Source organism: Carya illinoinensis, chromosome 10, assembly GCF_018687715.1.
Source record: "Carya illinoinensis cultivar Pawnee chromosome 10, C.illinoinensisPawnee_v1, whole genome shotgun sequence".
Taxonomy (NCBI): domain Eukaryota; kingdom Viridiplantae; phylum Streptophyta; class Magnoliopsida; order Fagales; family Juglandaceae; genus Carya; species Carya illinoinensis.
The window spans coordinates 11,312,991-11,373,938 of record NC_056761.1 but is presented as its reverse complement, the minus strand read 5'-3'; the positions used below and the strand labels follow the sequence as shown (position 1 = coordinate 11,373,938).

At 36.0% G+C, this 60,948-nt stretch overlaps 2 protein-coding genes and 2 pseudogenes across 2 annotated transcripts; all 4 read left to right on the top strand.

Annotated features, from left to right (window-relative positions):
• Window positions 1-5,565: 5,565 nt before the first annotated feature.
• LOC122278417 lies at window positions 5,566-9,580 on the top strand. The gene is made up of 4 exons (XM_043088606.1): window positions 5,566-6,471; window positions 6,685-6,799; window positions 6,894-8,938; window positions 9,041-9,580. The coding sequence occupies exons 1-4, from the start codon at window positions 5,566-5,568 to the stop codon at window positions 9,578-9,580; spliced, it is 3,606 nt and encodes a 1,201-aa protein (XP_042944540.1).
• Window positions 9,581-19,638: 10,058 nt separating this feature from the next.
• On the top strand, window positions 19,639-21,707 carry LOC122279855 (tyrosine decarboxylase-like). Its single transcript, XM_043090734.1, has one exon. It carries the CDS (start codon window positions 19,873-19,875, stop codon window positions 21,502-21,504), a length of 1,632 nt encoding a protein of 543 aa, XP_042946668.1. The 5' UTR covers window positions 19,639-19,872; the 3' UTR covers window positions 21,505-21,707.
• Window positions 21,708-27,074: 5,367 nt separating this feature from the next.
• LOC122278416 lies at window positions 27,075-28,751 on the top strand (annotated as a pseudogene).
• A 12,862-nt stretch (window positions 28,752-41,613) lies between these two features.
• LOC122278415 lies at window positions 41,614-42,966 on the top strand (annotated as a pseudogene).
• The last annotated feature ends 17,982 nt before the right edge of the window (window positions 42,967-60,948 follow it).

Here is a 60,948-nt window from a genome sequence, read left to right as displayed (position 1 = left end):
GAAGTGCATTTGGAGGAGCAATGTTCCCTTCAAGACTGCATTTTTCGGTTGGCTGGCATTCCATGGAAAAATTCTGACTATTAACAAGTTGAGAAAGTGTGGTTACGAAGTAGTCAAGGTTTTATAAGATGAAATCTTCACTAGGCTCAGTCTTGCATGGATAATGCCTAGGAGGGTGATAGACTTATTTTCATACTGGAAAGGGATATGGGGTAATCATTACATTGTAGCTGTTTGGAAGATAGTGCCTCTATGCTTAATGTGTGTACATGGAATGAAAGAAATAGTTACTGTTTTGACAATAGGAAACGCTCTCCAGAGAGTTTTAGAGACATTTTCTTTCATACATTGTTGCTTTGGGTTTCTTCCATTGTATTGAATGAAATGAGTTTTAATGATTTTTACACTACTTTCCATAGCACAAAATTTGTAATTAGGCTTTTTTTTAACACTCCTTTTGTACTCGGGCTTTACTTAATTATGTAGATCAATAAAATCTTTTTCACTTATCAAAAGAAAAAAATTATAAGAAAAAGTATATTCTTAAGTCGGTATATTATTGAGATCTCAAATATAATTGTTGTGAGTTGTAAAAATCAATGTGACTTTTTGCAAATAGGCAAACACTGAATTATTGAATTTGCAATTAACATTTATTTTACTCATGTAGTATATTTTAAGTAAATATTCAGTTAAGTAAATAATATTTAAAAGTGAGATAGTCGTTTAAAATGTGTAATATTAATGTTTAATTTATATGTACTTATAACTTTACTTATAATTTTATGTGCAAAACTCATTTTATCAATTTTTTAATTCAAATTCTGAATTTCAAATTTTATAATATTTAGCATATCAATAGTTGAGACGTGGAACATTAATTTTTTTGTAAATTTTTCTTACGTACAATTAATATTTCTAAAACTTTTATAATAAAAATAGTATTGTCCTCTAAAAATCATCTTGACCAGTCTCAGGATTATAAAAGAAAAATTATATTCTCAACAGGTCATGTATAGTAATTAATTAACTCAATCTTCCTTTTTTATTTTTTTTATTTTTTTATTTTTTATCGGTTCAATCTTCCTTTTTCAAAGAAAAATGTAAACTAACTCAATCTAAACTAGCTAATAGGTACCAAAAATGTCCATTTAAAACTTCGGGAGTCTTGAAAAATTTTGAGAAAAAAGTACCCTTTAAAAAAAATTGCCTCCAAAATCTAAAAATAGATAGTTATATATATATATATATAGAGAGAGAGAGAGAGAGAGAGAGAGAGAGAGAGAGAGAGAGAGAGAGAGAGAGAGAGAGAGAGAGAGAGAGAGAGAGAGAGAGAGAGAGAGAGAGAGAGAGAGAGTTGAAAAAATGGAAAAATCTGACCGCCAATTTTATTTTTACAAATTTGAAGACAATTTTCTTTTGAAAACTCAAAATGTATATTTGTAGATCTTTGTGTGTACATTGTTTTTATTTATTTATTTATGAAAATAGACTTTATTGCATTTAATAAATCCGAAGTTACATATATAACTAATCAATATAAGAGGAATCAAGACTACTAGCCAAACTGCTCATCTGTTAGGGACTCATCCGTCCAAACATTTCTTTGTGGCAGATATTATCTTAACTTCTATAAACTCTCTTCTGATAGACGTCAAAAGAAAAGCACTCTAAAAAAATAGAACTAAACAATCCCCTGCCTCCAAATAAGGCGAGGTACTATCACCCTCCTTCCTCCAAAGGAGGTGAGGTGCTCTACTGTTATGGACACTAAGTTTAATAGCATATTTCTTTTTATTTTTAACTAAGACAGAACAAAAATCACATAGCAAAAAATTAAAAAAGAAAAAGAAAAAGAAAAAAAAGAACTACAAAAAAAATAAAACATTGGACTGAATAAAAACACTAGGCAGAAGGCTGAAGTGGCGCTTGAAGGACACACGCCACTCTAGGAGTCAACCCGACGGTCGATATTGAAAGCTTGGTTTTCCTGGCCCCAGAAACACTGAGTGTGGCGTAGGCAAAAAGCTCCTAATGCTGGCGCGTGGAAGCCATGCACGAATTTTCAACTTGCGCGTACGTGCTACACGCCGCTCCTCCTACCGCCGCGTTCGGCAAATTGGAAGATCTGCAGCCAAGGAACCCCATGGTGGGGCAAGTGTGGTCTTCTGGTCGCCGAAAAATCTCATATCGGTGTTTCTTCCTTATTTGACATGAAAAAATACAAAATAAAACAAACACAGAAAAACAACCATTGGGAAAGGAGGAAGAGAGGAAGGGAGGGAGGAGGGAGCCAAAGCTCCGACCCCTCTCAAACTGGCTTCATTTTTGGGTGAGATTTTACATTATTGTAATGCTCCAATGGAAAACCCAAACCATATGACTTATATTTAAAAAGGACTAATCAATAATACAATAGGAGTCCCATTGAAACTTTATAAAGAGTAAAAACTTTTCATTCTCAAACAATATGGGATCATCACATACCCTTATCCTTATCTTATGAGATATCACAATCTCTCTCTCTTAAATTTCCAATGTCCTTGTTGGGCCAATCCATTGTAGGTAGAACAGCTCAAGTCCCATATTTCTAATTGGGATAAACTCTAATACCATTTGTAACGTCTCAATAGAAAATCCAAACCACATGACCTATACTCCAAAAAGGCTAGTCAATGACTCAATGATACAATTGAAACTTATTGAAACTTTATAAAGAGCAATAACTTCACATTCTCAAGCAATGTGAGATTCCATACACCACCTACCATTATCCTTATCATATGGGATATCTTAATTATTTTTTGTAAGACTTCAAATCTAGAAATATTTTATCATAGAAAAAAAAAATCTCGCAATATTTTTATTTCTAGATAAAATTTATCTTTTTAAATCTTCATATTTATCTTATCTAATTCGTAATATATATATTCACCAATGCACACTGGGGCGGACTGCTTTGCCCAACCCAAGATCCAACTACGAGTTTTTTAACTGCAACAACTTAAATATATGCTATTGGAGCTGGAATTACCACGACTGTTGGCAGCAGACTCGCCTTCCAATGGATTATTGTTAAGGAATTTAGACTGTAGTCATTCAAATTACCAGGCTCTTATGCGTAAAAGCCTGGTATTGTTATTTATTGTCACTACCTCCCGTGTTAGGAATGGGTAATTTGCGCGCCCGCTGCCTTCCTTGGATGTGGTAGCCGTTTATCACCTAATAATCATCATCATCATATTAATCCAAGCATTAAAAAAAATAAAAAAACCAATTTTCTAACAAATATAATTAAACTGCACATCCTCATAGTAGGCCTTGGTTGGTAACAAAAAGTTTTGGAAAAGTTTTTAATAAATTTAAAAATTTCAAACTAAACATATTCAAATATAAAAAATATATATTATTTCAAATGTTAATCTAACCATTATCTAAACAAAAAATTCAAAACAACTTTTATAAATATAAAAAATTATGTTTTAATTTGAACTATTCTATTATCAAGCTGGTCTGTAGAACATACTATATACATCACATAAATGGTAACATTTTATTTATAAGATTTAAATCTCAAAATTCATCTCTAAAATCAAATTATGTCGTATTATGTATTAATGGTATAAAGACCTTAAAATAGCAGTACTCACTCACACAAACTTTAATATAAAATTTATAGTAAATAATTATTTAATTTTTCTCTATTTTTCAAAACTCAATTAATGATACATAAAAATTTTAAACAATATTGTCAAAATAATTCATTGTCTGAACAACTTTGAGACATGAATATGTGGGAAAGTTTGTAAGGTCCTTCCCTCTCTCTCTCTCTCTCTCTCTCTCTCTCTCTCTCTCTCTCTCTCTCTCTCTCTCTCTCTCTCTCTCTCTCTCTCTCTCTCGTTAGAGACTGAGACAGAGTAAGGTTTTAAGTCCCCTTGCTGGTGCAGGGTGGTTCTGTCTCTCCTCCGAGAGTTTGGTGATTATTCTCGTTACTCGTTTACTGATCATATCGGCCTTCCAGTTCTATGATGGAGGAAGAAGACCTTGCAAAGAGATGGGAAAGACTTAACCTGTCTACAACAGAAAGTGAAGTGTTAAAGATCCCTTCTGCTAGGTCTAAAAAGGATTTCCTGCATAGAAAGCACTGCATTGTTGGGGGAGTCTTGACAGAGAAAGGAATAAACAGCGAAGCATTCAGAACAACTATGTCGCAGATCTGGAGATTGGAGGGTTGGGTAAAGTTCAAAGAGTTAGGAGAACACAAATTTATAATCGAATTTCAACTACTGATGGATAACAACTACTGATGGATAAGGAAAAAGTGTTAGGGGGACGCCCATGGTTCTTTGATAGAAACTTGGTGTCTTTTCTAGAAATGGACGAAGATGATTCTTTAAATGTAATAAATTTTCAATTTGAACCATTCTGGGTCCAAATACATGGTTTGCCGTGGGGGGCAATGACAGACGAAGTGGGGTTACAGTTGGGGTCCTCGGTTGGCCAGGTCATAAGAGTGGACACTGACTCTGATGGGGTTGCATGGGGAAAGTGTATGAGGATAAGAGTTGCAGTAGACTTACATAAACCACTTCTACGTGGAAAGTGGGTGGAACTAAACAACCGTAAACATTGGATTTCTGTAAAGTATGAAAGACTGCAGGCATTCTGTTTCCACTGTGGCATTATTGCCCATAAAGGCAAAAACTGCTCACAACAGAGGGGTCCCTCCCAAGACTTTGATTCCAAGGCATTGCAGTTTGGCCCTTGGCTCAGGGCGCAACCTTTGAATTCGAGGATCTTCGATGCTCGACAGTATGGTGGCAAAACTGATGGCCTGAACCAACAGCAAAGACAGCAATCTGAAACTACCAGTGGTAATAACAAGGGCGATAGCAGTGGTAAGGAAACAAGGAAGGAAGAAATCATAGCCACCTTTGAGGATCTTAATAAAACAAACAGTAATGCTAAGGAAAATAGCACTAAAATGGTTAACCAAACATTGGAGGGTTTCAGGTATTCTAATTTTGGAAACTCCCTAGGGTCAGAGGCTCTTATTGATCCAATGAATGAGGTACCTACTGTTAACTGTCTACCATCCAAACTACTAAAATCTACAGAGAACAATATTTACAATGAAAATGACATACAATTGCCTGCTGTTGTTTTTGATTCACCTACATGCATGATCAGTGAACTGAAACAAAAAAAATCTAGTGTAGTCATGGATATACCTAGTAGCACGGGTGTTATGACCAGGCAGAGGGGGGCCACCTGGAAAAGAAAGGCTAGGGAGGGTCTCCAACCCATCCCTATGGACACGATTAGTAGAAGTAAGGGGAACAAGAAAAGAAGCTCGAACACTCAGTTGGAGTCACCTTTAAAAAACAAGAAAGCAAAAGAACACCAAGACTCAAGTGTTAACAGTTACAGGATGGTGGAGGCTGCTCTGCAGCCCCACCAACAGACATGATAGGTCTTGGGAACTGTAGGGGGCTTGGGAACCCCCAAACAGTTCGAGAACTTAACCTCTTAGTGAGGACAAAGTAGCCCGAGTTCATATTTTTAATGGAGACAAAATGTGGAAGAAAAAGAGTAGAGGAAGTGAGGAGAAAGCTGGGTTTCGATTGCAGCTTTGTGGTAGACAGCAGAGGTCTCAGTGGAGGTCTAGCTTTTATATGGAAAGACAGAATGGACTTCAGCTTAGAGAACTATTCCCAAAGCCACATTTCGATGAACTTGTCTCACCAGGAGAGTAGACAGCAGATAATGCTTACTGGCTTCTATGGTTCTCCTGAAACAGCTAGGAGAGGAGACAGTTGGAACTTATTGGAAAGAATTAGTCCTAAGGAAAACAAATCGTGGCTATGCTTTGGAGACTTTAATGAGATATTGTATCACCATGAAAAAGTAGGTGCAGCCAGCAGACCAAATTCTCAGATGGATGCCTTCAGAAGCATGGTGGACAGGTGTGGATTAAGTGACCTGGGCTATGAAGGATCAAAATATACCTGGAGCAATAATAGAGAGGGAATCCAGTTCACCAAAGAAAGACTGGATAGAGCCCTGGGAAACTTACTGTGGACTAGATTATTTTGTGAATGCAGTGTCAATGCTCTAGCAGCTCAAACCTCTGACCATTGCCCATTATTGATCAATGCAAGAAGAAGAATAAGATGGGGACCACTTATGGAGACTAAAAGAGAGAAGATTTTCAGATTCGAGGCAAGCTGGAACCTTCATGAAGCATGTAACAACATCATTACATCCAGCTGGTCTAACCAAGATTCTCAACAAGGCTTTAAGATACATTCAGTCATGAGGAAGCTAAACAAATGTAAGGACTCTCTAAAACTCTGGAGCTTAACTCTCAGGAAAGAAAGGAGGGATATTCAAACCAAAATGAACCAACTTTCCAAGATGCAAGACTCGAGCACTGGTTCAAACACAGCAGCTATCAAGGCCCTAAAAAAGGTAATTGATAAAGCTCTAGAGGAAGAGAATTTAAAATGGCAACAGGGGGCAAAATAGGCATGGCTCAAGGATGGAGACAGAAATTCCAAGTACTTTCATAGATGTGCAAACCAAAGGAGGAAAAACAATGGAATTCAAAAAATTGTGAAGGATGATGGCAATGAAACCAGTGATATGAGGGAAATATCTGCTTTATTCTCCCAATACTTCCAGGATCTATTTAATTCCTCAGACCCAAGGGGTGTGGATGAATGTTTGAGTCATGTCCATCATAGGGTGGATAGAGAAATGAATTCCAAGCTGTCAAAACAGTTTACAGCAGGAAGAGGTGAAGATTGCACTGTTTCAAATGAATCCTATGGGTGCTCCCGGGCCAGATGGCTTCCCTGCCTTGTTTTACCAATCTCATTGGGAGGTTGCAGGAGAGGATATCACAAAAGCAGCTCTGGAAGTCTTAAATGAAGGTGGTGAGATTGCTCCTATTAATAGTACATTCATTGTCCTGATACCAAAAGTCAAAAACCCCCAAAAAGTCCTGGATTTTAGGCCTATCTCGCTTTGCAATGTCATCTACAAAGTGGTTTCAAAAGTTCTCTCCAACAGGCTGAAGGAGATCCTTCCTCGCATCATTGCTCCTACTCAAAGTGCTTTTGTACCCGGGAGGATGATCCTTGACAATGTCATAGTAGCTTTTGAAACTCTTCATTCTATGTCCATTAAAGGCAAAGGGCAACAAGGCTACATGGCTATCAAATTAGACATGAGCAAGGCCTATGATAGAGTGGAATGGGAGTTTTTGAGGAAGGTCATGGTTAAAATGGGTTTCAACAGTAGATGGGTAAACCTTGTTATGCAATGTATCTCTACTGTATCCTACTCTATTCTTGTTAATGGAAACCCTCAAGGCAGCTTCAATCCATCAAGGGGAATAAGACAGGGAGATCCCCTCTCCCCCTACTTGTTCATATTGGTTTCTGAGGTGTTAAGCAGTTTACTGAACCATGCTGAAGTTTCCAAAGTGATACACGGTTTTCAAATCTCTAGAGGGAAGCTGAGCATCAACCACTTATTCTTTGCAGATGACAGCCTGCTCTTCTGCCGAGCTAATGCTAGAGAATGGTTCTCTATCCATCTTCTGTTAAACATCTATGAAGAAGCCTCTGGCCAGAAACTTAACAAGACAAAAACATCTATCTTCTTCAGCCCAAACACAAGGCCAGCAACTAAAGAATATATTTTGAGCCTGGCAGGTACTAGATCATCATCTTGTTATGAAAAGTATCTTGGTTTACCAGCTCTCATAGGTAGATCCAAGAATGCAGCCTTCAAGAGTATCATCGACAGAATTAAGTCAAGAGTAGGAAATTGGAAGGACAAGCTCCTTTCTCATGCAGGCAAGGAGATACTCCTCAAGGCTGTGATACAGGCCCTCCCTACTTACTGCATGGGGGTCTTTAAGCTGCCTAAATCCTTGCTGAGTGATATCAACAGAGTCATGTATCAATTTTGGTGGGGCCATCTACAAAATGAGAAGAAGGTGCATTGGGTGTCTTGGGCACAGATGGGTAAATCGAAAGCTGCAGGAGGAGTGGGTTTTAGAGGCCTTGAGTATTTTAATCTGGCTTTATTGGCAAAGCAAGGGTGGAGACTTGTTCAATACCCTACATCTCTAGCTGCTCAAGTCCTTAAAGCTAAGTATTACCCACAGCATGATTTCTTCCAAGCCAAGGTGGGACATAGACCATCTTTCATATGGAGGAGCTTCTGTGCTGCAAAAGGAGTTCTGTTAAAGGGCTCTATATGGCGTATTGGAAATGGTCAGAAAACTAGCATCTGGAAAGACAGGTGGTTGCCTCAACCTACTACATATATGGTTCAGTCTCCAATACATATCCTGCAGGGAGATGAAAAGGTGGAAAGATTGATAAACAGAGAGACCAAGCAGTGGGACAGGGGTTTGGTCACAGATGTATTTGATGCTACTACAGCTGCAGTAATTCTAAAAATCCCCATAAGCTCCTCGAGTATGGAAGACAAACTAGTTTGGCTGGGCACCAGAGATGGCTCTTTCACTGTCAAGAGTGCATATCATATGCAGAAAGAGGCAATTGAAATGCTCAAAGAACAGCCATCAGGAGGGACACAGAAACAGAAAAGCTGGACTGATTGTTGGAAGTTGCAGATTCCTAATGCCACAAAGACTTTCCTATGGCGTGCATGTCTTGAGTCACTTCCTACCATGCTCAACCTATCTAAGAAGAAGATAGTGGAGTCCCCTTCATGTCCCATATGCTGCAGGGAAGAGGAGTCTACCATCCATGCTCTATGGAACTGCAGTTCTGCAATGGATGTGTGGTGTCAGGGCCCTATATCCTTTCAGAAGAGCTCTCTGAGGGAAGTCAATTTCAAGGACCTCTATGAACATATCTCTGAGCAGTGTGATCAGAAGCTTATTGAAATGTTCTCAGTCATTGCAAGGAATATATGGTTAAGAAGAAAAAAGCTACTCTTTGAGGGGTCCTTTTTGCACCCAAACCTGGTCTTGAAACAAGCATCTCAATCCTTATAGGAATTCAAGACAGTTCAGATTGGAAAGGTGCATGCGACTCAAGTGGCCTCTATACATCCATCCGTGTGGATCCCTCCTCCAACAAATTGTGTCAAAATCAACTGGGATGCAGCTGTGAACGTGCCTCAAGATAGAGTTGGTATAGGTCTGGTAGCCAGAGACCATGAGGGGTCCATTCTGGTCACAAAGAAACTCTCACTATCCAGCTTGACAGAACCTGCTTTGGCTGAAGCCTCAGGAGCCTTCCATGCGGCTAACTTGGCAAAGGACATGGAGTTTAGATCGGTTATCTTGGAAGGAGATGCTTTACAGATCGTGAATGGAATCAACCACCATGCTGAAAGATGGGATAGAGTGGGTATGGTTTTATTAGACACAAGGGTGCTGCTGTCTAGTCTAGCTCAGTGGAAAGTATCTTTTGTCAGAAGAGGTGGTAACCAGGTTGCTCATGATCTAGCTAAGGAGTCCTTAGAACTAGCTGAGAACTCGGTTGTTTTGGTCACTAGACCTCCTTGTAATCATGTTCCTTCTCTCCCTTAAAAGGTGAATGAAAGTATATTGTTTCAAAAAAAAAAATAATAATTCATTGTCAAAACGCAACCTTTTTTTTAAGTGGAATAGAATAAAGCTGAGATAATTAAAAGTAATTATAAATCATTTGAATAATGATAGATGAAGGATTAATTCTTTTTTCGACTTATTATATAATTATGTTTTAAAATAACACTATGAGTAATGATATATGTATAAGTCCTTTTTAAAACAATGGTATTAAATAATGTTATTTTTATAAGTTTTATTTTATTAAAATGATATTTGAATAAAACTAACTTATGTAAAAAGTTGTCAAAATAATTATATATGATGGTATTTATATAAAATGGTATTATTTATATAAATATATTATAAAAATATCTCCAGTTTAAAATATAATTATACAAAAAATTAAAAAATATTATAAAACTTTCTAAAAGGAGAGAGAGAGATAGAGTTAAGAGAAGTTATGAAACTTATGAATTTCTTAAAAGATTCAACGATATATATAGGCGTACAAAGGGGACTGTGCATTTGATGGCTAGCTCACTATGCTAGTACTATACTAGCACTATGCACTATGCATATGTCGGCTAACTCACTATGCTGGTACTATGCTAGCACTATGCACTATGCATATGTCGGCTAACTCACTATGCTGGTACTATACTAGCACTATGCACTATGCATATGTCGGCTAACTTACTATGCTAGTACTATGCACTATGCATGTCGGCTAGCTCAAGGTGGTCATACAATTTATTTTACAACAATGTTATTTTACAACACTCCCCCTTTGGATGACCATATATAATGAATATGCATCGTTAAAACCTTGCAAAGGAAAATCCAGTGGAATAAAACCTTAGTGAAGGAAAAAGAGTACAATCAGTATAAGTCTTCAAGACATTACTTCTCTTGAAAAGTGCATGATAAAAGGTCTTCAAGTCTCCGCATTCCAATGTTCTGCACAATCTTCTTAAATGTTGCAGTTGGTAATACTTTTGTGAATAAATCTGCCAGATTATCACTTGATCGTATCTACTTGATTTTAATTTCACCTTTCTCTTGAAGTTCATGAGTATAAAAGAATTTAGGTGAAATATGTTTGGTTCTATCACCTTTGATATATCCTCCTCTAATTTGAGTAATACAAGCAGCATTATCTTTGTATAAAGTTGTTGGACTATCATTAATCACTGGAAGACCACACTTTTCTTGAATATGTTGGATCATTGATCTTAGCCAAATATATTCTCGACTTGTTTCATGAATTACAATTATCTCTGAGTGATTTGAAGAGGTAGCAGATAGTGTTTGTTTGACAGATCTCCATGATATAGCAGAATTTCCATAAGTAAATACATATCCAGTTTGAGATCTACCTCTGTGTGGATCTGAAAGATAACCTGCATCTGCATATCCAACTAATTGTGGACTTGAACCATATTGATGAAATAATCCCATATCAACCGTACCTCGAAGGTATCGAAAGATATGTTTAATGCCATTCCAATGTCTTCGAGTTGGTGCGGAACTATATCTTGCAAGTAAATTAACTGAAAATGCAATATCAGGCCGAGTGCAATTTGCAAGATACATCAGGGCTCCAATTGCACTGAGATAAGGTATTTCAAGACCAAGAATTTCTTCATTGTCTTCACAAGGACGAAATGGATCCTTCTACACATTAAGTGATCGAACAACCATTGGAGTACTCAGGGGATGAGCTTTGTCCATGTAAAAGTGTTTCAAAACTTTCTCTGTATAATTTGACTGATGAATGAGAATTTCATTTGGCAAATGCTCGAGCTGCAGGCCTAGACAAAATTTCATTTTGCCAAAATCCTTCATTTCAAATTCATTCTTTAAATATGTAGCGGTTCTTCTGATCTCTTCAGGAGTTCCAATAAGATTTAGATCATTAACATAAACCGCAATAATAACAAATCTAGAGTCTGATTTCTTAATAAAAACACATGGGCATATTGGATTATTCTCAAATCCTTCTTTCAATAGATATTCGGTAAGGCGTTTATATCACATACGTCAGAATTGTTTTAACCCATATAAACATCTTTGAAGCTTAATAGAATACATACTTCTGGATGTACTCAGATTAGAAGTTTCAGACATTTTATATCCTTTAGGGATTTTCATATATATGTCATGATCTAATGATCCATATAAATATGCAGTAACCACATCCATCAATTGCATATTCAATCTTTTTATAACTGCCAAACTGATCAAATATCTGAATGTGATTGCATCCATAACAGGAGAGTATGTTTCCTCATAATCAATCCCCGGTTTCTGCAGGAAACCCCGGTTTCTGCAGGAAACCTTGTGCAATAAGTCGTGCTTTATATCGCATAATTTCATTGCTTTCATTACGTTTACGTATAAATACCCATTTATATCCAAGGGGCATTACACCCTTTGGTGTTTGTATAATTGTTCCAAAGACCTCTCGCTTTTCTAGCGAGTTTAATTCAATTTCAATAGCTGATTTCCATTTTGGCAAGTCATTTCTACGTCGATATTCTTCGATAGTTCTTGGCTCAATTTCTTCATTACTTCTGATAATGTCAAGAGCCATTTTATATGAAAATATGTTGTCGACAATAGTTTTATTTCTATTCAAAATTTCTCCTGTACTCATGAAATGTATCGAAATCTCGTTATTTTCAGGTACCTGTCCCTCTTCAAGGGAAGACATTTCATGAAATATCTCTTCAGGAGGTTCTTTCTCAGGAGATTTACTCTCTTCAGGAGCATCAATTACTCTTATGGCCTGTGTTGGTATGGACTCTTCAGGAATACCAAATTCATTTTGTATTTTCCTCTTCCGAGGAATTTTGTCCTTAGCACCAATAGGCCGTTCCCGCTTCAGGCGTATCTTAGATTCGCCTATTGTTATTTTGACAACTTGTCCTTCAGGGACTGCAATCCTTGCTGGAACATTAACAGCAGGAATATATGATTTTACCACACCTTTAGTGTCAGTAAATACATCCGGTAATTGGTTTGCAACACTTTGCAAATGAATAATCTTTTGAACCTCTAGATTACATTCTTTTGTACGAGGATCAAATTGGGAAAGAGTTTTATTTTCCTAAGTAATTTCCTGTCATGCTTCATGCACCGACTTCTCATTACCCAATGTTGGAAAAATGGATTCGTCAAAATGACAATCCTCAAAACGTGCCTTAAACATATCCCCTGTAAGAGGCTCAAGGTATCTGATAATAGATGGAGAATCAAACCCAAGTCTACGTTGAGGGCCCATCTTTATACGTTGTGGAGGTGCCATTGGAACATATACAGTACATCCAAAAATACGAAGATGAGAAATATTTGGTTGCTGACCAAATGCAAGCTGTAATGGTGAATATTTGTGATATGCTGATAGTCTAACTCAAATTAATTATGCTGCATGAATTATAGCATGTCCCCAAGCAGAAATAGGAAGATTTGATTTCATGAGTAAAGGTCTAGCGATTAGCTGAAGCCTTTTAATCAATGATTCAGCTAAACCATTTTGAGTGTGTGTGTGGGCAACTGGATGTTCAACATCTATTCCTATTGACATGCAATAATTATCAAAAATTTGAGATGTAAATTCTCCTGCATTATCCAATCGAATAGTTTTAATTGGATAGTCAGGGAATTGTGCTCGTAGCTTAATTATTTGTGCAAGAAGTTTAGCAAATGCAGCATTTCTAGTGGAAAGTAGACAAACATGTGACCATCGACTTGATGCATCAATTAAAACCATAAAATATCTGAACGGTCCACTTGATGGTTGAATAGGCCCACATATATCTCCATGAATCCTTTGTAAAAAAGATGGAGATTCAAAAACAACATTTGAGATAGATGGTTTGATAATCAATTTACCTTGAGAACATGCAGAGCATGGATATTCATTGGGTAAGATAATCTTCTGATTCTTTAGGGGATGCCCATACGAATTATCAATTATTCGTCTCATCATTATTAATCCCGGATGTCCAAGGCGATCATGCCAAGTCATAAATATTTTGGGATCAATGCACTTCTGGTGCATTACAACATGTGATTCAATTGTTCTCATTTCTGTATAATACAATCCAGATGAGAGGGCAGACAGTTTTTCTAATACGAGATTCTGGCTCGAAATTATTTTAGTAATGAGAAGATGCTCTTTATCGTCTTCGTTAATGGTTTCAATATGACAACCATTACGACGTATATCTTTAAAACTCAATAAATTTATTCTGGATTGTGAAGAAAATAGAGCATCATCAATACAAAATTTGGTGCCATTAGGCAACACAATATAAGCTCTTTCGGAGCCTTCAATTAGATTCGATGAACCAGAAATGGTATGAACATAGGCTTTACTCAATGTTAGATTTTGAAAATATTTTTTATCCTTAAGAATTGTGTGAGTTGTATCACTGTCAGCCAGACATACATCTCTATTATTCATCTCAGAGATAGAAAGTTCATCAATAAGACTCATGATTCTACAAAATATATAAAACTTTCATTACTACAAAATATTGCAGAATAAAAATATTTTACAATAATATAAATGAAATACATTAATTAAAAAGGAACACTTCCATGATCAACTCTATCACTAGAATCTTCAAAGAAATCAGAAACATCAAGGCTTGTAATATCTTCTCTATCTATAGAATTTAAAGCATATGATGGTTCAGCAAAATTTGTTTCAAATTTCTTTGTTTTTTCTTTTATAGAAGATTGGTATAAGTCAACCAAGTGTTTAGCTGTACGACAGGTACGAGCCCAATGTCCAGTCATACCACATCTATGGCATCCATCTTCATCTTTCTTTAAAAATTTATTTTGAGGACCTTTGCCCTTCTCTGAGTTGAACCACTTCTGGCGGTACGGTGTATATCTATTATTATCCCTTTTAGTGTGGTCACTTCTAGGACCTCCACTTCTATAATTTTTCTTACCACGTCCATGCCCTCTTTTTCTTTGAAAAGATGCACCATTCGCTTCTGGGAATAATGTAAATCTAGTATCATTCACTTCAGGGAATGATATAGAACCAGTAGGACGTGACTGATGATTTCTTAACAAAAGCTCATTATTTTGCTCAGCTAATAGAAGACAATATATAAGTTCAGAATATTTCTTGAACTTTCGCTCTCGATACTGCTACTGCAGGAGCATATTCGAGGCATGAAAAGTAGTATATGTCTTCTCTAACAAGTCATCATCAGTGACTTTTTCACCACATAATTTCAATAGCGAGCTAATTTTAAAGAGTGCAGAGTTATACTCACTAACACTCTTGAAGTCTTGCAACCTCAGGTGCCTCCAATCATGACTAGCTTTTGGGAGGATTACAGTTTTCTGGTGTTCATATCTCTCCCTTAAATCATTCCACAAAATAAGTGGATCTTTCACCGTTAAATACTCAGTTTTTAATTCTTCATGAAGATGGTGCCGAAGGAAAATCATTGCCTTAGCACGGTCCTGCAAGGACCCTTGATTTCCTTCTTTAATTGTATCTCCCAGGTTCATTGCATTCAGATGGATCTCAGCATCAAGGATCCAAAATAAATAATTTTTTCCAGAAATGTTAAGAGCAACGAATTCCAATTTTGTAAGATTTGATATTTTCTACATATATAAATCAGGAACATAAGTATGTTTAATATTTCATATTCATTTTGAAAACTATAAAAACATATTGAAAAACTTACTTGAAGTAGAGGACTACTAGCTTCAAAATCGTCAGAACTTTCGTGCTGATAACGTGTTATAAAACTTTCTAAAATAAGAGAGAGAGATAGAGCTCAGAGAAGTTATGAAACTTATGAATTTCTTAAAGGATTCAACGATATATATAGGCGTACAAAGGGGACTGTGCATTTGACGGCTACCTCACTATGCTAGTACTATGCTAGCACTATGCACTATGCATATGTCGGCTAACTCACTATGCTGGTACTATGCTAGCACTATGCACTATGCATATATCGGCTAACTCACTGTGCTGGTACTATGCTAGCACTATACATATGTCGGCTAACTCACTATGCTGGTACTATGCTAGCACTATGCACTATGCATATGTCGGCTAGCTCAAGGTGGTCATACAATTTATTTTACAACAATATTATTTTAAAACAAAGAATATTTATATATCTATCAATTTACCCGATTTATTATACCAACTCAGAGAGGACAACGTATTACACATACAACCAGAAGGCGTTAGGCATTAGCTAAGAGACAACACAGTAGAGGCCATAGGGCCCACACGTGTGGACAGAACATTGACACAGGCAATAAACTGTGACGTTACGCCTCGAGTGCTAATACATATGTTGCACGTGCTAGTTTTGAGTTTATTGAAATACTAAGTGCTTGGTTGGTTGTAAAATTTATCTGAGTGTAGTTTAATTTTAGACTTTATTCAATATCTAAACACATTTAAATATTCGTTGAGTGTATTTCATCTCAAGATATTGGGACCTACAATTGACAAAAGTTAAAACCATCTATCCATACCATTTTTCTCTTTCTTTTCAAAAATCAAAAAGTACAAAAAGACAAAAACATCTATCTCCCATTTCTTTAATGTGTGGTAGACCCAAAGCCTGCTCAAGCAATTGAGTCCACTCGAACGAGAGACAAATGTGTGAGTTCTAGGTTATTCAATTTTTGTTTCCTTTGCATTACACGCATTTTTTTTTTATCTCGCTAATTAAATAGTATATAAATAAATAATAGAACAAAATATAGACACGATACTATTGTGATTTTATTGATAATTATTTTATTTTGTTTTTATAAATTTGGAGTAAAAAAATTTTGTTTTTATAATGCTGGAAATATTTTGTTGTAGTTTTTTTATATGCAATGAAGGAATTTATGTTTGATTTATGTTATTTATTAATAAATGATTTAGTAAATTAATTATTCAATCATTATAACAACTTTCCAATCATTGGTGGGCTTCGTACATTTTTACAACTTTTCATAAACGGTATTAAACTCATCTTAACATCCATTAGCTTAACTCACAACTGTTTATAAAGAACTGAGCTCAGTTCAACTCAACATCTAAATACAGCTTAAGTTGCTGTTTGGATAGTGAGTTGAGATGAAAGTTGAAAGTTGAATAAAATATTATTAGAATATTATTTTTAATATTATTATTTTTTTGAAATTTAAAAAAGTAAAATTGTTTATTATATTTTGTGTAAAAATTTGAAAAAGTTGTAGTCATAATTAGATGAGATAAGTTGAGATGAAACCTTGAAAGAGATCTAGCTTGTCCAAGTTTGCCAAAAATAATGTAGTTTTAATTCCCTTATTTTAGGATTGTATCAGATTCCAGCTAATTATATGATCTTGATATATTTATATGGTTTCCATGCAAGTGAATTTGCAAAAGAAAAAATATGTATATTTCGAAAGAAACCAATGGATTTAGGGGAGAAAATAAAGGTGGATTTAGTAATAATATTTGATAAAAAAGTGAGGAGCTTTGTTCCAATATTGGATTGATAAATTGATTTATATATATATAAATAATAATAATAATAATATAAATAAAAATAATTATATATGATGGTATTTATATAAAATAATATTATTTATATAGATATGTTATAAAAATATCTCTAGTTTAAAATATAATTATATAAAAATTAAAGAATATTCGTATATCTGTCAATTTACTCGATTTATTATACCAACTCAGAGAGGACAACGTAGCACACATACAACCAGAAGGCGTTAGGCGTTAGCTAAGAGACAACATAGTATAGCCCATAGGGCCCACACGTGTGGACAGAACATTGACACAGGCAATAAACCGTGACGTTACGCCTCGAGTTCTCAGACATATGTTGCACGTGCTAGTTTTGAGTTTATTGAAATACTTAGTGCTTGTTTGGTGGTAATATTTATTTGAGTGTAGTTTAATTTTAGACTCTATTCAATATCTAAACATATTGAAATATTCATCGAGTGTATTTCATCTCAAGATATTGGGACCTACAATTGACAAAAGTTAAAACCATATGTCCATACCACTTTTCTCTTTCCTTTCAAAAAGCAAAAAATACAAAAAGACAAAAACATCTATCTCCCATTTCTTTAATGTGTGGTAGACCCAAAGCCCACTCAAGCAATTGAGTTCGCTCGAGCGAGAGACAAATGTGTGAGTTCTGGATTATTCAAATTTTTTCTTTCCTTTGCATTACACGCATTTTTTTTTATCTCGCTAATTAAATAGTATATAAATAAATAATAGAATAAAATATAGACATGATACTATTTTGATTTTATTGATAATTATTTTATTTTGTTTTTATAAATTTGGAGTAAGAAAATTTTATTTTTATAATGCTGGAAATATTTTGTTGTATTTTTTTATATGCAGTGAGGGAATTTATGTTTGATTTATGTTATTTATTAATAAATGATTTAATAAATTAATTATTCAATCATTATAACAACTTTCCAATCATTAGTGGACTTCATACTTTTTTCAACTTTTCATAAATAGTACTAACTCATCTTAACATCCATTAGCTTAACTCACAATTGTTCATAAAGAACTGAGCTCAGCTCAACTCAATATCCAAACACAACTTAAGTTGCTATTTGAATAGTGAGTTGAGATGAAAGTTGAATAAAATATTATTAGAATATTATTTTTAATATAATTATTTTTTTGAAATTTAAAAAAGTAAAATTGTTTATTATATTTTGTGTAAAAATTTGAAAAAATTGTAATCATGATTAGATAAGATAAGTTGAGATAAAATCTTGAAAGTGATCTAACTTGTCCAAGTTTGCCAAAAATAATGTAGTTTTAATTCCCTTATTTTAGGATTGTATCAGATTCCAGCTAATTACATGATCTTGATATATTTATATGGTTCCCATGCAAGTGAATTTGCAAAAGAAAAAATATGTATATTTCGAAAGAAACCAATGGATTTAGGGGAGAAAATAAAGGTGGATTTAGTAATAAATTTATTTATATAATAATAATAATATAAGCAAACCTCAAAGGATAGCATTAGCTACCGCTAATTGTATGATGTGTTTTTTTTTTTTGTACTTTTTTATATGTATTTTTTAACACTTTTAAATATATTTTTTTAAAAATTTACAATATTATAAAAAACACTCACTTAATTATTAAGTAGTAATAATAATAATAATAATAATAATAATAATAATAATAAAATTAAACCAGCGGTAACTCCCAACGGAACTACCAGCAGGCTCACAACTAGCATTTCCCCACCTCAAATCTATCATATATATTCCCAGATCACTAATACCCCACCATAAAAAAGGTGCAGTACCCCAATTAATGTACGTAGAAGCTCGATCATTTTGGAGATAATATGCATGGAACCCATGACCACGAGAGGCCGGCCGGGAGATCTTTAGGTGCGAATTGCGCATGCGAAAGCTCAGCTTGATGAATTTTGCCTGGCCGGGCGGCATAGTTGCCCGACCCAATGTAATAATTCACGTGGTTATTAACTTTCTTACATACAGATCAATATTACTAATATTATATTAGGGTTTATCACCGGCCAGCACGTGATGATCAGAGTACTACTCATGATTTCATGAGATTTTTTATTTTATTTTATTTTTTTTCTGCACACTATTTTCGGTTATATATATATATCTTTTAGTTTTGAGTCCTGTTAAGTTAATTTATATAAGTGTAATTTTATATATAGTTATTTTAATATATAACTAATCACACCAATAAAATTTACATAAATATATGCAAAAATAATCGCACATACAATTTTTATTTACATAAATTATGCATGTTATAAAATGTAACTTTCTAAATACTACCTTCTAGCTAGGAGGTAGGCCAGGCTCAAGTGTTTTTGATTTGACGATAAGGGTAGGTGTCTTAATAATTTGTAGGGCCGAAAAATAGATGATGATGAAGAAGAACGGAAGATTAACGCCAACCAATATTTCATTCGCTCCACAAGATCATTTCACGTTATCATGATGGGACCGCATGCAGAAGATTTCCAAGCATATCTTTCACGTGGAAGAACGTATAATGGACAGGCCGTTTCCTATTCGAACTTTATATAAACTCTTGATGCCCATCGTCTACTTCATCAGTAACTGGCAAGCAAAGACTTCCATTAAGCTTGTTCTGTGTGTGTGTGTGTTTTTTTATCCCGCCACTTTCTCCTTAATTACTCTGTTTGATACCTACGAAGCCAAAAACCAGTACTTTTTCCCTCTACGCACCAAAGATGGATGCCCTCAATTCCAACCATGAACTCATGAAACACTCGTCTTTCCATAACACAAATAATCCACTGGACCCTGAGGAGTTCAGGCGTCAAGGCCACATGATCATAGACTTTCTAGCTGATTATTACTTGAATATCGAGAAATATCCTGTTCTTAGCCAAGTCCAACCAGGTTATCTCCGAAAACGCTTGCCAGAATCTACCCCATATAATCCTGAATCCATTGAAACCATTCTCCAAGACGTGCAGGACCATATACTTCCTGGTGTAACTCATTGGCAAAGCCCTAGCTATTTTGCTTACTTCCCATCCAGCGGAAGCATAGCAGGGTTTCTTGGCGAGATGCTTTCCACAGGATTCAATGTGGTTGGCTTCAACTGGATTTCGTCACCAGCTGCGACTGAACTAGAGTCAATAGTCATGGATTGGCTCGGAGAGATGCTTCAGCTGCCCAAGTCTTTCCTTTTCTCGGGCAATGGAGGCGGTGTGCTACAAGGGACTACTTGTGAGGCCATTTTGTGCACACTCGTCGCTGCTAGGGATCAAATGTTGCGCCGCATTGGGAGTCAGAATATGGGAAAGTTGGTGGTCTATGGATCTGACCAAACACATTGTTCACTTCAAAAGGCGGCAAGGATAGCCGGAATCAACCCAAGTAATTTCAGAGCCATCAAAACCACCAAGCGCACGTCATTTTCGTTGTCCCCGGACTCCCTACGATCAACCATTTACGAAGATATTGATGCAGGCCTAATCCCTTTGTTCTTGTGTGCCACTGTGGGGACAACTTCGACAACTGCAATTGATCCAATAAGGTCGTTAAGCGATGTTGCGAAAGATTATGGCTTGTGGCTCCATGTCGACGCTGCTTATGCTGGAAGCGTCTGCATTTGTCCTGAGTTCCGACATGTCATTGATGGTGTTGAGGGTGCAAACTCTTTTAGCCTCAATGCACATAAATGGTTCCTAACCACTTTAGATTGTTGCTGCCTTTGGGTCAAGGACCCGAGCGCCTTGATAAAATCACTCTCAACAAATCCTGAGTACTTGAAGAATAAGGCAACCGATTCAAGGCAAGTGGTGGACTACAAAGACTGGCAGCTTACCCTAAGCCGAAGATTCCGATCTTTGAAATTATGGTTCGTGCTTCGAAACTATGGCGTGGCTAAGCTTAGGGACTTTCTTAGAAGTCATGTTAACATGGCCAAGCTTTTTGAAGGGTTTGTCACATCGGACAAGAGGTTTGAAGTTGTTGTTCCCAGAAGCTTTGCTGTGGTTTGCTTTAGAGTTTTGTCCCCAGGAATGGGTAAGGCCGCATCAAACGCAAATGGTACTACGACAAATGGTCATACAAATGGCGTAAACGGCCACGTAAACGGTCATGCAAATGGAAAGGGTGATGATCATGATCATAACTACATGAAAGAAGCAAGTACAAATGAGCTTAACCGGAAGTTATTGGAGTCCATTAACAAGTCTGGCCTTGTTTTTATGACTCATTCCGTGGTTGGCGGTGTGTTCGTGATAAGGTTTGCAGTTGGAGCAACTCTAGTGGAAGAAAAACACGTTATCACGGCTTGGAAAGTGGTGCAGGAGCACGCAAATGCCATACTTATAAGCGAAAACTACTGAAAAGTATGTTTTTGTTGCATGAAATAGACTATATATTATTTTCCATTTTGTGTATTGGTGTTATTAATTAAGTACCTTTGGGTCTTAATTGGTAAATAATTAACACCACTTCAGATTGTACGTATTGATTTGTACGTACTTGGCCATTTTAAATGGGTGAAGTTTGTTGTTGATTTGAATGTCGCTTTCAAATGACTATTTGTAACGAAGTATTTTTAATAAAAATGACTATTTATCATAAGAATGGATTCATTTCGATAAGAAATTGTCAATTTTCATAGCAATTTCTCGTACAACACAAACAACTCCGCATAGTTAAGGTTGTAAATGAATAACTACTGCGTCAGATAATTTTCATAGCTTGTACGTAGCAAAACGGGGAAACATTATTCAGTTATGAAGCTGAAGCAAACCAAAGGGACAAAATCATGAGAAGTAGAAAACTAGTGGCGAGACGTACGTGCATGATCGTGTCTATGTATGTCGACAGAGATCATGGTGCATGCTGCCGGGTAGTTGGGGCGAGAAAATCAGTAAAAAAGGCAAAAATACCACAGATATAATTCGGTTTGTACATATAAAATTTTTATCTTAAATTTAAAATTTTCATCTTATCATTACAACTTTCCTAAATTTTTATATAATATATAATAAATAATTCAACTTTTATTTTAACTTTTTTAAATCTCAAAATAATAATAATATTAAATTTAATATTTCATCTTAAAATTTAAAATTTTCATTTCAAAATTCTCAAATTGTCGAACCGAACGGGAGGTCCGGCCATGCTGGGAGGGAGGAGCTGGAGATTCAAATCTTGATGGAGGGTAGAAAATTTGGAGATCCACTGGAAAGTAGAGAGATCTATAACATGGGAATACCGGCCACCAGATGTGCCATCTCTGTGTACAACGTGTCTCCAGCAATTGATGATCATTAATTGTGAATTAAGTCCTTTTCAGTGGACGTGCACCGTGCTCCTCCGAGATTTTACCTGTTTTGAATTGAGAAAACGTGAAGGTAGAACTGTTTGGAGTTTATCTGGGATTAATGAGTTATAGATGTTTCGTATACTTTTTAGTTAATTTGTATGAATTATTTTTCATTTTTTTATAATTAATTTTGTAATTATATTTTAAAATAGAATATTTGCACAAACTGATATTATTTTATAAGTTATTTTTATAAAAATATTCGTCATTTAAAATATAATAATATAAATAATAATTACAGATTATATGTTTATAATTCTTTTGAAAATTTTAAAATGGAAAAAAACAATAAAAATATCAATTATAATCCTGTAAGGACAAAAATATAATTAAGTAAGAATTATGATACATCTATAACTCTTTTACCATTATTTTATTACTTGCTTTAAATCAATTCATTTTGACCTCGTTTGATTACACAGTTTAGATGAGATGAGAAGAGATACTTTATTGAAAGTTGAATAAAATATTCTTATAACAATGTGTTTTTTTCTCATTTAAAACCACAAAAAAAAAAGAGAAAAAAAGAGAAAAAAAAATTGCCCAATTCCTCTACGCCCGAAATCAGCCCTCCTCACCCCCCCTCTCTCTTTTCTAAGAAACACATTCCAAAAGCTTCTTCTCCTTTCTTTCTTGATTTTTCCATATTTTTTTATATTAATTATTGTTTATTATATAAATTGCTCTATAGTTTAAATTATTTTACTGTTGGATTTTATGGTTCTATTTTATTAATATTTAATTCTAGTTTATTTATTTATTTTTGATCTATTTTATTGTGCATTTTTATTTTATTGGACCATTCTTTTTCAAATTGGGCTTGTTTAGTGTGCTTTATTTTCTGTTTTGGGCTGGCCTGTTCTGTGCGTGAAGCCTAGCCCACTTGTTGCATTTCAACCATCACTTTCTCTTTTAAAGAGCGTCGTTTGGCTTCATAGCCCTCAGAAGTCTGGAGTGAAAAAGGGAACAAGGGCACCCTTGCAATAACAATCGAGAATAATGCTTGCCAGCTAAGGAAACTAACTTTATTAACATCTTGCAAGCCTTGATGAAAAGAAGGGTGGGGATTTCTCTAATATTTATCAATGCATTACAGTAGTATGGGCGACCGTTGAGTCTGACACTTGGCATTCTTCAATTGGTCTACTTGATATTTGAGAATAAAAAAAATTTCTTGTTTTTCGTTTGTTAGACCATGGTAGTTTTGTGTGTTTTGTCTTTTATATCCTTCTGTTTTCAGTTTTGTGTCCGTTTATGTGTAGGTATTTTAGTCTTTACATCCTGTGATATGACGTTGTATCAGTAATATTTTTTCCAAAAAATTTTAGACCACACAATCTCTCATTCCCAGCTTCGTCTCCCTCTCAACTTAAACCCCTTCTCTTTTCTCTCCCTCTACCTCTTAACCATAGATTTCTCTTTGTCTTGATGAAAGCCAAACTACAGAAGCTGTGAGACCCAACCCCAACGCCTCTCTCTCTCTCTCTATTTCCATCACTCATTCCCTTCGTCTGCCACTCAACTCAGACCCATTCTCTTCTCTCTCCCTTAACCTCACGACCCTAGATTTCTCTTCGCCTTGCTGAAACCCAAACCACAGAAGCTGTGAGACCCAGCCCCAATGCCTCTCTCTCCCTCTGTTTCCACCATCTCAACCTCAACCTCTGCGATTTCCAGCTAGATCTACTGCTTCTCTTCTCGATCTCCTCCACTACGCTTTAGAAACAGTGGTTTCGGTAGTTCTCCCACTCTCTCCACAGTCCATGGCTAGATAAGCCTAGCTTTGACTTAGTTTGTTTTTTTCCCTTTTTTATATGTTAATTTGTTTGAGTCAATCTTTGTTTAGTGCAAAGTTACATGCAGTTTCCCACTAAGAACAGTTTAATAAATGGGTTTAGATTTTTTTTCCCTTGCATGTTGTGGTTTTCTGCAACGTTGGTTTTATCTTTACACAAATATTTCCCTCTACGACCCTCATTTTCTTAGTTTCTTATAATTTTCTCTAGCAAATCAAGAACGAGACCTCTGATTTGATATTTCTTCATGATCTTTTAAAAAAAAAATAAAAAAAATCGTTCATACATGTTCTAAAAGGTGTGTGTGTGTGTGTGTTTTTTTTTTTTGGTCTTAGAAATTAGATCTGTGGGTCCTAAGTGGGGTTTAGCCTAAGTTTTTTCACTGGACTCCACTTGCGAAGTTTCTCACCATCTTTTTTCCTCTTCCCAGTTGATTTTTCTCTTTCTTCTAACTTTGGCTAATGCCTAAATTAGAATAGAAAGGGTTTATTTTTGCTTTATTTTCATCAAAATGATTTTCATTAGAACAGAAGGGCTTGTGACGGTTGCTGGCGGCAGGGACTTCAAACCTGGTTTGATTTGTGGAAAGCAGACTATAATAGAATACAAATGGAGACTAAACGGGGACTTAACGGGAAATAAAGCAATTAACGGGAAAACAAGATTTTTTGTTAAAATAACAATTTTCCGTTTCATAAACACTTTTTATATATATAAGATATATATATTTTTTATAATGAACAACCCATCGACCCAATCAAAAGGTCTCAAGGTGGAACAAAAGTTAGCCTATGACTTTAAATGTGTGGGAAATCCACCATACCGCAAAGGAGGGAGGGACACACTACCTTGACAAAGTTTAACCCATGTAACCTTGAGTAGACAGGTGGATTCAGATCACGAGGAGACCTTGGTACTTTGACGGATGGGAAAGGAAGAGCTTGACGGCGTGCATCCCTTAGCAGAATAGGATAGAGAGCCACATTGCATTATATGCACAACTCCATAGAGTCACGCTGCATTAAAGGAGTCTAACTGAACTGCTGAGGGGATACAGCCCCTGACATTGGGCATGGATATCAAACCCTAGAGATTGGGCATAAAAGGTGATCCCTAGGTATATGGAACTTTCTACATACTTGCACTAAACTTTGGCATTGGAGGTTCCTCGGCCACCACCACGGTCCCCATCTCGTGGTGTTTTCTTTGTATCTGCAGGCCTAAAATCGAAGACCTAAATTGCTGAGAGTCAGGCCCAAAGGCATGTGAAACACGATGTTATTATATAGTTATAGAGATGACTAAATTCCTAATATTTTCTATGTTGCTTAAATCATTATTAATATAAATATATCATTGTTATATGCTTATATAAACTATATAAATATATTCACAAAAATTAAAAGATTATTTGTCAAAATTTATAAATAAAGATATTAGATTTAATATAAATAGAAAAATTCTATTTATATATTATCCTTTTAACATGTTTTATGTGGCATCAAATAATTGGTCAAGAAATTAAGCATAACAAGTAATACGTCTCAATCATTTAATACTATCTCATGAGATGTAGAAATATAGTGGTAAAAGCCTAAATATTGGACGGTGAGTAGCTTTACTCAAATAAATAAACTATGTTATTAAAAGAAAGTAGAGCATGCACAAGCTTGAATAATAAAGAGTTGTTTGTGAACATGAAAATGTAACTAGAAGGAAAGAACGAGTTTGACTCATTTTCAAATAAAATTTAAACAAGTAAGGCATGCCTTGTTTGGTTATACAGATGAGATAAAATGAGATAAAAGTTGAAAGTTGAATAAAAGTTTGTTAGAATAAAATTTTGTTTTGGAATTTGAAAAAGTTATATTATTTATTATATTTTATGTAAGACACTGAGAGTTTGAAAAGTTGTAATAATTATATAAAATGAAATGAGATCTGATCAGATTACTTGATTTGTATAACCAAACCAGGTTAATCATCTCCTCACTCAAATTCGACTAGTTTAAACGTTACCTTTTCTATCTTCCCAAATCAACTCCTTATGCTTAGTCTTGTCGATATGTCTCTATTCTTCTTCTGTCTTCTTAGACTGCATTTGGATTTTGAGCTAAATTGAGTTTAACTTAGTTCTTTTATGAGCAGTATTGAGTTGAGATGATTGAGTGAGTTTTGTGGAGCCCATCTAAGATGAGTTTAGAGGTGTTTAGATGTTAAGATGAGTTTAGTACTATTTATGATAAATTAAAAAATATTGTGAGTCTCACGTATAAAGAGGTATTAAGTTGTAAAATGTTACAGGTCCCACGTGTAAGAAGATTTTAAATTGAGATGAATTTAGTAATCTGAGAGTTGTGTGTTTGGATGTTAGACTCAGCTTAAAATTAGACTGAACTGAGTTGATCTCAGTGCATTCCAACAACCAAAGTAGCCTTGTCTTTCTTTGGGTTGGGTTTATCTGACTTGGGACTTTTTCCATAACCAAGGGCTTCTTGGGCTTCGATTGGATCTGCTGAGCCCATTGGGCTTGTTGAAGTTTGCTCCAGCTCGATATCGAAGGTCATAGTTTTTACCCACGAATTCCATCGGCGTAAGAGTCAAAGTAGCCGCTCTCATTTATACCATCTCGTTTGAATCCCGTCGTCCTGTGTAAACCCTAAATTTTCAAATTCTGGTTTCTTAATTACTATCTTCAAGTAGGTAAAATGGCTAACCGAAGTCTATAACTAAGAGGACCAGAAAGTTGAAAAGCCCCCATTTTTCTTGCAAACATAATCTGATGCCCTTAAGGCATGCTGCATTGGTCCTCTTGTATTCGATAGAACCAACCTTACCTCACAACCCAAGCAACAACTTCTCAAAGCCGATACCAACTTGTCCAGAAAATCCTGTGCCACACCTTCTTAAGAAATTGTAATGGACCCAAACTTGACTTTCTTTGAGATAGTCAATCTCCAGAAAGTTAGAAGATAGAGAGAGAAGAATTAAGAGGGAGAAGAGGATTCAGTAGAAAATGAATTTGTTGTTGGATTTTCCCTCCAACCTTTTCTTTATAGATTTTGTTATCGACTAAAACGACTAAACACAATACATTGCAAAATGGTAGCGTTCCATGTATTACATGACAATTAAGCTAAGGTAAAATGACAACATTATACTAACTTCTTTTCTCAACACCACATGACACCGTTTCTTTCTTCCTCTAATAACAACTAACACCAACGGTTACTGCTGCACCAGAACACAACCAGCACTTCAATTACCTCCAGCTAATTCATCTGCTAGCCATCCACTTTAGCACCTTGTTGATCCCTAACATAAATGCATTAATCTCTTGCAGTTATGTGCCTCCTCCATATTCAGACTCAGGCAAATCCATGCCTTCTTGATCAGACATGGCGTCCCACTATCCAACCCAGACATGGGCAAGCACCTCATCTTCACCATTGTGTCCCTCTCATCTCCCATGTCTTATGCCCAGCATATATTTTTTAAACTCCAGGGTCCCAACATCTTCACACGGAATACCATGATTAAAGGCTATGCTGAGAGTGCGAACCCAAGGCCAGCCGTTGAACTGTACTATCAAATGCATAGGTCCTCCATAGAACCTGACACACACATACCCTTTTCTTCTGAAGGCTGTAGCTAAGTTGACTGTTGTTAGAGAGGGAGAAAAGATACATTCCATTGCTATAAGAAATGGGTTTGAGTCATTGGTTTTTGTTCAGAACTCATTGGTTCATATGTACGCTACTTGTGGAAATGACACAGGATGTTTGAGTTAACACCTGAAAAAGATCTTGTGGCTTGGAATTCTGTCATTAATGGGTATGCTCTTAATGGCATGCCCAATGAAGCCTTGACCCTTTTTAGGGAAATGGTTTTGGAGGTTGTTCAACCAGATGGATTCACTATGGTAAGTTTATTTTCTACTTGTGCTGATCTTGGAGCATTGGCATTGGGGAGGAGGGCCTACGTGTATATGTTTAAATTTGGTTTGAGTGCCAACTTGCCTGCTAATAATTCCCTCTTGGACCTCTATGCAAAGTGTGGGAGAATTAGAGATGCGCAAAAAATATTTGATGAGATGAAGGAAAGGAATGTGGTTTCTTGGACTTCATTGATAGTTGGCTTGGCTGTTAATGGATTTGGTAAGGAAGCACTTGAGCTTTTCAGGGATTTAGAAAGAGAGGGGTTTCTGCCAACTGCATTAACTTTTGTTAGGGTCCTATATGCTTGTAGTCATTGTGCAATGGTGGACGAGGGGTTTAATTATTTTGAGAGGATGAAAAAGGAATATGGCCTTGTGCCTAGGATAGAACATTATGGCTGGGTTGTTGATTTGTTGGGTAGGTCAGGCAAGGTGAAAGAAGCATATGAATATATTCAATTTGGTTTGTTGTTGCATGCAATTTCTAGTTTTCTAGTGCTTTCAGTTTGGCGATTCTACTAGTAACTTTGCTTTAGCATAGAAATCATACCATGTGAACTGTACATACCTTTGTATCAGCACTATCAATATTAACTCTGTGTCACTACCACTTAATAACATGGTTAACGATTACATTTTAAACACGACTACATTTTGAGCTTCTATTGTCATTTTGTGGTGGATGCGCCGCATGTGTGCAAGTGTGTTCTGCAACTCGTCACTGATCTCTTTAATGTTTAGTGCGTGGGATAGGGGCTATGTCTATAGTATTGAAACTATGAAATTCTTGAGAATTAGGATTGTTCTGTGAAGGATGGGAATCATGTTATATAAGAAATCGAATGCCATGTATCCATTTTGTAGCTTTAGTGAGCAATTAAGTTGAAGATGTACCCAATAAAATTTTCTGGTTAGAATGCCATTGAGTATGGTATTTGAAAGGAAAAATTTACTTTTGACGTTATTGTAAGGTTATCTACTACATTAGGATGGGAAGTAGCGGTGTCTTGTAAGCTCTTGACAACCAGAGCACTTATAGTTTGATTTGTCTATGTGCATATTGATGCACATGACTACAAATACACGACCTTTGAAATTATATCTTATTCCACTTAGTTGAACTTCAATATCTTTCTTTGTTGTTTTGTATTGGTGAAATCGATTTTGCCACCCTTTTTCTTTTCCTCAGATCTTTTTCTAGAGAAATAATTTACTAGCAAAATAGATGATCCTTACATTAGAAAGCAGGCTGGAATTAAGTTATGCATATGGGAAAATGAAAAGGTATAAATGACATTTTTCCTCTTTATATGCACACTGACATGAGTGCATTTCTTAGCTATGAATCGTTAATGATAGATATATATATATATAGATAATACTGTTAATTGCATGCTGGGTTTTAATTGCCCACACATCCCGAACTTCTCAAAAAAATTTTTTTTTTGATAGGTAAATGATCATGCTATATTAATACAAATAGGCAAAGCCCGAATACACCGGTAGTATACAAGAGATTACACCTATTTAGGGTGAATAAATAGAAAAAGAGAAAGCATGAAAATTGAGGCCATTGAAGTCTACAGCTTTGGCCCATAGAAGGAGAGTTCTAATAAACAATAATCTAATCTCCTCTAAAGAGTGCTCCTTATTTTCGAACGTCCAGTTGTTTCGTTCTTACCAAATACATCAAAAAATACAGATAGGGATCATCTTCCACACAACTGCAATTTGTGAAATACCATTGAGATTCAGCCAACAAGCCAAAATTTCGATTACTGTAGTAGACATAACCCAGTTTAGTTATACCCGTTGGAATACATTGGCCCATAATGCTCTAGCGATCTCATAGTGTAGTAGAAGATGGTCCACTGCGTCATCACTTTGCCTACATATACAACACCATTCCACCACTATCCTCTTGCACTTCTGTAAGTTATCCATCATCAAAATATTTCTCAGAGACATTGTCCATGCAAACAATGCTACCCTAGGAGGGGCCTTATTTCTCCATATTATTCTCCATGGAAAGAGATTACTATGCTATTGTATGAGGGCCTTATAGAAAGATCAAATTGAAAAAAATACCTTTTCTAGCAGGTAACTACCACAAAGTATCAACTTCTTGATTGCTTGGTCTCATAGAGTATAAGAGTTGGAAGAATTCTACCAAAATTGTTGATTTCTAATCTTGGGCTGCCCTAGTAAAGCTCATATTCCACTGTAGTAAATCACCATCCCTCTCTATAAGGTCCATTATTGAAGCTTCTTTCTCACATGCAAGTATGAATACTGTGGGGAATGAGTCCCTAAGAGCTTGATCTCCACACCATCGTGCTAGAATTTAATTCTTGAGCCTTCTCCTATCACAATTCTAGTATGCTGGACAAAGATTTCCCATCATCGTCTAATGTGCTTCCATAGACCCACTCCACAAGCCCCACTTACCTCCTTAGTACCCCCCCCCCCCCCCACCACAAACAAAGCTTCATATTTGTAATCAATTACCGACTTCCATAAAACTTAATATTCCATATTATAATACCAAAGCCATTTTCCAAATAAAGCTTGGTTGAACACCCTTATATTTTTTATTCCCAAGCCACCAAAAGAGATTGGGGAATATATCTTGTCCCACTTGACCAAATAAAATTTAATTCATCCCCAAGTTCGCTCCAGAGAAAATTACGATGCAGTTTCTCAATACGTGATGCCACACTGATAGGGATTGGGAACAAGGATAAAAAAAATAGGTAGGTAGGTCAGAAAGATTGGTTTTGCTTAGTGTAATTCTACCACATTTGGACAAATACAACCTCTTCCAACCTACCAATCTTCTTTCAATTTTCTCAATTATTGTATCCCAAATAGTTTTAGCCTTGGAAACAGCTCCCAGAGGAAGGCCAAGGTGATTCATAGGGAAAGAAAAGACCTTAATCTAAGAGTGTTAGCCAACAGCTGGATGTTACGAATGTTGCCAATTAGAACCAACTCTGACTTGGATAAGTTCACTTTATCCTAGAAACAGCCTTAAAGCAAACTAGAAATGCCCTTAAAGCCTGAATCTGGCATAATTCTGCCTCACAAAAAATAAGGATATCGTCTGCACACAACAAATGGGAAATGTGATTAGTACCTCAATGTATGTCACCAATCGAGAAACTTGTTAGAAACCAATTATCAACCATTACTGATATCTATTTGCTACATGCCTCCATGACTATGACAAAGAGAAGTGGAGACAAATGATCCCTTTGCCTCAGGCCATGGGAGCTGTTAAAAAAATCCATTGGGCAGCCATTCTCCAAAACTGAGAAGTGTGCCATCGATATGCACCACCTCTCCCCAAAACCACACTACCCTAGCAAGTATAACAAAAAGTCTCAATTGACATGATTGTAGGCCTTCTCCATATCCTTACACACAAGATCTAGATTCCCCAATTTGAATCTATTATCTAAGCATTTAGTAATTGTAATGAGTACCGAGTCTAGTATTTGTCTATCCCGTACACATGCATTTTGAGGTTTCATAATGATCTACCCCAAAACTCCTCCCAATCGATTTGCAAGCATCTTGGAAATGATCTTATACACCCCATTCACCAGGCTAATGGGCCGGTAATCCTTAACCTTTGATACCCCAATTTTCTTGGGAAAAAGAGTAATAAAAGTGGCGTGAGGCTTTTTTCAAATTTTCCAACTGAGAAGAATTCATGAAATACCTTCATTAAGTCCTCCTTCACCACTTCCTAGTAGGCTTGGAAGAAACCAATAGAAAATCTATCTGGCCCAAGTGCTTTCTCTTTAACTATCTTCCTTACCACTTCATGAACCTCAGCCTCCTCAAATGTCCTCTCCAACCAAATGACATTCTGCTGCTCAGTGGACTCAAATGGTAGCCCATCAATCTTTGACCTCTACCCCTTTGGTTCAGTAAGTACCTGCTTAATATAACCAGCCACATGTTCTTGGATCATAGGGATCTCCATGCAAATAATTTCGTCAATATTCATTATTTCAATGACATTAGTTCTCCTTTGGGAAATTTGCTACTCTATGAAAAACTTCGTGTTGCAATCACCCTCTTTCAACCACAGAGCTTAAGATTTTTGCCTCTAAGAAATTTCCTCTAATAGGGTAACCCTCTATAGTTCTGAGGCTAGTTTTGTTCTCTAAGCCTGTTCCTCTTGTGAGAGGGCCTGTTCCTCTTGTACTCTCTTTACCTCATAAAGAGACTCCAAAAATGACTTCTTACGATTGCCTATATCACCAAAAGACAGCGCATTCCAAAACTTTAAATCTTCTTTTAAGGCTTTCAATTTACTTGCCAAAATTAAGCTTGGGGTACCTTAGATTTGATAGGAAGACCACGGTTACCTAACCCGTTTTACAAATTCGTCAGTTTTTAGCCATATATTCTCAAATTTAAAGTTTCTCTTTCCTCTTTGAATTACCCCACAATCTAACAAAATAGGGAAATGATTAGAGCAAAGACGAGGCAATCTTTTTTGACATACTTCTGGGTAATGAGATTCCCACTCTGAGGAAACTAGAAATCTGTCAAATCTAGACCATGTCTGATTATTGGACCATGTGAATATATCACCCATGAGAGGAAGGTCCATCAAACCAAAGTAAAAAATACAATCCGAGAAATTCGACATTGCTAGCCGCAACTTGCTATCTCTTGATCTTTCACTGGGAAATTTGACATTATTAAAATTCCCACCTATACAATAAGGAAGTTCCCACTAGTTGTGTAAATTGATTACCTCTTCCCATAGAGACTTTTTGCTGCCATCCAAGGTCAGCCCATAAGTTCTAGCAAAAGCCCATCGAAAATTATCTTCCACAATTTAAAAAGAACAAGCCATTGTGTATTTCCTAATATACTCTATTTTTTTTCATCACCATTCTATCCCACATAACAAGGACACCCCCCAAAGCCCCTATCAAAGCAAGAAAGACTCAATCACAATATGATCAACTCTATAAGCTTGTCAAATTTACTTTTCATTTATAATAAGTAGTGCCTAAAAGTGCACAAGTATGGCATCTAAATCATGAAGTTTCCCTTGAACTTTCCACATTCTTCTACCTTGCATGTGACAAGTAACCATATCATTACGTTATCTATTGCGACATAGTTTCTCATAAATGAAAAAGAGTATAACTAGGGTGCTACCCAGCAGTGGCCACTGGGCATGCCCCTTAGGCAAAATTTACTTTTCTATAATTTTTTTATTTATAATTTTTTAATATTTTAAAACATTTTTAAAAAATATAAAAATATATCAATATACTAATAGTTACTTTCTTAATCAGTAAGTAAAAATTTTTTAAATGCATTAGAGGTCAAAATGAGAGGGCAAAATGAAGGGGCAAAGTAGCATATTCAATGAAAAAAGTGTGGGGGAAGGAGAGCAGCCAACTATAAATTTGTTTGCATAATCATATTTCAATATGAACACTAGATCCAACATTTTTGCATGTAACACACTGTAATGATGGACACTTCTTTATACAACTACATGCATGGTGTGCTAGGAAAATTGCCTCCCTAACTGCACGCTTGCACATGAAGGACGGGTTTGGGTGGGATTGCTCATCATTCTGGTAGTAATGCTGCAATTCTTGCTGTTGAGACATTCATGGGGAAGAAGACCAGCATTCAAGCCCCCTCTCATTTGATGGGGCAACCTGGAATTAAATGGGCAACATTAGGCATTGAAAGAGTAGACCTTGCAGTTGGTAAAAAGAGAGGTGGACATTTTTATTTGAAAGCATATGACATCGCTAATGTTTTAAGGACCTCAATCTATGGTGTTGTGTTTGCTTTCCATGATGAGATGCTGAAAAGTGCTAAATTGGGTCATCTTGAAAAGGATTGGATCATTAGCATCCAGCCTTGGTTTGGTACTTGTGAGCTTTTGTTGCATAAATTGCGTATTTTCTTGGATTTTTGAGCTAATTAACTGTTGATTGCCTAGGTTCAAATCACCTACATGTTTTTTTTTTTTTTTTACGCCGTCTTGGTCCTTTTTTTTCATGCAAGCCTGATAGATATGATCAATATAGAGTCAATTTTTCTTTAAAGACACCAGAGGAAATTTATATAAACTATGTTGTATGTTTACTAAAACACACTTGAATTAAGCGAATTGTTTAGTTCCTAAATGATCTTTTACTAATTCACAAAGTTCTCACCTGGAAAAGGGATACACAGTACACGGGTTGAACAACAACATATTTGCTTAGAAGACAAAACGAACCAAACCTATTGCATTTTCATAACCTATGGATAGGTATAATAAAGCTGTAAAGAATATATATGTAGGTAGTTTATTGACATACCAAACGAATCATTGATATGGGGAAGCATGTGTGATCCCCCCAACTTCCACATATGGAAATGTGGGAATCGAAGCATCGGGATGATAACAACACGGGTCACGCATCTCAAGAACGAGTGCTAAATGTGTGCACAAGCAACATGTGTAAGGCAAAAGATGCAACGGAAAAGTTAAAATCCATCAACTAAGTATCAGATCAATTATTAATTACAAAATTCACTTAAATATGAGCGTTTCAAAAAGTAATACAGTTATCAAATAAAAACATAATAAATCCATAATACAATAACAAAAAGTGGAAAATAAATTTCGGTACACGAGAAAGTGATCCATGATCGCTCCTTTGGTAGAGCCGCATCCTCAGGCTCTATCTCGTCATCTATATCAAAATCTATGGTACCATGAAATGATACTGCATGGTGTCGAATGCCGTTAGATTGTGAATTTCAATAAGTAACAACCCAAGGGATAAAAATACATTAATGCAACCAATAATTATGCGTATATATAATGAAATATGCATGATACCCAAAACATCATTTTTGGTTGATGAAATATGCATGATACCCAAAACATAATTTTTCCTAAAAATGATTATTTTCCAACACATGCCAAAATCCCATTTGGCTTAAAAATCAAGTCCATTAAAATAACCTCTGCCATTTTTCCAGAAAATGACCGAGTATAAAATCCACAATTTCCCAGAAAATGGTTCACATAAATTCATTTATCAAAACTAAATATCCAATTTTAAACCGTATGCACCATGATCTCTCTTAAAGATTATCTGCACACCCTGACTCCCTTTGCCACACCACTGGTAATGATCGTGTGCGTTACTTCATAACAAGTGATGCTTAGTTTCACATCTAGCGCGTTTGTGGCCAAGCATCCTTTAGTCCTTGCCGGCAGAGGGGTCACGAAGTCGGCACAAGAGAGTTACCATCTTGTCCAGTCTTGTTATCGCCCAGCGACAACTCAGGAGACGTTACTTAGTATATTCTGCTCTAGAGTGACCAGAGGCACTCCACCGAGATAATACCCCATCTCGGCTTGGGGTCATGATATACATACACCAAAAAATCATTTCTCACATGAAAACCTAGTTTTCATTTACAAACATGAACATGCGTGCAATTATACAATATATATGACAAGACACAAATATTCAATAGCCTCCAATCTCAGCATAATCCAATCACACAAATAACTCCATTCTCCAAACCAACCAACCTTCAAACTCCTCAGAGTCATTTTGGCACAATCAACCAAATCACAGTAAATATGAGTTAGCACAAAAGTATAATTAAATCTCAAAAGGTATTTGAAAAATTACTTATAGTGCTAAAGGCAAATTTCTTAAAGATCAAGCACTCGGCTTAATGCCAAAAGTGAGTTAAAAAATAAATCACAAAAAATCACAATTTTGGGATGGAAAATGGGTTTCGAAAAAAAGGGAATTTTGAAGTAATATTTTCGGAATGAAGAGCTAATTTACTAAAATAAAATCAGAAGATAATGGCTGAAAGATGAGGTTCACGACAAGAGGAAAATAACCAAGAAAAATCCAAAGTGAAGCTCATGGTTGGACCAAAACTAGGCACTAAAATGGAGCTAGAACAAGGCTCGGTTTTGAGGCCAAATCAACCGAAAATGCAAGGGTTCTAATCACAATCATGAATCACAAAAAATACTATGGAAAAAGAGAGAAACCAACCATGAAAATGTGGCAAAAAACAGAGCACGACCACACGATTTTGGAAAAGAAAAAGTGGAAATACAAAGGGATTTTCACAAGCAAAAATTTCAGAAATACCAAGGGAAAAAACAGAGAGAGAGAGAGAGAGAGAGAGAGAGAGAGAGAGAGAGAGAGAGAGAGAGAGAGAGAGAGAGAGAGAGAGAGAGAGAGAGAGAGAGAGAGAGAGAGAAGGGCATGGAGGCTTCACGGTTTGGACATGCAATGGAGGAAAACAGAGGAAAATAAAAATGCACAAAGAACAGGAACTACAAGGTTCAACAGGGGGGAATCAAAGAGAGAGAAAGGAAATAAAACCAAATGAAGGAGAAGGAGATAAGTAGCAGCAGCGCACGACAATAAGAAGAAGATGCAGAAACTGAAAATGAAGAGGAAGAAGAAAGGAGGCAACAGGCATGAGAAAGAGAAGAAAAGAGATGAAGAAGCCTTAAGGCTGGACACAAAACGGCGCTGTTGGGGGAGTTTTAATGGACTGGGTTGAAGGCTCACAGGTTGGGCTCGAATTCTGATGGGACTTGGCCCAAAAACAAAGGGAAACTCACTACAATAAGCCCAGTTCGAAAATGAAGATCTAAGAATAAAAAGGCACAATAAAAATAAATAAAAATACTACAACTAAATATTAGTAAAATAAAATAATTAAAGCCCAATAATAAAATAATTTAGACTAGAGAGTAATTTAAATGCAAAACAATAATTAATACCAAGAAAGTCTATCAAAATAAATTTCATAACTTAAAATCATAAAATAATTTAATGAGAAACACGATAAATTTAAAACAAGAGAACCAATATTTATAATAATTTAAATAATCCTTCAATAAAGATACATGTAAATACAGAGTATCACAGTATGTGACATCAATTAGTATTAAAAATATATTGATCATGATAAAGGTTAAAAGACCAAAAAAGAATGCACATATTTCTATGGAGAAGATGGTGGGTAGGGAGCGAAATGATTTATACAAGTTCTAAATAGACAAGTCTCATATAAGTCTTTGTAAAAAAGTGGACTCTACCTAAAAAAGTGTAAAAGAAATTATTCTTTTTTAGTAGGATCTAATTTTTTACAAAAGATTTGTATGTGACTTGTTTATTTGATACTTATACTTACTCACGAAAACAAATAAAATTAAAAATAAAATCCTTCAAGGAAAACAAAAAGAATTATGAAGGCTTTATTGATTTAGGGCATTGGGGAGAAGATCGGGGTCAAGGTTGATCGACATGAGCTAATTAAGCTCTTGGCTCTCGACTTGACCTTCAAAAACCCTAATGTCAACTGGTAGAACAACTGTGGTTGACTTTCCGTTGTTAGTAATGTATAATTTGTAACGATTAAAATTATCTTGTTGAAAATAGTTGAATTTGCAACAAAAATTTTGCAATGACAAATTCTCATTCGTTTGTATTAGCCATAAACAGTAGACTGGGCAATAGTCATATATAATGTATTTACATAACATACCAATTCGATTTCTTTGCTTCATCTATTTAATTTGAGTTTATTTCAATCCTCAATTTGAAAAAATTGAAGGGAAATTCTTACTCATAAGATTCAAATTCCTAGAATTTTTGATTCTATTCAATATGAATCCCGATATCCATCGAAAGAATAAAATCAATATAGGAAAAAAAGAGAGTAGAGGCCTATATTAAATTAATAATTATTAAAATTAATAACAAGAAAGTCACAGAATCGATCTTTTTTAGTATTCTGAGAAGTAATTGGTTGAGTAGTTGACAGATCATCCAGTGGTGGAATACCATGGAAACCTCTTTGGGTTTTGATCAAAAGGTGATTAGTAATTAAAGCCCAAAGATTTTTAATTTAATGTTTGAACCATGATATGAAATGAGTTCAATAAAGCAAGAATAATATAACTAAAATTTCTAATTCTACGAATTTTTTAGAATATTCTTTTATTGAATATATCATTCAAGAAAATCTAAATTTCCTGAATCATTAGACAAATTACATGCGCATGCAAAGCTTAATTATATATTGAATTGAATTCAGCTTAACCATTAATTATGGATTGACTTATTTAGTTATCAACTCAAATGAAAAATGATAGTTGTAGTTGTAAGTGTATAAATACCGTGTAATCATTTAAAAAAAATGAATAAATACGAAATATTTAAAAAAGTGCACGGCACTTGTGGAAGATAGTTTCTGTGACATAGCCAAATATCTGTCTTTTTAGGTTCTTGAATTGGGATAAGGCCAAGTCAAGAAAATTACTTAATTTCTGGCTTAAAAAGCAAACAATTAGAATTTAGTCCATTGATATATAAGAAGAATATATATTCAAGTAAGTTCAAATATTGGCCTAAAATTAATTGATGAAGACATGGTTTCTTATAACTTGTCATGACATACACATAAATAATAATAATAATACTGACTGCATATAGAATTTTTGAATTAAAAAAAATTATAGTGAAATTAGACGTCATTTTCAATCTGCACCAACTTATTTTTGATAATTTACAAGAAATGCATATTATAAGGTCATAATTTATTAAACACATGAACATTTTAAGTCAAGCAAAACTTGGGATGTCTACTAATTCAATAGCACAATTGTTTAAAGAAAAAATCAAATACAATCTCGTATATGTATTGACACATCCAAAAATATGAAAGCTTTACACACTATTTAATATTAAAAAATAAAAATAATATGACTTTATTTTTATACGGACCAATAAATAGTATTACTCCAATTAAAAAATTGCGTATTAAATATTACTATGACCTCCTATGTGTAAATAGTCAAAGGTTTCTCTCTCTCTCTCTCTCTCTCTCTCTCTCTCTCTCTCTCTCTCTCTCTCTCTCTCTCTCTCTCTCTCTCTCTCTCTCTCTCTCCCCCTTCAATCTTAACCTTCATCCACCAAATTTAGAAGCATTTCTAGTGATACAATTACTTCCAATCAATCGGCTTAATCGGCAACCTCAATTACTCCAACAATGATACATAATCCTGTTGCTGCAACTCAAGAACAAGTTTCCGATGATCACCCACCATCAAAACTATCGAATCCAGCTTCTTGTCCTGCCAAAGCACTCTTACATGATGATCACCTCCTTCATCTCCAGGTTGATCAAACCCCACGTCGAACCAATCTTCTCCAGTCCCAATATTGATTGAAATTTTCAATGTACCTCTCATTATGCATGCTAATTCTGAACCAAAAAGACTATTAGCTCATGATTATAAATAATGAAAGTATTGACATAATAATTTGGTTAAAAAGGGAAATCTTTTGAAAAACTCTTCAAATGTAAAATTCTACGGGGCAACCAAACCCAGTAAAATCGATTTTATTAATTGAAAAGATTACAAGTAAAACGTTTACAAAACTTTTGTAATCAAACACGTTTACCCAAGACATGCGACCCGCTTGTCTTCTACCGCCATAGGTAGCCAGACCGGCCCGCTTATATTTAGTCTCAGTTTTGTCTTTATTCCACTTTTCAGATTCATTCTTTTTAGTGAAATTCTTACCTTTTTTCATCTTACCAAAATTCCTTTTATTAAACATAAATTTTTTGATTTTTTGGCCACAAGAGCTAAGTCATCATTACACATATCTTCATTATTAGACTAATTTTCTTCCTTAGTAGTTTTGAGTGTGATGGACTTACCTTTCTTTCGTTGTAGAAGAGCAGATTCATAAGTTTGCAATGAGCCAACCAGTTCTTCAACCCGAATGGTATCTGAATCCTTACTTTCTTCTATAGCTGTCACCTTTGGTCAAAATCTCTCAGGCAGGGATCTAAGAATCTTTCTCACAACTTGTGCCTCCTCCACTTTCTCCCCAAGATTGTACCTAGAATTGACAATATTATTTAGTTTAGCATAAAGCTCATTAAAAGTCTCATCATCCAGCATTTTTATTTCCTCAAAATTTGAAGTCAACATTTGTAATTTGGAACTTTTTACCATTTTAGCCCCTTCATGTGTGGTTTCCAAAATATCCCAAGTATCTTTAAAATTCTCACACATGGAAATTCTCTTAAATTCATCAAGAGAAATTGCAATAAAAATGGCATTTAAACCTTTGTTGTTCCAATTACAGCTACTTGATTGTTCTTTGGTCCAATCTTTTATAGGTATTGTGGGCCTTGTCCATCCTAACTTCATAGTTAGCCAGACTCTCTCATCAAGTGACTTTAGAAACGCTCTCATCCTTACCTTCCAATAGGCATAATTATCAACGTTAAATTGTGGTGGTGATGATAGTGTTGCCATGATTTTTCAGGGGAACGGATCACACTCAAATTTAGTGAACCACGCTCTAATGCAGTTGAAATTTCCAATGTACCCCTAATTATGCACGCTAATACTGAACCAAAAAGGCTGTTAGCTTAGGATTATAAATAATGAAAGTATTGACACAATAATTTGGTTACGAAGGGAAACCTTTTGAAAAAAGTTTCAAAGGTAAAACCCTACAGGACAACCAAACTCAGGAAAGCCAATTTTATTGATTGAAAAGATTACAAGTAAAATGTTTACAAAACCTTTGTAATCAAACACGTTTACCCAAGACATGTGACCCGCTTATCTTATACATTAGTAGGTAGTCAGAACTTCTGACACTCTCCAATCTTTATCTTCCCTACTGGAACCTCCAGTGGTTGAATTCAAATATAGCAACTCCCCTTTGGAGTATGTTCTGACTCAATCTCATGGATTGAGCTTTTTGGAAAATCCTTCTCTCTAGAATTTTCTCTTACATGATCTCTTGAAATTCTATCCAGATCTTCAATCTCTCAATAATTGTGAATATGTGCTATTTTTTTTGTGTTCAACCTAAATGCTAAGCTAACTCTTCTACAAATAGACAATGCTGTGATTGATCTGGAGAAGGACTCTACTGATAGGTTTATCCATAATCTCAGACAGATACATTGCTAATGATTTGCGAACATCTCGAACTGGATCACTTCTTCTAGATCGTATTGAATTCAGATCAGCTTCAGTTTCTTCAATAAAGCTTGCGTCTTTATCTCTTCAACTGAATTTTAGACTTGAACCAACATAGGACTCTTATAAACTCCTATCTTATAATTTAAACAATGTTTGATAAAAGTTACACTCTGAGTACTTATTCTTATTGGACATCCTCTTATTCAACACTCATCCTTATCGAATGCAATCCTAAAGTCCTATTAAAACTTACATTCATCCATGATTCAAATTTAAATACAGACTCATCTAATTTTAGCCAAACATAAATAACATTTACAAAAATCATATATGAAAGAGATCAAACAATGCTCTACTTGGAAAAAGTCTCCCAAGGAGGTCATAGTAGAGAAGTGGCGTGAGATGCGTGGTTCCTCAAATTGGGACAGTCTTTTGGACCCTCTTCACCCTTGGCTCTGGAGAGAATCTGTCAGATATGGAGAACTCACACAAGCAACATACGATGGTTCCTCAAATTTGATTTTGATCCTTCCTCGGAGTATTGTAGAAATTGTTACTACAATCGTAACAAGTTTTTTTTGAGAAACTAGGGCTTACTAAAAATGGCTACACAACAAGCAAATATATTTATGCCATGTCACATGAGATAGACATGCCTCGATGTATGCTAAGGTCGATAAATATGGTGGACACTTGGAGCAAAGATTCCAACTGGATCGGTTATGTTGCAGTTAGCAATGATGACGAGACACGTAGGATTGGGAGGAGAGATATTGTAGTGGCATGGCTTGGGACCATGGCACCTTTGGAGTGGTACGAGGATATGCAAAGGAAGCTAGAGCCATTTGGGCATGGGGATATTAAGGTCGAACATGGGTTTCTCAACATTTACACTTGTAAGAGTGAATCTACTAGGTACAACAAGTCTGTTGCCTCGGAGCAAGTCATGAAAGAAGTGACAATGCTGGTGCAACTGTATAGTGAAAATGGTGAAGAAGAAGTTTGTCTTACAATCACTAGGCATAGCTTGGGTGGTGCATTGGCTCTCCTCAATGCTTACGAAGTTGCATTCACCATTCCTAACCTTCTTGTCACTGTGATATCCCTTGGTGCACCTAGGGCCAACATTTATTTCAAAGATAAACTTCAGTAGTTGGGAGTTAAAACACTAAGAGTAGTAATCGAGCAAGATGTAGTCCCTCGGATGAAGTTGGGAGTTAAAACACTAAGAGTAGTAATCGAGCAAGATGTAGTCCCTCGGATGCTAGGGCTTCTTTTCAATGAGGACAAAAGCTTGATCATGATCATCATGTGATGATCACAAGAACATTAAAATGGGTCTACACCCATGTTGGAGTTGAACTACAATTGGATGTTCATTCTTCGCCTTACCTCAAGCAGGGATTCAATTTGTTTGGGTTCCATAGCCTTGAGACATACTTGCATCTTGTTGATGGGTTTGTTGGGAGTAGTTGCATGAGTACAAGTAGATTTCTGTGAGATACTAGGAGGGATGTTGCTTTGGTGAACAAGGCATGTGACATGTTGGTGGATGAGTTTAAGATCCCACCATTTTGGTACCAATTGGAAAACAAGGGACTAGTTCGTATTAATATTGCTGATCATGGTAGATGGGTAAAACTAGAGAGAGATCCTGAAGACATACCTTCACCTAGTAGCTAGCTAGCTTAGGGAATTAGAAATTGTCCATGCTCTTACACTTGGGATGCAAGCATAAGATGCAATTAAACCACAACATTATGTATGAAATGTGATTTTTTTGTTTTTAAAAAGTACTCAATTATATATGTATTTGGTATTAAAAATTAAGAAATTTTTCTTTACAAGTTAGAAACTCATGTTTTTTTTGCTTTGATTTATTTCTATATAAGGTAGAGAGATCACACACTCTACTTTGGGTACTTCAAAGGATTTCAAAATAACATCCAAAAACACTACTCAAATAGAGTCTTCCCCCTTCCCTTATCGACCATTTAGCTAGGGTTAAATATGGTTTTTTTTTTCTTTCTTGCTTTCTTTTGAAATGGGAATACTTGTAATATATTAAGGATAATGTTGGCATTCAGCCATCACAAGATCATAAATATAAGGAATAACAATATCAACATCAATCTTCTCAGCATCTAAAAGCTAGCACTGCTTCCCTTGCTAGCCCATGTGCAACTCAGTTTGCATCCCTCTTGACATGTCTTAGTATCTAATAAGTTCCTTGCATCAACTGTTTGATGTCTGCAATAAAGGGATTGTAGCTGTCCACTTCTCCATTTTGTTGAAGTATGGCAGTTACAACTTGAGAAGAATCATAATATAGGGTTCAGTATGTTTAGCGATCTTTGTCTTGTGCTAGCTTCAACACGAAGCAAATGTACCTTATGTGGTGCGTACGTAGAGTCCAAAGCTTAATCACAAAAGAGAGAATTAGATAGAATGTAATTTCATCAATGCTTTTTCATCCTTATATATTCCAGTACTAGAGGTTAGATCAATAGAGTCCTAAAATCCCTTAGAGCATGGCTAGCTTCTCCAAATTCCTATCCCAATAGTACTTAACAAAAACTCACCTCATCTATTCTAGCAAATGTCTTTTCTAATATACCATATATCAACTTATAATTTACTTTTTCTATATAATTCAAATATTTTTTTTATTCAATTTAAACATGCATCTCACTACAAGAAATCGTAGTTTTACCGGCGATTTTATAATCACCGCAAGATAAAATGCTGCTATATGTATAAATTTGCCTGCGATTAGAAACTCGCTGCGGAGTTCTACAAATAGCCTAGTGCCATCTAATTAAATGCTTTTAGTGGCGACTACAAAAATATATTGCAACGACATTCCACGCCGCAACATCCCTCAAAATATTTAGTGTCGGGATAGACCCAGGGCGCCAAAACACTTTCCCCCTAACTTATTTCCCCCGCCCACACCATCGCACACCCATCTAATTCAAAAAATCGAAGTGGAGGAATCGATGACCAAAATCTCCGCCGGCAACCTCCCTGGACTGAAACCCCGCCTCATTGCCCCCATTTTCCACTCCTCGTCGACCCACACCGGTGTTCTCCTTTCCGTTCTAAAGCTTCCCCTGTTTCACTGTCTCTGAAATTCAACCGGTGTTTCAGTCCCTCGTTTGCACACGCCGGCTACTGAGGAAGAAGGCCAGTCATTTCTCGTCGCAACAGATGAAAGGTTAGCCACTTTAATTTGTGTTGTGGCTTCTTCTTTGTACTTGTGATCATTGCCACTTCTTTTAGGGTTTGAATATCTGTCTAGAATGACATAGACAATGCTAGCCATGATTTTAATAGGAAAAATTTTAATCTAAAGTGACATTAGAAAAACATTACCATGTTGTGAAAAGAATAATTTTAGGCTATAATAATTTTAATGTAAGCTGGTATGCATTCAAAACCCTTGAATATTATTCTCTTCCTTTTTTGAGTGAAATCAATTGAGAATAGTCTTGCATGTCTGACTCAGTCTTCGTGTCACCTAATTTATTATTAGAGTATATCTATCGATTATATATATGAGAAATTCTATATATATATATATCCTCTGTTTCACTCACTGAGCTATCAATACTATGTTTGCTTGATTAACCCTGGAGCTGGAGCTGTACGTTGATGTTCCTTTAGTTTTTGTGTAATAATTGGCTTAAAATCGACGTGTATTCTTGGTGATAAATTGGTCCCAACCATCCAAAGAAGTTATTTTAGGCTACAATAATTTTTGTTTTTAGTTGGGTTAAGCATGGACTAGCTTAGTTCCTCAATGCTAAATCCACAAATTGTGGCACACGAAAATCACCGATCACCACCACAAGCAAACGGTGACCTCCACGTCCAACTGTCTCTCCCCCTTCCTCTAGATTAAAATCCATCACTATGTAGCTCCACTCCTTACATCATACGCCACAAGTTGCTCTCCCGACTTGTAGTAAGTTAATTGAATTGTACATGGTTCTAATGGAGGAGAGGAGGTTGTATTTTGTGCAAGTTGTAAATACTGTGAAGTTGGTGTACTATGTTGGGAAATGTGTATTTGTACAAGTTTTAATACTAGTTTAACAGATCAATCAGCTTTTTGTACATGTAATTTTTGACTTTCACTTGTAATGCTATTGAATGGTTATAACCATGTTTAATGATGTTGGTGTTAATGATCAGTCAAGTTCTTTTTCACATGTTATTTTTGGCTCTACTATTTTCTATAGCTCATAATTAAAAGTATTGAATGGTTGTAAATATTGTTTATCAACTTTAATAGTTTTAAGCATCTTTCTAGTGTGTGTAATTGGTGTACTGGTTAGAAATGGATGTTGTGGCAACCAAACACAAATCCTAACATGTGAAAATGGACATATGCTTCTTATGGGGACCAATGTTTGTTGCATGGTTGATCCTGGTCCACACACTAAGTTGCATTTCCAAAAAGTTGGATGCAACTATGTAGAGAATTAAAAAAAAAAAGACATTTTAACACAATTATGTCATAGTTTAATACCTGGTGTCATTTCAACAGCATAATTCATAAGTTAAAACCAAAATACTTTATAAACAGAGGCTATTGAGACTTTATTCAACACAATTCAAGTAACTTACAATCAAAATACTTCTTAAACCCACAACAACACAATCCAAATTGTGAACAAAGCTCAAAATATTTCTATTAAATTTCTAGGATATGCATGACTATACATATACAGATATATATAGTTAGTTATACAATGCCTATATCGGTATATTCCTAATGAGGGTGGTGGACATGTAATATTCTTCAGATAGTTAGTACTATCACATTCCCACATGTATTTTCTTAGTATTGACATGTGATTTGTAATCTTACTTCATGGCCTGATCTAAATTGTCATTTGTTAAGGCGTTATCTTATTATCTATGATGAATTATTTTGTGTAGACACGGTAGTGTTGGCTACGTAGCTTAAGGGTTGACCAGCACAGTGTATATACTATATAAATCACATTTCACCTTACAACTTTATAAAAACCCCTATATATACAACTACAGACTACGTAGCATCAGCGTTATTCACACCTTTTAACTAATCTTATCCAATACCATTCTTGACCTGTGATAACAATCAAGATCATAAACTAAGGAGACGTTTCAAATTTAGCTGTCCAATTGCCCTACTATTGTCATCTGGTTCATTTCTATTTAAACAGTCAATTTGAATTGAACCATACATGACTATAAATGAAGAGATGTTATCCCTAGTATCCCCTGGTAATAAATCTAGTATGGAAGTGAAATATTTATCAAGGTCTGAGCCATGAATATATTCGATGAAACCATCATGATTGCGCAACACCACTCAATCCATGCACCTCTTAGTGGACTCATGGATATAACTTCTGTAACATGCCCACCTCTCTAGTATGACCCGAACTCAATTCGCAAACACTTGCTAGTCCTATATGGAAAATCTCATGTTTTTATGCCTTATGCCTTTATGAGACTTCCTCAATATAGTTTTCAGCCTTCGTCAACTATCTATGTTGATGGAGTTTTGTTTATCTAAATCTCTTTCCCACCATATTTTTCTTTAGATGGACAGAAGTTGGATGAACGAGCCCGATAGACTCTTATCACCTGCATATGCCGAGGGTGTTAAAAATATCCTCACACAAGCATGAAATCATGCAAGTGGACGGGATTGAATTCGGTGTCCATGCCGTACATGCCTTAACAATCTGTAGCTGCCTATATTTGAGGTGGAAACCCAGTTGTTTATCAAAGGAATCAATCCAAATTACACGCAGTGCATATTTCATGGGGAGGAGGAGACAACCTCGTACGTCAGTGATGATGATATTAGTGATGAGGTTATACCAGAAGATGATTACATAGATGACATGCAGCATATGTTGGATGACATCCGAGCAGGGACCTTCATTGATGTGCCCCAACACAACACTGCTACGCCAAATAGGCCACCAATACTTGAAGATTCACCAGCAACTACTTTTGACAAGCTATTGGAGGATGCCCGACGTCCTTTTTTCGAGGGGTGTACAAAATTTACGAAGTTGTCATTCATGTCAAGTTATTACACATCAAATCAATTGGTGTATGGTCAATTAAGTCATTTAACATGCTACTTGATCTGTTGCGGTCTGTCTTCCCTGATGCACTCTTGCCACAATCATATAAGGAGTCAAAGTCTTTGGAGCGCGGGTTGGGTTTCAATTATCACAAAATCCATGCATGTCCCAACGACTGCATCTTATTCTGGAAGGAAAATGCCTCTCTTAATGAATGCCCTGTATGTAAGGCTTCGAGGTGGATGCCAAATACACACGGCTCACGAGTTATACCTCAAAAAGTGTTGCGCCATTTCCCGTTGAAACCGAGATTGCAGCGTCTCTTTATGTCTGCGAAGATAGCAGGTGATATGAGATGGCATAAAGATCAACGGCCGATAGATGATATCAGCCTGAGACATCTGGCTGACTCTGAGTGTTGGCAGAAATTTGATGAACATGATAGTTGGTTCGCTGCAGATTCGCACAATGTTCGACTCGGTTTGACCTGTGACGGCTTCACTCCCTTCAACAACTTGGCTAAACCTCATAGCATTTGGCTAGTGATCCTTATCCCATATAACTTGCCGCCATGGTCATGCATGAAAGATCAATTCTTTATGACATCTTTGATTATTCCTGGTCCAAAGTCACTAGGGAATGAGATCGATGTTTACTTGCAGCAGTTGATCGATGAACTGCTTGAACTTTGGGAATATGGGGTCTCTACATATGATGCAGCAACTAAGGAGACGTTTATGTTGCATGCTGCATTGTTGTGGACAATAAATGACTTCCCTGCCTACGGGAATCTCTCTGGCTGGTCAACAAAGGGAAAATTAGCTTGTCCGTCTTGTAATGCTGACACAGACTCCAATTGGTTGAAATACGGCAGACAACATTGTTATATGAGACACCGCCGTTTCTTACCACCAGATGACATGTGGAGAAGGAGGAAAGGGTTGTTTAATGGCAAGGAAGATCATCGTATGCCACCAAGGGATATAGGAGGATACGATATTCTAGGTCAATTGCAGATGATTGGGGATGTTCAATTTGGCAAATCTCATAGGAAGAGAAAACGTACTGCTGAAGAGCTTAACTGGACAAAGTCTAGCATATTCTTCACGTTAGCTTATCGGTCAACACTTCGACTTCGGCATAATTTAGATGTTATGCATATAGAGAAGAATATTGCCGACTAAGGATAATATCAATTCAAGACGTGACCTTGAGATTTTAGGCTATAGAAAAGAATTACATTTGAGGCGTGAAGGTGATCATGTAACAATGCCACATGCACTGTACACATTACACGGAGATGAAAGGAATAAATTTTGTAAGTGGCTGTCCGATATCAAATTCCCAGATGGGTTCTCTTCTAATATCTCAAACTGTGTTTCTCTACGTGATGGCAAAATCAGTGGGATTAAAAGCCAAAACTGTCACATTTTCCTTCATAGACTACTCCCAATTGCTGGTGGGGGTTTTTAAGAAGTGACATTGCCTTGGCTTTGATTGAACTTAGCACTTTCTTCAAAGAGTTATGCGCTCGAACACTGGATGTCAATCGCCTATCACAGCTCCAAACTGATATCGTAACCATTCTATGCAAACTGGAGATGATATTCCCTCCATCATTTTTCAATGTCATGGTCCACCTAGCTATTCATTTGCCCCATGAGGCCATACTTGAGGGTCCAGTACAATATAGGTGGATGTACCCATTTGAGAGATATCTCGAAAAATTCAAGTGGTATGTTAAGAATAAAGCCCGACCTGAAGGTTTAATAGCCGAGGCCTACATTCACACTGAATGCCTGACATTTTGCTCCATGTACCTCTAAAATGTTGAGACGAGGTTCAATCGAGCGAACCGAGACATTGATGCTGACGAAGAGGAAACTATAGATGGATTCAAAATTTTCAACCAAAAGGTCCATCCCTTGGGTATAGCTTCTAATGTGCAATTAGAAGACAAACTCTTTAAGGCAGCCATCTGGTATGTGCTCAACAATTGCCCGGAGATTGTACCCTATATACAGTAAGAATGAACTAATTTCCTTGATCATCTACTTCTATTTCTCCATATACAAAATTTTATACATGCAATGTCCATAACATCAAATATTTTGCTTTGCGATTTTGTGCTCCATATGTAGGGAATACTACGAGAAATGTAAGGTGCAACACCCAAATTGTATCGATCGCACGTATCAAACTGACTTTCCAACTTGGTTCAAGCACCGTGTAAGTTATTTTCCAAACTTATCTACGTACTGAAAACAAACATGTTTCCTCGATATGTTTTTTAACGATGACAATTTATCACATTGTGAATTTTCAACAATTTTGGTATAGATCCAGGAACATCGTATCAAGAATCCACATGATGTGAATGATGATGATCTTTATGCATTAGCTTGCGAGCCTGATCGTTGGGTTGCATCATATATTGCAAGCATAATAAATGGAAAAAGGTTTCATACGAAGCAGCGTGAACTTTGCTGGCGTACGCAAAATTCTGGGGTGTTGGTGACTGGGGACGAGGATACAAATAATGTCAACTTTTACGGTGTTATTAATAATATCATAGAGTTACGCTACATGGAGCGGCGTCGGGTGTACCTATTTCAATGTGAATGGTTTGACGTTGGTGATAAAAAACGAGGGGTGCGGGTGGATGACCATATGATTAGTGTCAACATGAACAAGACTTGGTATAAGGATGAACCATTCGTGTTGGCGAGTCAGGCAGATCAATGTTTCTACATAAGAGATTTAAGGGCAAAAGAGAATTGGGGTGTTGTGCAGAACTATACAAATAGGAATGTATACAACATTCCGTCAGTGTCGACTACCATAGAAGATATTAATGATGGAGATTCAAGTATTAATGAGGCCGATCAAGAAAATGAGTCATCACATTATTATGAACCAGTGCATAGTGATGATGAAAATCCAGTGTCAACTCCACTTGATAGGCTTGATATACCACCTAGCCATATTGATGCACGAGAAGTCATGGCTAGTGATGGTCAATGCAACTCTTCATCCGAGTTTATTAATGATGACATGCTTACTTCTGGTTCTGGAAATGCGGATAGTGAGGGGGAATATTCAGATGAGGATGACCTATCAACAGATGAAGAGTCTATGTCAGATTTATAATCAAAAGCTAGAAACTTCACATGAGTTGAGGTTGGTACATTCATTTACCTATTCCAAATTGGTGCTAGTACACAGACAACGCAATATTATTTTGTTTTCAATACCAATTTCTGCTTTACTTGCTTACAACCATCAAGTATTGGATGTTTGAATTCTAGGAATGAACTAATATGTTGAAGATAACATTTATGTTTTCTTATATTTAATACCTAATAAACTTGTTTGGCGTATAATGTGTATCATATTATTCTTGGTCAAGTTACAAGAAAACAAAACTATGTTGTCATCTTCTTGGCTTTACAATTTATCATGCAATCCCATCTTGAAGCTGGAGGCATGAGGAGGCCGTGGAATTATCAAGGTATATACTTTTGATCGAAAATTTATTCATTTGTCTATAGTATGCTCATAATGTAGGGGTTTTTCTTGCCAAAAGTAATTAAAAATGTAGGATATTTGGAGTTATTCGAACCATGTCTGTGACTTTCAGATTATTTTATGGAATGAGATTGATTTTTATTACAATCCTCATAACCTATCACATGCAGGTGACCGAGCGGGACCCAGTTCTAGAGGCAGAGGGAGAATCCGGGGTATTCGGGCAAGGCGCCATGTACCGTACTCGGCTCGCCACAACCGACCATGGGGAGCAAAAATCTCCTCATATCATAGCCCTGAGGAAAGTAATCAAGAGTCCTCGGATGATTCCACACAGCCCCCAAGCCCCCCACCATCCACCAACCCAATTCCCACACCAGCGCCTATTCGAGAACCCTCACCGGTGCGGGAACAATCACCTACTAGAGAACATGCAAGATTGGAAGACTCTAGTATACCCCAAACTGGTGGGTGTTTTTCATATACATATTTAATGCATTGACATATTAAACCCATTTGTAAGAGTTTAGATAATTTATAATTACATACACTAATCATCGGAATTTTGCAATACAGAGGCAGACAGCTCCACGGAGCCCGTACTAATGCAGCAATAGAGGAAACGAAAACGTGGGCCTGCTCAATGCATTGAGTTTGAGAAGGTGAGAAAGAATAGGAAAGTACTTTTAAAGATAAACGATGGTGAGACTGCCCCTTGTTGTGATCATGCCCCTTGTTCACAACACGGGTATCATGGATTGTGAAACAATATTGTGACATGAGTTATGCGCGATGGACTAATGTCCCACAAGCGATGAAAGAGGAGCTAATTGACCGTGTTCGGGTAAGTTTTATGTGTTAGTAGTGAAATGTTACTATGGAAGTGTGTTATATAGTATAATCGTAGCACAAATACTAATTCGCCAATTATTGTAGGCTGACTTTGTGTTAGACTGGGAAAGGGAAAACCACCGGTTGACAGTGACAAAGACACTTCGTAAGCATTTCAACTCCTTCCATCATGACTTGCACAAGATTTACCAATCATTTGGAAGCCATGAAGAAGCTTTAGCTAATGGCACAAGCATGGTGGACCCACTTGTATAGGTGAAGTTGTGTGGCAGGTAGGGCAGTGATGCCTTTAAGGTAAATATGCTCTGAAATTATTAATTACCATAAATCCTTCCATTAAATAGTGGAGCAATATAGTTGAGGCAAATCCGGTTGTATATTATTGCTAACATTGGGTGTGCGTGCATCGCAGAAAATGTCATCTCAGAATCGGGAGAACCGAAAGAAGCAGGCAATTAATCACACATCAGGACATAAATCATTCGTCTGAATACTTAAGCAAAAGGTATGAGGAAGCTGCCCTATATAAATCAATACACTTCAATACACTTGTCTGCATTCCGAACTCATACGCCACAATAAATATTGGCATCCTAATCTGTTGAAATTAGATTCCCTTTTTTGCAGCCGATATGTTTTTCCTTTGTGATTGGGTAGTGGTCTCATTTCAACCTCAATGAGATTAATTGGCAAATGGCAACCACAATAAATTAATTTTTCAAACTTCAAACATATTATGATTCCCCAAATGTCACACATGTAGCGCGCTTAGAATGGGAATTTGGTGGACTTCTATAAGGAGACACGTTGGTCGAAGAAAAAGAATAAGTTTGTGATAGATGCTACTAAAGATACTTACGTGAGTAGTACACTAGTCCTTCCACTAGTACAGTAGTACTAGTACTTATAGTCTTGGCTACTTGATCTATTATTATTTCTAATTTTTATAAATAAGAGCATAAGGTTGTTTATGATTGTTAATAATTGTTGTTTTTCATTTGTGCAGAAGGAGATGCAAGGTAGATTGGATGGCCTGGAACCAGAGGAACGAAGTGGTAAGGCAGTAGCGACGGTCTTTAGGGAGGTCCTCAGACATCGACCTGGATATGCACGAGGACTTGGGGAGATGGTCATTCCCGAGTCAAGTAGACAACGTGACCAAGTTAAAATGCAATGCTACCAGTAAGATATTGAAAGATACAAGAAAGATGCTGAACAACATAAGAAAGATGCCGAAGACTATAAGAGTCAGCTGGATGAAGTGAGATCAGAGGTGCAGGCTCTTAGAGAGCATGCGATTCAAACTGACAGGCTGCTGTAAGCATTCTTTAAGGATCATCCCACATTCACTGAGTCATATCGCCAGACTCAGTGTAATGATTCTCCCGATCCATAAAGGGGGGTCGAGTGTTTTTTGGCATTTTGGGTGCTTTTTTGTTAGTCAAAAAGACAGCTGGGCAATATATATATATAGTAAGGGGTATATGCCAAAACAGCCCGTATTGGGGAAGTTTACTTCTCACGACTGGATCGTGAGAAGTTTTTGAGCAAATGGTTAACACTTCATTACTATTGATGTTTATTCGATGGTTCTGGTTCGTCGTTTCAATCATTATTTTGAAGGACTTCAAAACCAACAGGTAAGACAATGCTAAATCTTCAAATAAACCAAGCTGCATTTGGCCACAACCTTAGTTTTAAGGATTTACAGATGAATTTGCATGCACACTAATTAGATTAGTCTAATTATTTGTTGGTCTAGCCATTTCTTTATAGATATTTCCTAGAACTCAATTTAAGACAAATAAAATAGGTAATGCAGATTTCTTTATAGCCCTTTTTTATATGCTAGAAAAATTACCATAAGAAATTTATAGTAAGACAAGTAAATAGGCATAGCCAGTTATATTTGTTATTATTTCACCTTCAGTCATAGTGAAACCTGATTGTTGCTCACAATTTACTGTTTCAAACGGCCACGACTATTAAATTTTGATTTCTATTTTTAATTCGGTTGTTAGATGTTGATCAATGATATTGAAGCAGATTTTTTAATTTAATTTTGCAGTACCATCTGAAGTGACTTGGGAGGAGCACCATTTGGGTAAGGTTTTCAGATTTTTACATAATAGAGAGTTAAATCTAATAGAAGGGAGTCAGCATAAAATTCCCTTGCTTTTCATATTGCCTCATTACCTGTGAAACAATTTTTTAGAAGTTTATGAACATTATTACATGATTTTCTAAATTCAATTTTGAAACTCCTGAATATATATTTTTTTATCATGACTATTCTGATGTCAAAGTGAATGGTTTGATGTGAGAATGGAATCGTGTTTCCCCAACTAAGGCTGGCAGTGTATATCTATATTTTGGAGAAATTTATACAATGCAATACAGTTTTTTTTTTTTTTTTTTTATAAGTTACAATGCAATTCAGTTGTAAAATTAAAATACACTGTATTTATTATTTATAAACGTTTCTTCATATATAAACATCAAAATACTTTCTATTTACTTGGGTTGCATTGCTATGTGTTTTGAATCGACTACATCTTACTAGTAATTAATAATTGTATATCCTATAAACAATGAGAAAGGCGTTCTTAGACAAAACTGCTTCCAACGATGCAACTATTTCAGAACTAGATATACATTAACTTGGGGTAGTTGTGAAGCTTATTTAAGTCAGCTTTGGGTTGATTTTAGTGAAACAATCATTAACAGGGACAGTGTGCTTATCGTGGTTTGAGCTATACTATGAAAATGGGTGGTGGAGAGGATAAGCAAAGTGCTGTTGACCAGAAAAATAAGCACAAAAAAATTACTTCTGTTTGGCGACCAGTCAACACTCAAGCAATTTCTAAGGAAGGTTGGTTATCAGCTGGAATGAAAGCCATATATATTTTTCGGATCTATTTCCATTTTAGCACTTTCTTTTTGTAAACCTTTTGATTTTACTTTACGCAATATGCTCGGAGAAAAGATGATCCACTGCTTTTCATTTGAACATACTAATTTCTCCCTAATGGTGGGAGTTGTAGATTTATTTCATTACATCTTAGGCAATTGGGATTTTATCAATTAAATTATAGTGCTTTTCTTCTAGTAAGATTTCTCTGTTTCAGTCAATTACACTTTAGTGTCAATAGCTAGAGATGGTGGAAGCTTTTGGTCCATTTTCCCTCTGGCATGCTATTGTGAAATTATGTTATGTCCTTGGATGAGATATATAAGGGGTCCGGTAAGGGAGATCATGAGCTCCCAAGCTTTGCGGCACCATGCTTTGCTTCCCTTGTGGGCATGTGCTCGAACTTCCCTTACATAAAGTTAGAACCACAGAAAATGAAAGTAACACTCTATAGCTGTAACCTCTAGGTTATGAGCAGGAAATTTCAAGTTTTCTGCTTAACCATACCATGAGTTTTTTGCATATCATAAACCTTGATAACTTTTATTTGTTTCTTTTGTTCTTTTGTGATGACCCCTAGCCCATGTGTATCACGAGATCAAATATTCATTACTAATTTTCATTTTGTATTTGAGTGTTTTGGTTTTTCTCCTTTCTATGTTCTTGCATGATGTTGTTAGATAGCACAGACCCTAAAGATAGAGGATGAGAAGAGGGTGAAGCAGCTGAGGAGTCTAGAGATGAAGAGGGCAGACTATATGAAGACTGAGAAGAGCAAGAAAGAAATTGACAAGTTGGAGTCGCAAATGATGGTTGCTTCCCGGGCCATAGAGACCACCTCTACTGAGATTGTCAAATTAAGGGAAACCGAGCTCCACCCACAACTCATTGGGCTTGTCAAAGGGTTAGTCATTTTCTATCCTTCTTCCAACTCACTTAGGTAATAGGACAACCACCCTTGACTTCTCAACTTCTCTCTCCTCACATGAACTTCTTTGCACTCACCAATCCAGATACAATGACAACAGCAAACAAACGAAAATGTATGAACCATTTGCATGACATTTTGTGCTCAATTCCTATGGCTTTTCTTTGTGAGAGTTGTTCCTAGTCTTGAAATGTATAAAATGTATCCAGGAGTCAAGGATTGCCGAATAGCATTCTGACATCTGGTTTGGGTGCTCAAGTTAAGGGCTAAAAGATACTTATCCCAAAAAAAAAAAAAAAAAAAAGTCAAAGGGCTAAAAGATTGATAGATGAGCGTGTCTGCTTTAGGAGGTGAAAAGTCAACTCTGATGATATCCTCGATCACAATATATGCTTCAAGGTCTTGCAGTGTAAACAAAAGAGGGAAAAAAAATACCTTTTGGACTGCTTTTGATGGGTTGTTTCTTGCTCTATGTTCGCTTTTATAGCAAAAATATATGGCCACATCTCAACTCTCTATGTAATCCAAGATGCAGATCGTCTTTTTTTAAATTTTCTAAGTGGATGCAGCATTGCAGATAATCGTGCTCCTATTTTTCATCTGATATTTCAAACAGGCATGCCACCTTTGTTATTTGTTATTTGTGATGAAAGCCGTCTTTGCTAGAAATAAAATCTATTCAGTGGATCTCTCCTTAGAATCAGTCTGTATCTTTGGCTGTCCCCTTTTCTTCTTTAGAATGTCTTCCCAAGTAAGAATCTCGTGGCTGTGCTGTATGATAATTAGAAGATGGCTGCCAAATGGACCATATGTGCTTGTCAATAGAATGTGATGTTTGCTATACCAATATGCCGTGTGGGTATCCTTGTAATCCTAGAGATGACATTTTTTTTAAGTTTTAATTTCTTAATTATCTTTATGTTTTGAAATAAGTTGTCCTTATTTAAAATAAAGAATAAGGAAATCCAATGTGACCTGCCTAAGAAATAAATCACAAAAAACAATTATTGTCCTTAGGATTGGGTATTAAATACCAGTGAGGCAAGTTATGTGACTTGTGCAGTTGCTATATTTCAACAGAAATAGAGATAGTACTCTATTTCAACGGCAGATTACCTGCTGTTCTTGTCACTGGATTGTGCTGTTCATACTATAACTGCATGTGGAAGGTTAAAATTCATCGCATTTGTCTTTGATGGAGATGGCTGTGTAAATGCCCCCAAGTTATTGTAATCTGCACATGCCTGCATTGTATATCCAGCTTAACACGCACTTACACTCTCCTTCATGTGTAGACTTGTTCATAATTGGAAAAAATGCGCAAGCCTTATTATATCAAATAGGAGGATTTAGAGAAAAGGCCTTTGCGACGATGGACTTTTTTGCTTTGTTGGTTCCAAAAACTTAAGCTTAATGAAAATGGGCAAAATATGTCTATCAGGCTTACCACTCTAACATGCATACTTGATAAGAGTGATTTGAAACCAAGTAGTAGTTATCAGTAAGCATTGCAAGCTAAAAATAGACTTGTAATTTTTCAAGTACAAAAGATCATTATGGAAACTTGTCAGATTTTATATATTTCTAACCATCCAACCATGCTAAGTGAAATTGCTGTATTGCCAACTGGCTGCTGGTATTGCTGCATTTATCCACGCCAATCATGTTTAGCATGCGTTCTATGACATCTACTTGTACGTACCTACTAATGTTGTATTTTACCCCTAAACTGTAAATTTTTTACTAGCAGCCTCTTGGACATTTTGGTTTTTGTTTTGGTAGGAGAAACATTTATCAAATTAATCTTATGTTCAGTTGTGAAATATTCGAAGTGGAAAAAAGAAAAGGTTCATGATATTCCCTTGAGGAGAAAAGGTGAGATCTAAATCCAAAATGTCATTTTTGTGATATATGTTGTTTATCTAAAATGGGAGCCTTGTGCATGATGGTGCCACCAAACTGCAAATCTTCCTCACTGCCATTGCAGAGCCAAGTTGCTGCAACTACCTCCACAATGGCTTCCTATCTACTCCCTACCCCCCAAATAATCACTACCTCTTCCCAGGAAGTTGCTTCACCAACTATATAAGTTCATTGCCATCAGTAGTATGCATCAATGCTGTCATTTATTTGCTCCCACATGCACCATGGTGCAATAAAGTTTTTGATAGGTAATCAAGAAATTTTATTCATAGAAGTAGGCAAAGTCCAAGTACACAGGGAGTATACATGAAAATAACCTAATTAGAGTTACAATTGAAAAAAGATGATCATGGACATTTAGCACCATGGTGCAATAAATAGAACCATACTTGTTTTGAAACATCTATAAAGCAAAGTACGATTTTTCAGTTTATTTGCTGCTGGTTCTGCTCTGGCATAATGGTTTAATTGACTTAAATGGATTCTTCTAGAGTTGTTTTGAAATTTTTGTTAATTTGTATACGCAGCCCTTTTGCATAACAGGCATGCATGCCAGTTGTTTCTGGTCTTTGTCTAATAGAAGTCAATATTCCATTTAACAATTTAATGCCATGCACCTCTGTTTTTTCCCTCTCCTCATCTACCATCATAATCTTTTTCTATAGTCTTTTATTCTTTGCATAACCAGGGTCTCATTTTGCTTTTTTGACACTTTACTTCTCAGGAACACGAAAGCACAACTGCAGGATTAATGCTTGGCCTGGCAGCTTCTTATAGGGGGACGATGCAACCAGCAATATCAAAGGTTAAGCATGTACTCTTTTTACTCTTTTTTTTTTTTCTTTAAATGTTGGGGAACCTCTCCTGAAGGCAGGGTCCCTTCAGACCCACCCCTGTAGAGTAAACCCTAGTCCCGTGCATCACACTTTTGAAAGTTTCCTTACATAGAATTGTTAAATCACTGGCTTTTCACTAGGAAGTGTGGCTTCAAAGGATTGTTTGCACCTATGAGGAGTTAAACCTTGGACCTTGAAGGGAGTGATACCCCAAGATCAAGTGAACTATTGAAAGTAAGAGTTCTGAGGTGCCTGAGGTACTTCCATCCCAAATAGGTTTTATGACGGAGTTTCTAGTATATTTTTCGATATATGGATATATTGTACAGTCACATTCAAACTTATCGATATTTCTTTTAATTTGTACTAATATTTTATGATCAAGAAAGAACTATTTATGTCATATAGGGTGCTCATGAGTTTGTATTTGTTTTGCTAATTTTAAATAGATGGGAACAATCTTCAAAACTTCAGTGCTGTTCATTGGCGTGCACTGAAGGCACCAACAAGCACAACTTGGCAGCTCTTTGATTTTGGATGTAGTAGAGGCTTGAACATGTTTCAAATATTAGTGATGATTATCTCTTCACATAATTAGTAGCTCAGCTTGTACTTGATATGACAGTATAATGCACCACCAAGCAAATGAATATATATGACTTTGGTCTAATTGACGACTTTACTTGAATATTGATATATTCCAAATTTGTTGATGTATGGATAATTAATTAGCTACTCATGTCAATCAGGTACATTTGGATGAATGACGGGAAAATATTTGGTTTTCATGATTAATGCATGGGTGAAAGATGAGACCCAGTATTCTTATTGGGTTTCATTTAAATGAGAACTCATTGGTCTCATTTAAATGAGACCCATGTAGGAATACTGGGTTATTAAAATTTGGAATTCTTAGGATTTTCCAGCGATTTTTCAATCGCCGCCAAAAACTTACAAAACACCATAATAAAATTATAACGCACAAAAAATGCTGTAATTCCAATTCCAGCGATTTCCAAATCGCTAGAATATAATCAAATGGTCGTTATAGTATTTACCGGTGATTTATTAATCGCTGCTAATTTAAATCACGGCGATGATATAAACGCTGGAAAATAATTTAATGGCGGCGTTGTTTATATACCGGCGATTACGGAATCGCCGGATAATAAATTTCCAGCGATTTTCTAAACGCCGGTATATAATTTTTAAAGTGTAAAATGTATACTGGCGTTTCAGGAATCGCTGGCAATTTATTAGCTGGTGATTCCGTAAACGTCGGCAAATATCTTTCTGTCATTTAATTTGGTTAGCTGGCATTTTTGAAATCGCCGCTTATTAAATTTCCAGCGATTCCTAAAACTCTGGCTAATAAATTACCAGCGATTTATAAAACGCCGGATAATCATTTCGTAACGATTTCACAAACGCCGGTTAATAAATTACCAGCGATTTCTCAAACGCCGGTTATTAAATTGCCAGCGATTTCTCAAATGCCGCTGAATACATTCCGGTGATATTATTTATTTATCGGCGATAACTAAATCGGCGTTTATTTCATCTGGCAGCGATTTGTAAATCGACGGCATCTAGTTTTAGGTTTTTGAAATCACATTGCGGCGATTATAAAATCGCCGGTAAAGAGCATGTATTAGACGACGATTTTTTATATTCGCTGTTGTATAGAAGAAATGGATGAATAGTACCAGCGATTATGCGGCGAGTATGTAATCGCTGGTATAGAGGTATAGCGGCGATTTTTGTTGATTTGCCGGCGATTTAAAAGCGCCGGGAAAAATGCTTTTTGTTGTAGTGTCTCCTCTAACTACCAATGAATTATATATTTGCACCATATTTTGTGCTGATCATTTGCTATTAGTAAATATTTTATTAATGGTTTTTGGTCGTGTAGCTAGGGTTTTACATATATTTTTGTGCTCACTTGCTGGTTTTGGAGGGTTAATCTAGCCTTTTGCCATTCACCATTTTACTTGTTTGAATATGCTCTTGAAATTATATTTTACGAGTACTAGTTAGTAGTTTACTCGATTAGCTTATGTCATTCTTATTATATACTAAGTAGACAAACACGTACGTACATAAGGTGGCCAAAAATTAAGTGGGCTGAAATAAAATAAATGAAGGGAGCTAGCTGTAACGTACGAGAGACCTTAATAAATATGTTTAGATCGGTTAACAATACAATTTAAACATGAAAAAATATAGTTACAAGCATAATTATGTACTAATCTGTGCACTAATGTGATGTGATTGGTCAAAAAATATATTTTATTAAAAATAGTGTTAATTTAAATTTTAAGTATAAATAAATCAGTATTGGTACACAGATTAGTGCGCGACTATACTTGTATGTAGTAAAACTTTTTAAACATATATATGGAATTTACTGTAAATAAATATATTATGTTTTACATGACCCAACCAAAATGATTTTTTGTCAAGATAATGACTAATCCTTTAAGAATGCTCTTATAAGATAATTAGGACAATATGGGCTCTCCAAATGGGCTTGAGGATGTAGGCCTTCCCAGATGCATCGAGGAACTAACTTTTTTTTGGGGGTTGATACTT

What these genes read in the sequence shown, in the direction of transcription:
- LOC122278417 (XM_043088606.1), top strand. Translation starts at nt 5,566, where the DNA reads ATGGAGACAAAATGTGGAAGAAAAAGAGTAGAGGAAGTGAGGAGAAAG. An exon ending in CTATCAAGGCCCTAAAAAAG is followed by an intron (nt 6,472 to 6,684) that starts GTAATTGATAAA and finishes CAATACTTCCAG; the next exon opens with GATCTATTTAATTCCTCAGA. An exon ending in ACAGTTTACAGCAGGAAGAG is followed by an intron (nt 6,800 to 6,893) that starts GTGAAGATTGCA and finishes GGGAGGTTGCAG; the next exon opens with GAGAGGATATCACAAAAGCA.
- LOC122279855 (XM_043090734.1), top strand. Translation starts at nt 19,873, where the DNA reads ATGGATGCCCTCAATTCCAACCATGAACTCATGAAACACTCGTCTTTC.